Raw genomic sequence first — 72,089 nt, forward strand, 5'->3', positions numbered from 1 at the left:
TTTGAGAATCGGTGTGCCTTTTCCCTTTGGCTTGACTCTCTTTTTGTAGTTGCTGGAGTGGACTTGGGTTTACATACTTACGCTTAGCGCGCTCTGCTCGCTTAGCCCAGGTGTCTGTTTTCGCGCTAAGCATGGATAACTACTAAATAATTATTTTAAAAGATATTTTAACTCTATTTTCATTATAAAAAAAAAACAACTCTTATTTAGTAGTTATCAATGTCCGACGTCCTGGCCGCTACAAACCCCCTCTGCTCCCAACGGGTTCACTAGGCCCACGACCACCTCCACCCATTTCTTCTGCACCCTTGCTCTCCACCCCCACCAAACAACCTTCTCCTTCCATTCCCTTCAAACGCCTTTCCCCTGATGAGCTTGCTATGCGGTGGGAAAAAGGATTATGTTTCAATTGTGATGAAAAATTCACTCCTGGCCATAAGTGTTCTTCCAAATTGTTCTTGTTAGTCTCAAATGAGGATGAAGCTTCTCTAGAACCTTCCCTCGCGACCCTGAACCCAGATCCACCCGAACCAATTGAAGATCTGTCCCCGACCCAAATCAGCCTGCACGCTTTATCAGGCCATATTGCACTTGAGACCCTGCAAGTAGTAGGCCTAATTTCCAATCAGGGAGTGCGCATTTTAATAGACGGGGGTAACACTCACAATTTCCTTCAACATCGTTTGGTCTTAGCCTTAGGCCTCCACACAAAATATACAAACCCGTTGTGTGTAACAGTCGAAAATGGTGATGCACTCGAATGCCACCAACTTTGTAATGACCTGATAGTGCAAATACTTGGTCATTCCTTCCCTGTCGATTTTCATGTTCTTTCCTTGTGCAGTGCTGATGTGGTACTTGGAGTACAATGGCTAAAATCCTTAGGCCTTATTGTCACTAATTATAATACTTTAACCATGAAATTTATCCATGGCGACAAAATGGTTGAGTTGAAAAGTGAAAGAGCAAGTGGTCTTGAGTTGATATCTCCACCACAGCTTCGCCACATGGTTTAATCGGAGACAACCAACATCTTCTTTCACATTTGCCTAGAGACCCCTTCTACCCAAACTTCACCTTCACCACACCACATGACCTCCATAAACACATTAACTCATAAATACTCCTCCCTGTTTCAGCCTCTCACCACTCTACCCCCGTCTCACCCAACCAACCACACCATCACCCTTCTACCCAACTCATCTCCGGTTAATGTGAGACCATATTGCTACCCTTATTACCAGAAAAAAGAAATTGAATCTCAAGTTGCTTCTATGTTGCAACATGGCCTCATTCAACTTGGCACCAACCCCTTTTCTTCTACAGTGCTACTCGTGAAGAAGCGCGATGTCTCTTGGCGATTCTGCGTCGACTATCGCACATTAAATGCCATCACGATCAAAGATGACTTTCCGATTCCTACGGTAGATAAGTTACTTGATGAATTCGGGGGCGCAAAATGGTTCTTGAAGTTGGACCTTATGTAGGGATACCACTAGATTTTAATGAACGAAGGCGACATTGGAAAAATATTTTTTCATACCCACCATGGCCACTACAAGTTTCAAGTGATGCCATTTGGTTGTGCAATGCGCCGTCCTCATTTCAAGCTACCATGAATAAACTTTTTCAGCCTTATTTGCGTAAATACATCATCGTATTTTTCGATGATATCTTAATTTACAGTAGAACTTTCTCTGATCATCTATTGCATTTGGAAAGTGCTTTTTAGGTTCTCTTACGTGGCCAATTCTCTCTCAAACTTCCTTAGTCATTTGGTGTCGGAGAATGGAGTTGAACCGATGCTAGAGAAATTAAAGTGCAAGCTATTCGACAATGGCCACAACCACGAATAATTTGAGCACTACGAGGATTTCTCGGCCTGGCAAGATTTTATCGAAGGTTTATCAAGGGGTACGCCACCTTAATAGCTCCACTGACGAAGCTCTTAACTCACGACCAATTCATGTGGTCATCTGAAATTGACCTTGCCTTCCAATCACTTAAAGATGACATAAGCAATACCCCTATTTTGGTCTTACCAAACTTCACCATTCTATTTGTTGTTGAGACAGACGCTTCAGGTTCGGGAATGGGGCGGTGATATCTTGGGGTGGTCACTCTATCACTTTCTTTAGCAAGCAGTTTTGTCCTAAGTTACTGCATTCCTCCACCTATGTCCGGGAACTAGTCGCCATCACGACAACAGTCAAAAAGTGGTGCCAGTACTTGTTGGGTCACCACTTTATAATCATAATGGACCATCATAGTCTCAAGGAACTTATGGCACAGGTGATTCAAACCCCAGAACAACATTTGTATTTGTTGCGACTCTTAGGCTATGATTACATGATTCAGTACAAGACATGCAAATCTAATATGGTAGCAAACGCTCTATCTCGATCGTCTGACAATCTGACTGGCTCTCTATTTCTTCTCTTTATGTCAAATTTGCTTTTCTTAACAGAACTCAAACAGGAGTTGTCTTCCAATGGGGATTTCGTCAACCTTCATAATGCAATTCAAGCTGACCCAACAACTTATTATGATTATTCTTTGACTTAGGAATTCATTGTTGGACAAGTGGCTTCAATAACTTAAGAGGGGGGGTGAATTAAGTTTCTAAATTCCCACTAACAAACTTTTAATCCCCTTCTAAATGATAGGCTCAAAATGCAGAAGAAGAAGCAATAATCAATTTAATTATGTTCTTTAAACATGCAAAACAAAATTGATTGCAATAACATAAATGAGATAAGGGAAGAGAGAAATGCAAACTCGATTTATACTGGTTCAGCCATTTCCCGTTCCTACATCCAGTCCTCAAGCAACCCACTTGAGATTTTCGACTATCTTTGTAAAAAATCCTTTTTACAACTTCTGAACACCCAAGGAATCTCTTTCTCTTGTGTTCAGGAAACTCACAATTCAAGAGACAACCAGTCTCTTTATTACAATTGACTTTCTGAGAAGAACATAAAGATTTCTCTCCTTTAGAGTGGATAATACAATTTGAAGTTCATAAACTCTCAATAGATTTGCAAGTGTTTGCTCAAGAGTTGTTGAGAGAGCATTTGACAATGAATTTCTCTTGGAATATCTCTCTCTTTCCTTTTGAAGTCAGACACACATATATATAGGCCCTTCATGCCTTTCCAAAATGATTTGAAGAGATGTGTCTTTTCAAAAAGCTTTTTATGAAATTCTTCACTAATAATCGACTACAGGTTTCTGGTAATTGATTACACAGTTATATTTTGAAGGGTCATGACTTTTCAATTTGAATTTCAAGAGTTTCGTTGCTGGTATTCGATTACATACATCTGGTATTCGATTACAGGTTCAAAATTCAAATTCAAAACCCTTTTCAAAAGTTATTTTTCAAAATTGTCTTCTGGTAATCGATTACATTGCCTGGTAATCGATTACCAAATCCTTGGATGTCTTGGAAACACTTTGTTTTGAGGAAAGGCTTGATCTTGAGTTAATCTTGAAGCAAGACTTTATTTTGTTGAAGCAACCATGTATTAATCTTGAAGAAATGCTTAACCTTTGAAGCAACCTTGTTTGATTCTTCTTTGGCATCATCAAAATCATCTATTCATACATTCACATTCTCCCCCTTTTTTATGATGACAATCATTATCAAGTGAATTCTTTTCGACATCATCAAAACCTGCATGATTTACACTACCCACCACACTGTGCACTCAGTTGCCCTCCTTTTTATGGAGATAGTTGGCAAGCTTCATGGCATGCCTAGAAGTATTATTTCTTATCGAGACCCACTGTTTATCAACAAGTTCTAGTAGGAATTATTTTCCTTGAGTGGCACCAAACTCAGGATGAGTTTTGCATATCATCCGCAATCGGATGGCCAAACTAAAGTTGCTAATCATATTGTTGATCAGTACTTAGGTGCTTTTGTCCATATAAGACCATCGTCTTGGGGGTGTTTCCTATTATGGGAAGAATGGTCCTACAATACATCCTTCTATTCAGCTACAAGAATATCTCCATTCGAAATCACCTTCAGCAGGAAGCCACCTAATTTTCCTCAGTATATAGTATGTACCTCTAAATTTGAGGTTGTGGATGAAATGTTGGGTCAAAGGGAAGTTGTGTTTGCCTTGTTATGAAGCAGGTTGTTAAAGTCCCCAGCTCGTATGAAACGCATTGTAGACACTCATTAAAGGGAATGTGAATTTCACATTGGTGATTGGGGGATGGTGAAGTTGCGTCCTCATCGTCAGGTATTAGACATAGGGTCCTCGTATTCAAAATTAGCTAAGCACTATTATGGACCATTCCAAGTTGAGGATAGAATGGGAAATGTTGCTTATAAATTGAAGCTGCCAACACAGTCTTGCATACATCTTGTGTTCCATTGTTCAATCCTTAAACTGTATTTTCAAGCTACTTCAGGTTCTCCAGGACCCTTAGAATTTCCTTCTTTAGCAATAGAAAATCAACCTGTCATTACACCTTTTACATTCCTCGCAAAAAAATGGATCCCTTCACCCTCTGGCCCAAAGCAAATGGTATTGGTCCAATGGCTTGGTTGCACCCTGATGAAACTTCTTAGGAGGAGTGAAGGCAACTTACCACCTTAAGGACAAGGTGTTGCTTGGTGGGCTCCGGAATGATACAACAGATACTGGGGGTCTGGAAGAAGCAAGAGCTACAAGGTCCAAAAGGAAAAGTGTACCACCAGCTTACTTGAAGGATTATGCGTAGAATGACTAACAAAATCAAAAGTGCTAGGATAACAAGATTGTAGGTTGTTATAAAGAATAATATTGTTATCATTTTGTTAGGATATTTATTGTTTGTCTTTATCCTTTCTGTTATTGTTGTCGGGAACTTGTGCCAGAGCATTTAGCACTATATATAGGAATGACCTTTCCATTGAGAAGGTAGAGAAATAAAATAAAAAAATTTCCTTTCCTTCTTGTCTTCTAGAGGTTTGTCTTGGTCCTCGAATTCCAAGGCTTAACAACTTCACTGGTCATAAACTAGTAGAAGAGTTTCCAAATTGGTTATTGCTAAACAACACAAAAATGACAAGCCTTGTTCTCAAAATTTATTCCCTTACTGGGTTAATCTAGCTACATCCCGTCCCCTTCTCAAGCTGCAAAGAATTGATGTATCTGATAATGCAATAACAGGTCAAATCCCAAGTAACAATATCAGCTCAATTTTTCCAATTTTGGAAATCTTAGATATGTCTAAAATGCAATTCATGGTCTAATTCCTTGCGAGTTTGGCCAAATGAACTTACTGCAAACATTGGATCTCTCAAAATATCATTTGTTAGGAGAAATTCCACATGAGCTAAGCAACATGAGCTCATTAAAGACATTGGATCTTTCTGACAATCAATTGTTTGGAGAAATACCTGAGGGCATATTTGGAGTTCTGTACCAATCCAAGGGATATACTTACATAGGTATGGTTTCATCCTTTGTTATTGAACAATTATAGATTTATTGGTAAACTCCCAAGCAGCATTTTTAACCCATATGCATCACTTCATTAGATATAAGCAATAATCATTTGGTGGGAAAGATTCCAATCCTTATAAAAAAATATGTCCAATAATCATTTTGAAGGATCTATTCCATTAGAATTGGCAGAACTTGAAAATCTACTTTATCTAGATCTCTCCCACAATATTTTGATTGTTGTTGTTCCATCATTTATAAATTCTTCGGGGAGCATTATCCATTTGAACAACAATCATTTAAGTGGATTATCGAAAAGAATGATCAATGGAAGCTATTTTGCACTTAGCTTCGATGAAATAATCAATGGCATTGAATATTTGATACAGGAACATACAAGGCTGAACATTCTCCTTTTGAAAGTCAATCGCTTTACTGGCGCTATACCAAAGGAGTTGTGCCAATTGATAGATTTAAGCATACTACACCTTTCTCATCACAATTTTTCTGGTGCATATTCAATTGCTTAGGTAAAGTGCCTTTTGAGATTAAGTACCCTGATTTATTCTTGGAAATATTGTCTGGCCGGATTTTGGTAGATCACAAATATTGCATGCCTTTTGACACACCAATATTACCAAATGTGGAAGAGAAAGCAAATTTCACTTCAAAGAATAGAACCAACACTTACACGGGGAGAATCCTTGCTTACATGTCTGGAGTTGACTTGTCAAGCAATAAACTATTGAGGAATATCCCATCTGAGCTTGGAAACATGAGAAGAATTCGATCATTAAACTTGTCACATGATGATTTGACAGGGCAAATTCCGACTACATTCTCCAATTTGGTACACGGAAAGAGTTTGAATCTTTCATTTAACAAGTTGAGTGGCCAAATTCCTCCACAATTGAGTGTGTTATCCTCCCTTGATGTATTCATTGTAGCGCACAATAACTTATCTGGTGCAACACCTGAAAGAAAAGGACAATTTTCAACATTTGAAGAAAGCAGCTACAAGGGTAATCAATTCCTTTGTGGACCTCCACTACCAAAAAGTTGCAATCCTCTACCTCTTATTTTACCAAATGATGAAGGTAGTGATAGTTTGGTGGACATGTTTGTTTTCTATGTGAGCTTTGTTGTGTCATACATATCAGCTTTGTTGGTAACCGCAGCAGCTTTATATATTAATCCTTACTGGAGGCAAGCATGGGTTTACTACATAGAATTGATGAACCTGAATTGCTACTACTTTATCATGGATAATTTGTGTAAGTTATTTAAAAATGAAAATATGTAACATTATGTTGTATGCCTTAAACATCAGTTTCTTGTTTGTTTGCTCTAAGTGTCATACAATAGTAAATAAATAAGTTATCTATACGTTGTATGAAAATCATAAGTACTGTGGGGCAATAGTTTGTGCTATAAAAGAAGTCCTCTAGAGCAACTTGATGTCATGTTCCTCCCTTATCTCCTGAGAAATCAGGCTATGCTATAACACCTCTAATAAATATCAGTCAAATTAAGGGGGTGATGATATGTTTTGTGATCCGATATTGATATTAAGTGTTGATACAGACTCAAGCGTTGAATAATTTCACCATAATCCATCATTGTCCAGATATCAAATTCTTTAAGGCTGTTATCATTTTTTTTTAATTAACAGCAAGGCTGTCATCATTTTATTAAGGTTAAATTAAATTAATGTGCACTTCACTGAATTATTTGGGAATTTTTATGCTCTAACTAACTATAAATTCTTCTTATATATTATATTAATTGAACACTTGGAAGACCCAAACATGCATGTACCTTTAGATATTCATAACTATTTCCAAATCTTCTCCAATATAATGGATTTAATTACTCGAAAACTACGTTTCTTATGCTCTTAAGATTAATTTCTACCAAGAAATGTTCGTATCTATAGCAAAACACTAAAATCCCTTCACATGCAATCTTACAAACATGTGATATTAAAAAATAATAAAACTCCCTTTCTCAGTTTCTCCATAAGATTATTAGTAAACTCATTCATAATTAAACCTTGACCTTGAACAACAGGTATATCCATGGATACTCCATTCCTTTTAATATGAACATAAAACTCATATCTACTGACTCTTCTATATATTTGGAATTAGTAGAGCTGGGAAGTGGGAATGGTGGGTTGAAAATTTTTGAAAGCAATATACAGAAAGTGCTTGGAAAATTGATCTATAAGATATAGGTTGTATAGTGAACGCTCTTCACGAATTAAGTATAAGAAATAACGTGTATTACTATTACATCTGCACATAGTGAAATTACGAAGATAATAAGATAGAATTTTCGCTCATTTAGAATTTTTTTTTATTTCTAATAAACACCATCACAAAATTATGAATTTTATGAAATTCAAATGCGGACAAAAACAGGTTCTCCACTCCTGCCTCCACTATTTCATATTGAAAATTAATGTAAGAGACAAAGGAGGCACCGATTATCAAATCACCGACCAATTGGTTATCAGTGAAACCTTTGATAACATGTCAAGAAATTCTATTTTGTCCCACAGTTACACTGTCATATGAATAATAAATATTAGATTTATCTTTTTAGACTAATAAATCCAAAATAATCGTCAAAGTTTTGATGGAAACATACCAATACAGTAATGAATTTAATAACAGAGCATTGGCCAGAAATAAATTTTTTCAAACTTACAATAACATGTGAGGAACATTAATAAAATATACAACGCAAAATAAAAATCAATATTATACAAGAAACACAATTTGTTTAACGTGAAAAATAGCTCAATGCAAAGATAAAAATCATGGGTCATCCATACCAAAGAATAATTTCACTATAATCAATAAAGGTACAAAAGAGTTTTCAATAAGTGTGTAACACTCAATTTTTCGTAAAATAAATTAAAAATGATTTTATTTAAAAATAAATAGAATTTTAGGAAAATAATGAGGTTTTGTAATTAAATAAATAAGAAGAAATAATTTTATCGATTAAAATAATAGTTTCAAGGTAAATAAAATAGATATATCTCCTTAAAAAAAATGTGTTATCTATTTATTCGATAAGGAGTAAAATATAATTTCTTTTTATATAATGATAAAATAAAGAAAAATCGAGTAAATAATAGGTTCGGAATACTCTAACTATAAATAAAGACATATTATATCAGTTTTCACAATTTCTTCTCTTCCTCTCAATTTCGTTTTTCCTTCTTCCTCTCCCAAAACCTTTTTTTTCCCCGCATAAAACAACAATCTTAGAATTGTTAACCATTGGATCGCTATTAAATTTGAACACCAGGTTCGAAACTTATTTTCACATATAATGTTTGTGGTAAGGGGAATGTCCCCCGCACGTAGCTCTTTGTTTTCCCGCATACACTCAAACTTATCCCAATAAAACTACAATCCTGAACTTGTTAACCGTTGGATCGTCTTAAAATTCGGACACCAAATTTTACATGCATATACTCATATATTTATCGTTGTGATTTGCAAAATAATGTTTATGGTGAGATAAATTAGCATCACATGCAGACAGTGAACTAGGCTCCAACCCCTTCTCTTTCTCTCTAACGGTTGGAAACCCTAACAGAGCAAACAAAGAAAAAATGAGGAATCTTAGAGAACCTCTAGAGACACCACTAGCACTGCCGGACTACATACGTGAGCCCGCTTAGAGGTAATGAATGAGTTTATCACAATTGGGATTAGAATGAACATGTGCAGGAGTTCTTACAGGATTAAATTGGAGTTTATTTTGGGATATTTATTGTATTGTAATTATTCATGTATGATTATGTGAAATTGTTTGAGTGGTTTTACTCCCCATATTGCGAGAAACATTTTGTATAATTTGTTTGTGTTTTGAATAAGATTTACTATATTAGTGTGATAAATTGTTATATTAGGATCATGAAATTGTATATAAGTGATAAATTGAATATGTGATGAATTGTGAGATAACATGTTGCTTTGAGATTATAACATTGTTATTGAGATTGAGTATAAGTGCAAAGTTGAACATGTGTTAATTTTTGAGATATACGTAAACATGTGATAGTGGATTGTGACATTGTAAGATGTTAAATTATGGACATGAAATTTAGTTGTGAATCAGTATGTGGTTAACACTTGATGTGGTGATACTTGTGTTGTGAGTTGTGAATTACAATAACCAACTGGTGTTTACCTTGAGAAAAGTATTTATGTGCAAAATGTTAAAGGGAAAGAGTAGGATTCCTAGTTAGGAACCTAAAGTCCTGAATTGTAGCGCAATGTGTTAAACGTGTTTGAAACACGAGTATGAGGTCCTAGGTATTGTATAATTCATTAACAGTGTCTGCCTGCAAAAGTTGTTTTAGGGGTTGGATCTAAATCATGAAGGTGAGACCCTAATGGATTCTTCAGAGTCTAGGCTTTGGGGGTAAAGACACTCGGTTTGAGTGCTCCTTTAAGCCTATGTTGATCCCGTATGATTGGAGTATTCTCGCAAAACAAAGTGATCCTGACTGATCATCTTATGATCTTACTTAGTGAGAGTGACCTAACATACTCATTGTATGATGTGTCTTGTTATGTACTCTTAAGCGACTTAGTGTGATTTTTTATTGATACGGTATCACATTGTATATAGGCTTGAGTCTTAGTATAATGTCGCATAACGCCTGTAAATTATTTATTATGATATTAATGAGTGTTGTTATGTCTTGACTCGAGTGTGTGATTCATGTGTAATGTGATTGGTGATTAAAAAATGAATTTTAAATTTTAAAGTGGTGAAGTAACGTGTATTGTATTAAGTTGAGCTATGTTATACATACTTCTATAGTTTATTTTGATTATGCCTTTGTTTATCTATATTTTATTTAGAAATATGATAACGCACTCCCTGTCTGGTGTATGTGTTTGGATTCTGTAATGATCTTGAACCATGTGTTCGTGGGAGCAAATGACTAGGTGGATAACTTTAAAGAATTTCGTGCTAAAGGACGCTGAGACACAATGTTCTGATATGATGTAACATTGGGGCATGAGCTTTTATTTTCAATTGCATAATGTTATTTTACTTTATTTTATTTCATTGTTTAACAAGATTTCATTGGTAAACTTTAACGATTTTGTTCTAAGTCGAATATTTTTTAATAAGTTTTATTTGGTAATAGTGAAGCGAATGCGACCCTTTACCCACATGAATTTCTGTATGCGATTTTTATAAAATTGTTTTAATTAAATTCCATATGTTTATATATTTTTCTTATTTATATGTATGTTGGGGTAGAGAGTGTTACAAAATGCACTGAAACGTGCTACAAATGGTCAAACCAAAACCAAACATCAATGCTTACAATAAAGAAACAAGAAGATGGAAAATACCAAATGCATGACAGGAAATGTGAAACACTTATCTCCCTCTCTAGATATCTTTTTAACAATCCAACCAAATAATTTTAAGTATCACGTGTGTAGAACCTACTATTCAAAATTAGTCTGATCCAATGGTGAACGAATTCGCAATTGCAATATGAAAAATGCTCTCTGGTGGATGTGCGAAAATCAGAATGATTTTTTCCCTCTTTTCTTTCTCAATGTTTTGTAACTCTTTTCCCTCGCCAATAAGTCTCTTCCTAATGTGATCTCTCTCTACTTAAACAAATGGGACAAAATAGACATTCTCATTTACAGTGTGTTTGGATGGAGAAATTTAAAATTCTCAGAAATTTTAAATTCTAAGAATTTCAAATACTTCAATTGAAATTCTTTTATTTTCAAAATTTTGTATTTGGATAAAAAAATTAAAATTATGAAGATGAAAAAAATGAATGAAAAAAAAGAGAAGATATGATTGGTGTGCTAGTTATACGTGTTGTTCTTCTATGCTCACACCCGAACGATATTTTAGGAGTTCAAACGGTGTTTCTTGAAGAAGACAATAAGAAGAGAATTTCAATTTCTCACACTTGAGAAGGAAATTGAAATTCTAGATTTTTAGTTGTTTAAAATTCAGTTTTAAAATTCCAAAATTTTAAATTCTTCGTAAAAAACATTCAAATAATGAATTCTAAATTACAAAAATTCAAATTCTCTGAAAAAATTATTTTCATCAGTTAAAATTTTCTATTCAAACGCACTCTTAGGCATTTACTCCCCATAGAAAAAAAATCCAAAAATCCAACAAGTTTTTTGAAATTTGTTCACCTTTTACTTTTACTAAAGCAAAATTCATTTTTATTAGACTAGATTCGTGTATTGTATTTGCACGATGAGGGAAACCCAGCCTCAGGATGATGAAGCCCAATATATAAAAGTTGGTTTTTATAATTGTTGCCATCATCTTTTTGTGTTACTTTTTATCATGTTGGGTTTATGGTCAAAGCTGATCGGCCGGAGTGGTGACCCAACAGAAAGGAGGAGAAATGTGTTGTTGAAGATTTTTATCACGGAATAATAATTTAATCTTTAAGAAATGCTTTTGAAGGAGGCAAGCAGGAATTCGACCAGTGCTTAATGACCTGCACTAGAACACAACTACTTTATAGTGGTCCAAATTTCAATATCATCTCTTAGCATTATTGACAAGCTTTGACCTTTGGGGAAACTTTGTTGCTTGGTTGCAAACATTGTCTTATGGAAGATGAAACACAATGCTACCATAGCACTACGAAAGCGAAATAACATAAGCAAAAGGGACAACTGAGAGTCTGAGACCAACCTTCTTGAAAATCCAGTTGTGTGGCTGTGACCTATCAGTGTTCTTTCTCTAATTTATTACTTGAGTAAAAATCTTTTCACAATTTTAATTACCTACACTGCCCATAGAACCTAGTATGCGTGGATAAGAACAAACAAAAATTAAAGCAAAGAAGGGGCTTCATTCTCCAATATTTTTAATTAAAATACGTTGCACCAAAAGACAAAGAAATTAAGAGAGGGAGATCATGTATGTATGGAATTGAGTTTTTTAACTTTATTTGTTGGTACATTGGTAATTTCAAGTTACAATCGAATGAATCGATTCTATCATAGTTAATCAAAAACGATTTTACTAGTAAATTAATAAGAGTTTTGCTGTCTAGTGTCTTATTTAATGTGTTTTGTTACCTTGAACCTTTATCATTCTCTTTGTCAAATAACATGGGATGATGGGACTGCTATCATTTAAATCAAGACCCCTAATTAATATGGTTTATTATTGTTATATTGTCGTTATTGACTGTGATTTGTGAACCTATCAATAGACGTGAATGTCAATTCTTGAGATTGTGTATAATACTTTTTTTAATGATTTTCCAAAGTTCAAAACACAGGTCCTGAATCCCTTTAAAAAAAAAGTCATGAATCACGATCTTATGATTTTAACATTAATTTTATTTATTATTAAGGGTAACAATAATATTTGTTAGTTATACGTGTGGTAGTTAGAGAAGTTACTATAAATTAATATGGAGGCAAGAAATTATAGTTTCACGTGACACTTACTTAGGATGGGCGGACATGACATAAGACATTAGCAAATATCATTGTCTTTTCACCCTAGAAAATGCAATGAATAATCCATGCAAAAACAAGTAGGAACAAAGATATTCTATCAGATGCATTAATTAAGTTTAATAGAATAGAAGCTTAGTGTTATTATATTAAAACCTTAAATAAGATATTTTTAGTCTTAAATTTAATTTTTTTTATCAAGTAAAGCAAAATTCGTCAAAACTAACAATATTATTCTATAAATTTCTTTAAAAAATATTTTTTCTTAAACGATTCAATATGCAAAGTTGAGTATTATTTTAAATTATATATATATATATATATATATATATATATATATATATATATATATATATATATTAAAAAATATAAAAATAAATATAATTCATCAATCAGAACTGAGCCTTTTTTGAAGGTTGGTCACAACTTTTTTTAGGGGGGGAGATAATTACCAATATTTTTAGGAGCCTAAGACCTTAATTAATTAGTTGTAACTTTGATTTTATTTTCTTATTTAATTAAGATTAAGAGTCTATTACATTATTTAAAAGATAATGTATTACATTTTGTAACACTTCATTATAAATTGTGTGAAATAAATATTTTATTATACATCAAAGTTTCTTTTCCCTTTTTCTTCCTTTTCTATAAACACTCCTATGTTATAAATATGAATTCTCGTATTGAATGAGAGCCTTTCAGGAATCCTTCTTCTATGGAAGAGTTTTCAAGAATTTTTCTTGAATAATAGCATTTTTAAGAATTATTGTCACTCCTCATTGAGCCACATTCATCCTAATTAATATGATATATTGAATATATAATTTTATTTTTAACTTTTCATTTCTTTCAAATATACTTCTTAATTTCAACTTTAAATTTAATTTGATTTAACAATATCAAACCAAAAAATATATTTTTCAACTATCTCAAACCACTGTCAACAACAATGGCAAAGTTATATAAATCGATGTAGAGTTTGTATCCTTTGCTGCGCTTTGTATAATTATGAATTTATGATGATCGATGAGAGAAATATAACTAGATAATTTCATAACTTAATTAAAAACCTTAATACGTAAGGATTAAAAATCTTAAAGTCTGGCAGGCAAAATAATAATTCTACATTTTGTGGCTATATTTTCTCATCTGCCAACTGCAGCAAATTTTCTATTATAGAATCCAAATTTTCTATAGCTGTAGCAAATTAAGGAGAAAGCAATAAAGGATTGTTGTATTGCATTTGCATGTGTTGGGTGTTAAGAACAAGACAAAGAAAGCACGCCTATAGTATAAGTTATTTATTTTTTAATTTGATGAGCTGGATGTGCGCCAATGCCTAAGTGGGCACCACCACTCACCGTCGCTTTCTCCACCGTTGGATGCTTACCAACAAAGGTCGCCCTCATGCCTCGTGGATCAATTACAGTGATGTGTTTATATATATATATATAATCTTTTTTGTGAATATACAATTATTAGTATTAAATAATATTATTACGTTATATATATATATAGATAGATATATATTTACTCTAATTTTATCACTTATGTGAGGTTAGAAGAGAGTGTGTTATATATATGAAACAACAAAATTAAGACTTATCAACAACAAAATTCTCTATTTATAAGACTAATTAAATTTCGAAGTTGAGACTAAAATTCACATGTTGATGCATGCAGCATGCCTGATAATATATAAATATATTTATTTTTAATTTAACTTAAAATGTGTAATATTTAAATAAATTTGCTTATATATGGTCCCCTTTTTGCATAATGTGGGAATTCCTAGTCTTCTCTTTTCTCGTGTTTGGCACTCGTCACCCTCGCATAACTTTTTTCTACGTAACCATACAAAAAAGAAAAATTATCCTTTCCTAAAAAAAGTGGTTCATTATTTATGAAACAGGGGGGATCGCTTTGAGGAGAAGACAGGTATTGATACTCGCTGTACATGTTACATTTAGATTCCATTTTTTTTTTTAACATCACTGACATATCTCTTACATTTTCAAAACTCCATGCTTCGATCTCATGTATAAGTAATTAAAATATTAACTTTTTTTACAGAAATATTAAATTTTTAATATATACAATTTTGAGGCCTTTTTAATGTATAAATTGAAAATTATAATAGCTAGTATTTGCTTTTTCTTATTTACTCTTATCTAATGAATTATCAATGAATTATACTATTAAATAAAATTAAAAAAAAGTTTCATTATATATAAGAAATAATTTATTTTAAAAAACATTACATTTAATAACGTTCAATACTATAATATCGATACAAAGTATTCATAAAAAATTAATAAATTATCATATGAATAATCTTTTGATTGAAAATTTAGTTGAGTGACTATATTAATGCACTTTTTTTTCATTCAGAAAACTATAATCTAAGGCATTGTTTAAGAAAAATGAATTCATTTTCATTCCTATCAATGCTTTGTTGATATTATATTAATATTTCTTTCATCAAATCTTGTTTGATTATATATATATATAATAGAACTTTAATTCTTTAACCATCAAATAAATAAATAAAATCGCAAATGTTATTTTCAGGACAACCGAAGAATACTGTTACGTCATTGTGGTATAAATACGAAAGAGAAGTGTCAACAATTCAACATGTATTTTGATGCAGAAAAGACATCATACGTGACACGTACGTATCCCTCTCATATCATGTGAAGCAATTTAAGTAGAAGCCTGAAACACCCATTCCCCCCAATTCCTCGAGTGTATTTATTACTGCGTCAGCATGCTCTAAAATGCAATTGAGTTAACCATAATGGGAAAAAGCATATAATTGAATGAAAGTAAAATGCGATTGTTACTCTTTTAAGACTTCAGAGGTACCATTATGATCTTCGTTTTTCCTTTTCAAAAGAATTTAGTGAATTCTTTGAATTTAGAAAATGAGTTTTTGGTATAAAAGATGTGTTTGTTTTTTTTTTTTTTACCAAAGATTTCGTACCACTAACTAACCAATATAGTTAATGGAAGATAAAAGATAATTTTCAACCTAATTGTAGATTTGCAATGCAATAAAACTGTCCCACTATTTTGTCTTAAGGAATTTTAACTTTCATAGAGTTTACCTTTTATCTTGGAAATTATATTTAGTACCAAAATAAAAAAAATGTTAGTATATTGATTCGTTTAACACAATATTGCACTTCCTACAACTATTTTCCTCTCTAATCAAGAAATGCTTGTCTCCCACGAGAAACACTATTGCAAGAGAAAAAGCCACAAGACGTTAAAAACAAACCTAAATAGTTTTCTAAACACTCAAGATTTGTTCACATGTATTTTTAAATTACATAATATGATATATGATATAGTTGATAGATAATTATTCCTCTTTCACATGTGACTCTGATATCAATTTTTATGTTGTCTATGAAAGAGGTTTTTTTTTATTATTATAATAATAGTGTGAATTATTATTTATTTTTTATTGTCAAAAATCCCACTTGATTGATCATTTTTAAGATCTTTTTTTCTTACTCTCATTTTTTTTATTTTCATAAGTTGATTTAAAAAATTTAAGACTAATTCCATTGAAACCAATGATATGATGGTGTAAGAAATATTATTTATCCATAAATGTTAGTTCTTTAAATAGATTTTAATATTTTAAAATATTAGTCGTTGATTTTTTTATTTTTTTTTGCAGAAGATACTCTAAATTACCTTAAAAATTATTTATAATTTTTTTAAAATAAATAATAGTTGATAGTTGATACATAATAACTAATAATTTACTAAGTACTAGATTGTAGTAGTATTATTTAGTACGTTGTTTTTATCCCCTACCAATTTAAAGAGAGCTTATAATATTCCCCGGTTGAGGTACTCCCTACTCCTGAGAGAAAGTGAAAGTGAAGTGCACACTGCAGATGCAGTTGCAGGGGAATCAGTTAAACCGTATTTAATTTTCACAACCTCCAACTCCACCAACTTACCCAATATTCTTTACTTTCTTCCTCCGCCTTCTTCTTCCCTCTCAAACCCTAGAAACAGCAAAATCCCCCTTTTGATGCAAATGGGATCACTCCACCAACTCTAGAGCCACACCCTTCAAGATTTAGCTCATGCCCACTTCAATTATGGCTCCATTTTCCACTTCCCACCACTTCACAGCCTTCACCTTCCTCATCTTGTTCCTCAAAACCCAAGCTTTTGATCCACTCTCTTCCTTTTCCTTCACAGATTTTCAGAAAGATCCAAATTTTAAGTCAAGTGTGGGGCTTTATGGCAATGCAAAAGTTGTCTATAATGGTTCTGAGGTTCTTCTTTCTGGTAATGGTGGTGGGAGAGTCATGTACAAGAAGCCCTTCAAGCTTGTTCATGGTGAAGCAAGGGAATTGGTCTCATTTTCAACCTACTTTGGGTTTTCAATGTCCTTGGATGGTGAGAAGAATGGCTTGGCTTTTGTTATGGTTCCAAGTGGTATTGAAGGTGAGGTTTTTGGCAATAGTTCATATGGGTTTTCTTTTGGATTGAAGGAAAGGGAATTTAAGGTTATTGGTGTTCAGTTTAGTGCTTATGGTAGGAATGGGGGTTCTGGTAGTTGTATTGTGTCCATTAATGTTGGTAGTTCTGTTCCTGTTAAAACAATCAATGCCTCCTCTGTTATTATGGGTCTAAAAAGTGAGGGGAAATTGCATGCTTGGATTGATTATGAGGCGAGTTCAAAGCGCTTAGAAGTTAGGTTGAATCAATTTGGTCAATCAAGGCCAGTTGATCCATTGCTTTGGCATTCAATGGACTTATCAAATGTTTGGGGGACTGAAGAGATGTTTGCAGGCTTTAGCACAGTGAAAGGGAATAATACTTCTCAATCATGCTTTCTCTATTCATGGAGCTTTATTGTGAGGCATTTTCCACATTGGATGCATTCTGAGCCTCTGGATCCAAAGTTTCTTGCTAAGAAGACCGAAACTCCAACAGTGAAATATTATAGGAGTTTTTGCCTTTTGAGGGTTCTTGCTGCAATGATATTTGGTGCTGGATGTGGAGCTTTGACAGCATTCATTGTGCTCTATTTGTGGACCATCTTTGGTAATAAACGACCCGTGGTGCCAGAGGAGTATGCTATGCAGCCTGTAGATTTTGATTACAAGAAAGTGAACATTGTTGTAGATAAAACCACATAGACGCTAAGGAGTAGATCTACAGTTGGATGCTGGCATTGTAAATCAGTGTTTCTTGTATTCGGGTTTTGCTTTGTTGTAGCTTGATAATGAACTGTTTTATTTACTTATGTCGTTGTCTATTTTTGAGCAAATTGGGATCCAGATCTAACTTGTATTGAGGATTACATGGCTTACCCTTTTTTTTTTGTTTCTGAATCATGACCAAATGTCCAAATCTATGTTACTATTATTTTATTATATGATGTTGTTTCATCAAATTACATGATGTTGTTGACAGAGACTTTATTGTCTAATGATGACAAATAACCATAATCAGTCTGTATATTGAATATTGGATGGCTAATAGTAACAGCGTGATATCTGCTTCATATTTGTGTCACTGTTTAATGTAACGAGCCCAAGTAAGGGAAAAATGCTATAATGAGGTTGATAGTGTATGCCTGTATGGATACCTCCTCATCTACCAAAATATCCTCATTGTTGGTTTTCTTAGTGTAGATGTGGATTTTTTTTTTTATTTAATGATATTTTTTTTGTAAGGTAGCAATTATTTTGTAACTCCTATCTTTCATGAACGAAATTAGTCATTTATCCTTTATAATATTATTTCCCATTTTCTATGGTAAGATTAAACTTGTTAAAACTTAAGAAATAAAACTGCCTGAGGAGTGAGGAGCACAGTTTCCATAAAAGGAGTGGCCATGGAAGGAAATTGCAACCTATTCAGATTTGGATCAATTCTTCATTTTGTTTCAGGTTTCTCATAAGACAGGAACCCCTCTCTCCCCTGTTCTTTATTGATTGTGTCCTTCATTCCTGCTGTGAAACCAATTTTTAGAGGTAACAGAAACTTGTAGCTGTGTGATTGACATTCAAGCACTCAATGCCACATAGGTTGGTTGGTATAATACTTTTTAAGCATCTTTCAATCATATTCCCTGGCTCTCTGCATTCAGCTGAAAATGTTTCTGCAATAAAAGGATCAAGCACGTGATGTGTTACTTCCGAAGATACTTGCATTAATGACAAACTTCAGCTTGTTTACTTAAGAAATATGAATTATTTTGTTCCTTATAAATGGTTTAGTAAATTCTTTTACTTTATTCATGAGCTTGTTAAGAGACATATCCATGAGCTTGTTACATTTTCCACTTGTAGCCCATTGGACATTTTTCATTTTTGACTTGTGGTGGGTAGGTATACGCAACATTACAATTGGATGTGACTGTGATTGAACCTATACCTTACCTTCAGGCTTTAATAGAAAGATTGAATGAATTAAAATGGAATAGAGTAGACTGGAACATAAAATTCCTTCACTCCACACATTATAGATTACTATTCATTATTTCAATATAATCCCTGCACTATAGCCATTACCTTGGATTTAATTCTCTCAACCATTCCAACTCTTTTTCATTTCTTGCTTCGTTCTTTTGTTTTGCGTCCAAAATTGGTATTGAACCCCACCCCATTTGCCATGTTGAGAGAGATTGGACAACAAGTGAAACAAGTGAATTCAAGCTTAGAAGTCTTAGAAAAGGAAAAATGGTCTTGTTCTTTGTGCTAACTTGGGCCAAAAATCCTTCAATCACATGTTGTTTATGCTGGATAAATGGAAGTTGGATGTTACTAAGTCCATCCAGCATTTTTTCATTTTTTCAATTTTGCCCTATCTTGCAGAAAAAAATTCTTCCATAAGAATCTTAAGAAGAATGAAAAACTTATTGAAAAAGTTCTTTCATAAGAATTTTTTTAAAAATGTTTTTAAAAAATATTTGTGACTATTTGTTTTTTTGGTTTTTTATAATTCTTTGAAATTTAATTTTTTTAATTATTAATATATTAAATTAATCATTTGTACATTAAATTTTTTTTTACTATTACAAAATTTAATATATAGTAAATATTTTTTATTTTTAAAAAAATATTCAGATTAAATAATTCATATGCTTTATATCAACATTAATTATCATAAAATTTATTATTTAAATTTATATGTACATTAAATATACATTAAAAATTTTAATTATGTATAACAATATTATTTATTTTATAACATAATTAGTTCAATTGATTAGAATATTATGCTAATAACCTGTCACAAGTTCAAGTCTTGCTTGAATCATTAATTTTAAATTAATTCATCACAAATATTTTTCAAAAAAAATTTAAAAAAAGAAATTCCTCCATAAGACTCTCACGGAAGAACCCTAAAGAACAAAGTTCTGGATGCATGTAGCAACATCCATAAAAGTTTATCCCTCAACCAATTTGCCCCAAGTAAAATTACAGAGGGTTAGAATAGCATAGTAATTTAATAATTTATAAAAAGAAAACATCAGATTATTTAGTTATTTGCATTACAAAATTTACAATTGTATTCAAAATATCATTTCCCAAGATAACTCAAGAGACTCAATTCAAGACTGCAATACCATTATATGAAGCACCTTGAAGAAATAGTAGATTGTTAAACAAATGTTTTGCCAACAAGTGTGACCCAAAAACGCATAGTTTCTCCCCCAAAAATCAAAATGGAATCGACGAAAACTACAAGCCAAGCAAGATCTCAGTCAATTACGATTATCTTCAACTCCTTTGAAGAAACTACAGATAGATAATGCAATCTCTGAAAACCATCATAGATCCCATATATATTTCTCTGATATACACGCTTTAACCACTACAAGATATTACGGAAAAGCAAAACATAGAAAAACAAATCTAAATAGAATAAATACAAAACACATAACATAACACTGCAAGCTGCAGCTGTTAAAAATCATATTCAATACCCATTTAAAGCTTGAAACAAGGTTTTAAAAAATGGTGTGAAACCTTGGTTTTTTTCCCAATGTCAAGATCTTTGAACCAGAAACACAACATAATCACAACCACAACCACAACTTAAAACCTTGAACTGAAGCTCTACCAGTCAAAGAAACCAAACGATTTCAAACAAACAAATGCAATCATTAGGGGCAAAAGGATTGTTATGTAAGCTCCATTATAGATTCAAATCACATTGAAATAATGAGGTTTAAAAAAAACAAAATTCCGATAAGAACATCAATGGATCTCAGCAGATTATGGTTATCTTCAAATTCTTTAGGAAGTTTCAGATAGATAACGCAGTTTAAAATTAACATCACCGATCCATTAACCCTATCAACTAAGAAAATGCACAAAAAAATAATTAAAAAAATCAATTTTTTTTCGTGTGAATTGATAAAAAACTGAAAATTTTAGAAGAAAAAAATAGTGAGAGATTAAAGAAAGAGCATCTCAGAGTAATCATTCCCCATTAGCTTCTTCACTGGCAATCAAAGTGCAAGGATAACATTGGAATTGCTCATCACTGATGCTCGTAAAACAAAGACAAAAAGAATAACCTTTGAGGAATATTGAATTTTGAAAGACGGAAACACAGGTTTTAACCTCAGAATTGATCCTTCGAAATTCCAAATGAATCTAAAACGCGAACGAAGGGGATGCGGTTTCTACTTTCTAGTGTCTGCGGCGTGAGAGTTTTGAGAATTTAAAGAGTCGCGTAGAACCCCTAGGGTTTTGTTTGGAGCCTTGGATCAGTTGGATGATGCGTTTATTTTCCCTTTCTCTTCACAACGTGTAGTTGGGCTTTTTTTATATCATTGTCAAAACAGTAGTACTTTTTTTGTTTTCTTAACAAACAATTGTAAATAATTTAATTTGTAGTAAAATTATTTTAAATTATTGACAAAAAAATTAAGAAAAAAGAACCGTTGAAAATTAATTTAGAGATAAAGAATCTTTTTTTACGGACTTTAGTGAAATAAATAAATAAATAAATTAAAATAAGAGTTTAACGGATATGCATTTTCTTCATAGAATATTTTGCACTACCAATTTTATTTTTACAGCCGCTATCAAATTAAAAATCAGATTTAGTGTCATTTTTAGGATGATTATTTTCTATTTAACAAACCTGTCAAGGATGTAGTGTAAAAATGTTATACTTACAGTGCATTTTTTTTTTCTCTTAAAACAAATAAATAATAGAGATTAAAAATGATACATTACAATCCTAATCCAATGAATCCTCCTAACACAATTAGATAGTTTTAAAAAATATGCAGATAAGAGATATAGAGAGAAAAAAAATGTTAAAAATATCTAACTGAGAGATCACGAAAGAAAGTAAAAACCTCACTCTCCAAATCATATAATTTAATTAATACTAATATAACACCATATATTTTATCTCACTTCAAATATTATTTACTAAAATATTTTTTAAATTAAAAAATAATAATTTGACTCAACCCGACTTTTTAAGATAATTAAATATTTTTTAAAAAATGCTATCGTCAATTATTTTTCCCTTTTAGGTTGAAAAAACAGTTTCTTCGTTTGTAAGTAAATTATTAATTTAGTTTTAAAATTTATTGTCAATTTGGTATCTAATATTATATATAAAAAAAATTAGCTCGTGATTAAGACAAACATAAGTTCTTGAAATTAGCATTACCGGTTGATCTGACTCATAAAAAATCGAAAATTCAAACATGTTTGAGTATTTGCTAACTTGATTCTCCATTTCTCCTTTTACTGCATCTTTCCTTGCTGAAATTATCTTTTGGAGAACTTGTACTTTGGACTTTAACTTAATACAAGTTTGGAAGACTGTATTTTAGACTTGAACCTGCTATTCATTATTTCCATTCCATGGAGACGAGAAATCAAAGAATGAAGCAGGCATTGAAGCTTTAATAAAACGAGCTAGAATTCCTACTAGATGTCCATTTTTTATGAAAAAGATAAAATACTGGTCATAAGCTGAAAATTATGATCAAACCAAGTACTTGATAAGATTAATCACATTCAATGGCAAAAGAAGAATAGAAGATACATCGTTCTCTATTTTGTAATGAATTTTCTGTTTGAGTTACTACTACTCTTAGGCGTAAGGAAAATGATACAAACAAGCTAATGGGTGATTAAGACAAAACTGATGGGGATTGTCTTTTATTTAAATAATTCACAGTAACATCAAGAATTCACAATTAACACTCAACTTGAATCTGACCTTATTTCATAAATATAACCTCACAGCAGTGATCCATAAAGCCAATGGATTAAATGATAACAGTTTAATAGTTATGCGCTGTTGGTATAAAATCTTTACACTACAACCAACCAATTAGAAATCACCATTGATAAGACTTTTAAAATAGTTATCGTAAAAGTTAACAAACTTACAATACATGGTGATTAGTAATTGGATGACAGTGTAAAATTATTTTATATTATCAATGCATAACCTATTTCCTCATATCATAAAGTTCATCTGCTCAGCCCTCAAACCCTGAAATCTGCTTGTGTTATTATCAAACTGAACAAACACAGAACTCACAAATGTGTAGATGAAACCTTTACAACTGCCCAATGCTGCCAGGAAGAACAGTTTCAACATTACAACTTCAACCACTCCAAACAAGGACACAGGCCCCAACAATATCTAGCAGGGTAATAATCCTTCAAATAGACCTCTCTGCCATATTCTATAATGTAGAAACTGAAGGATTGTCGACGATGAGCCATGGTGACACGAGTTACTGGCACAACTGAGATTGCATGCCTTTCACATATGACCCTTGCAGTGGCAGGCACTTGAGCTCTTTCTGCAATGACATCAGAAGAGAATTTGTTGAGAAAATAAGAATCAGCAAAAAAGGCTGGAGTGCATTGGTATGCTTGAGTGTTGCACAATTGAACCCCTTTGGATCTATGGAAAACTTCATCCGGTACTGATGCTGCTCCACTTGTTGCATTTACTTTCCGAGTTGAAAGTGTCTTCCTGTAAAAGCGCAAACACAGACACGCATTCCTTTAGCATTGTCACTAAAAGGAATCAATATTAAGCATAACAACATGAAACTGGACGCCTTATGAATCTATTAAACGAAGATTATATATTAAAAGTTGCATTGCATATGGTGTTTTGTAAGTTCATAATATTTATAACCTAGCCTACAATAATTCTAGTGTCAGATTGCAATTCTGCACACGGAATTGAGCAGTAGTGCCCAAACATCAAAGTGACACAGGACTTGGCCCCGACTAATTTTTGGAGTCACAACTTAAACAGTACAAAATCTTTATCATGGATCCACAAAGACCATTGTATTCCTCATGAAGGTACAAAATTAGGCAAGGTATGATTAGAGTCATTAGACACAGCCAAATTGACATACCATCGAATAATGGCCAGATTGCGTGCTAGAAGAGAACCACTTCCATTACATGTTGCACACTTAATTAGTCCACGAGATCCACATGTTACACAAGGAATCTTTCCCTTGCCATTACATTTCACACATCTGCAAGAAAATGAAACTTAAGTGAATTACAAGTATAAAGTATAAACTTCCACCTTGACAGAAAGCAATGAGGCCAAGACATTTGTGACTTAAGCTTGAATTCAACATCTACTATTATATAAACAAACAAACTACTTACACAGTGTCAGAACCATCTTTATGAGCGATTAAACCCCTTCCATAACAAGTTGCACACTGAGTCATCTGATTTTCCTTATAAAATCCAGGTTCTTGGTCTGCATTGCATGTAGCACAGACTGTACTTCCCCGTCCTGCACAAACTGAAAATAATTTCGAGGGTTTTGTTAGGAGAGATAAAAGGAAATAGTAAGAAAATAGCAGTATATATGTGTACATATTGGATTTGTGAATCTTTGAGACGAAAATCCAGAATTTACCTGTGCACTTTTCAATAACTTCAGAATGGGGAATCTTTTCCCGCACTTCTTTGTAGGGTTCAAATAGAACAGGGAACTGAGATCTTAGATCCAATTCCCAAATACCAAGTTCAGGTCCATTATCCTTTCCGTCAATACTGCCACCAAGGTATGGTTCTGTCTCTCTTATGATTTCTCTTTCCTCTATAAATGTATCCAGAGTTCCTACATATACATTACAGTCTTCCACTGCATGAATCCTCCATGTTCGAGCAGGACGACTACCCCAACAGCAACGATGACCAACATGATCAATGAGCAACTCTCGTATCTCCACTTCATCCAAGATTTTCCTAAACATGGATCACCCAGTTAACAAGATTATTTGCCAATATAAAACTGGAATATTGAACTTGAGAAATTCATATCATAATGGCCTTTATCAAAAGGCATACATTTAGAGACAGCTGACATGTGGAAGATAGTGTTTAATTAAATATGTAATATGTATAATATGTTCAACTAAAAAATGCACTGCCAATTCCATGACCTATTAGAGGAAACGAGACAATCTAGTAAATATTTCAATGAAGTCAATTGTGATAAGATTATCTTGATCAACCCAGCTAATGTCTCTCCCCTTCAAACTCTTTTGAGCTATTGCTATTTTCTTAAACGCATAGAAGGAGTAGTAACATATCTTTATGAATTAGAACATTTCCACAACAAATAGACTCTAGTATATAAATGAGTTGCTTTGTGCTGTATATTTGAGCATGATTCCAAATGAGTGCTGCACAACACCACCACCCAGATCAGATATATTTACCTACACATTTTCAGGTAGAAAAAGATACCTTGGTTCCATGGAGGCCATATTTAATCAAAGAGACCTAAATCAATCCTTTAATACCAAACTCCATACACCTTTGTTTCTGTTTTCTTCCCTGAAGTCATTGCTATACCCTCTGATCACTCAGAAAGCTACCACCTAAAAAGCCCCTTGCAAGTCTAAATTTTATGCTTTAACAATCTATAGCAAAGTAAATAGCCTCTTCATAATAATTGAATCAATCATTCCAGGCTTATTCATAAAGCCTTTAGCCAAGAGAGCCAAGATCTCTCCGCATAATGTCAACAATTTGTAGAATTAGCAGCTTCATGGTGCGTGTTCTATAATGTAGCTTCTTTAGTCTAATGCATAACAACGTCGGTTTTACTATCTAAAGTGATTGGCCATCTTTCTTCAAAAAACATTTTCTGCCCATCCGCACTTCTATACTTAATATATTTTCATCATCTAATTTCTGTCACAATAAGGTTTAAATCGTTGTAGCATAAAACCAACTATTAATTCTTTCAGACAACACAACCAAAACATTAAATAGCTTCATGCACAACCTAGTTTCAATATGACAAGTTAAATGAAAAGTATCTTTCATAGACTCATTTTAGGTGATTATACCTCTGGAATTGGGGTGTGGGTCCACCATAATCTCCTCCATATCCACCCTGATAAACAAGAGCTTGCTCTGCAACAAGTAACAATGTATTCAACATCTAGATTTACATATGGGCAAAATATTTTCTGTAATAAACGTAAACAAGAAAACGTAGCAACTCTCAATTTGTCCCTACATTAAAAGACATTGTTAAAGAAAAACAAGCAAATTCTCCCAACTCAAGCTCAAATGCCAGTTGTACAATGACCGTTTAATCTTTCAAAATATTTTCTGATATCAGTGATGCAAATGAAAATCAGAAACAAGATCAAAACCAATCATCAAGGTTTTAAAAACGGTCCATGGCTACAATTTCGGCCGAAGCATCAAGGTTTTGTTTTGGAGTCTTTGCGACCACAATTGTGGCTGCTTCAGCCGCATTTGTCTGCAATTTTCCGTATCATCAAGGATTGCAATGAAACTTCAGCCACGGCCACAATTTAAAACATTGCCAATCGTCACAATTGAAATGAGAATCAGGAACAACAAGAGCACACACCTGTAGGATCAGGCTCAGGTGAACCAACCAAGGCTCCATGAAGGGAAGGGGGATAGTAACCAGAAGCAGCAGCAGCAGATCGAATTTCATCCACACTCACCTCAGTTCCAGCCAATGAAGAAGTTGGCCTCACAGAACCGGTTCCACCCACATACTGATACGAGCTCCATTTTCCACTCTCTTCTTCAATCGATCCAGTTCTCTTCTCTAATTCAAACGCAACAGAAAATAAAAGATACCCAGAATCAAAATCGTTGTAAATATTCAAAATCAACAATGAAAATTGAAACTTTGTCATCAAGGAAGAGAAATTGTACCCGATAATAACAGAGGCGCCTCCATGGTGGGGGTGGTTAGTTGAGAGTTGAGAAACCGGGGTATGGACTAGGGTGCCTTATAATCGAGTGTTACCTTTGTCATTAAGAAACTAGAATTGTGGATTATAGAATTACACAAGTCAAACGGTGCTATGATTTGATTGTTGTGAATGGTCCCCGCGGTTAACACAAACCGCGTGCCGACTTGCTGTTCTGCTCCTGTGATTTACGCATCAAACGGCAATTACAAGAACGGAACTATTGGTGTGAAATTGGGAGATATAATTAAAATGAGAAATTGAAACTTCTCATTTTATAATTTTCTATAACATTAACGAATTTGAAAGAGTGTTTATTTTTTTGTTCTTATCGCTTGAGACTAATACAACAATTTGATACAAAGTTAAGTAAAATCAGAAATAAAAAATTCGTTAAAAGTCGAATTCAAATAATATCGGATAGATAATTTTTTTTCCTTAAAATATAAAAATACTAGTACATGAAAATATAAAAAGTGTAATAAATATATCGAAACATTAACAGTAGATCATAACTAATTATTATAATTTAACAAAATTTAGATTGATTGTCACATTTTTTTAACAAACTCATAAATTAAATTAAGTTTAAAACAAAAAAGAATAATAATTTTATAAATTTATAAATAACTTTTTATACTCTTATGCTTGATGAAAGGTTTAAGTAAAAAAAATATTTATTATAAAACATTATAATTCAATTAAATTCATGAATAATTTTTAGAAAAAATTACAATTGCAACAATATTTTTAATTTGTAAAAAACACTCACTTCCTTGGAATGATTTTTCTTAAGATTATGATTTTTTAAATGATTCGTTAATAAAAAATAATTGTGTATGATATAAAAAAATTAATTTAAAAATCAACAAACTTTTATTATAATTTGTAGTTTGATGTCATTGCATATATTAATAGACATTCATATTTTATTATGAAAAATTATAAAAAAAATAATTAAATAAATAGTATTTGATTAAACATAAATAATTATTTTATTATCGTTTTATAGTAAAAAAAAATTTTTGTGTTGATAGTATTTATTCAAGAGTTAACAACTAAATGATTAATTTTTTTTGTTATAGTTGAAGAAAAGTAAGAAGAATTCACCAAAGCAATAAAAATTCACTTTCATTGATAATTTTTTATCACAATCATTATAAAATTTTCAAAATTATAATAATGAATCATAATCTATTATTAACGTCTATATATATTTGTCGCATTCTTAGAGATGATCACGTTGCCAATTATTTTGATCACAAATTTGACTTTCTAAGTTACTTTATTAATGATAACGAATGAAAATTAATTGTCGAATATATTTATCGCACTTTTTACATTTTTAGAGACTAAATTGTATATATTTTCATGTTTCAAGAATGTAATTTTCAATGAATTACAATGACTATTTACCTACTAACATCTAAACAAAAACATTCATTAACCAATTGTACAATCACTTGTTATTGAAAGTGTGTTTATTAGTTGAAGTTACATATGATACACTTCATTTAAAATTTAATATTACATAATTTTTTAAAATTTATTACTTCCTAATAACTTTTAGTTGAGTAATATTTAGTACATGGTATTCATTGTAATTACATGAAATATGGAACTTAACCAAATGCGCTTGATCTTGATACTAGTAACATAGCACTTAAATGAATAATTTCCTATTAACTTTTAGTTGGATAATCTTTATATCATTTTTATGTAAAGATTATGGAATTGAATGTTAGGAATAATTCAAAGTTTTAAAAAGTTGTAAACTGGTAGTTATAAGGTTGGTTAAGTTTGATTTCTTATAACCAACAAGTAGTTACTATTAACCTGCTATATAAGCAAGGTTCCTCCTGTAATCAATTGAGAAGTGAATAAGCAATTCAATTCATTTTTTCTGTAAAAGTGTAATAGTTAACATGGTATCTAGAGCTTATACGAACCTGACCTGTGAAGATTAGAAAGAGGGAGAGCAAGCTTCTGTTGACACAAAAAAAAAACTGAGGGAAACCCTTCTTTTTGTGAGAACTGTGATTTGTGAGTGATTCTTCATTGTTTTCACCATCATATATGTGATTGTGGTGGCTGAGTGGGGTTCTTGATAGTCAAGAACGCGGGTAGAGGAACCTCTGAGATAGCAGTTGTGTATAGGAAAGTGAAGGAGGATCAAGGTGCAACATGGCTGGCTCAAACAGTATCATTCAAGGATCTTTACCGGTTTTCGATGGAAAACTGTTTGATGATTGGAAGGTCAAGATGCTAGCAATCTTTGGCTTCCAAGATGTATTTGAAGTGGTGACATTTGGGTTTGAAGATCCTGGAAGGAAAGCCACTGAAGAACAGCAATTGGATTTCAAACAGAAGCAAAAACTTGACTGCAAAGCTCGATTTCTCATCTACCAATGTGTGAACTCAAAGATTTTCAACAAGATCTCGAAGGCCTCTACCTCTAAGGAAGCATGGGAGATTCTGATGAAAACATATGGTGATGGAGAAAAGAACAAGAAAGTGAAGCTACAGACTTTGAGAAGGCAATATGAATTACTATGCATGGAAGAGAAAGAATCAATTTCAGATTACTTTGATAGGATTCAAGAACTGGTTAATGCCATGAGGTCGTGTAACGACAAGATCCCCGATGAACTAGTGGTAGACAAGATCTTGAGAACATTGCCACCACAATTTGATCATGTGGCTGTTGCAATTGAAGAGTCAAGGAACTTAGATGACATGGAGATTGAAGAATTGCAGCACTCCCTAGAGGCACATGAAATGAGGATCAATGAGAGAAGATCCAATCAAGAACAGGCACTTCAAGCAAGATCCAACTACAAATGAAAAGGGAAAGGACCATGGAAGGGAAATAAGCCATGCAGTAATCAGAAACACCAAGATCAAGGATATAATGCAGGCAGTGAATTCTTTAAAGGAAAGAAAAGTGATCAATCACAGAAGAAAAATGATAACTCCAATGGCAGCAAGGAATGGAAGTTTGATAAGAGGAAAGTGAGATGCCACAACTGTCAAAAACTTGGTCACTATGCACGAGACTGTTGGCAAGGAGAAGGTGCTAAAAATAAGCCAAAGAATCAGGCAAATCTGGCACAGGATGAAGGATCAGATTCTGAAGCTGTAATGCTCATGGCAACCACAAGTAAGGAATCCTCCATTGACACCTCTTGGTACTTGGATTCTGGATGTTCCACTCACATGACAGGGAAGAAGGAATGTTTCATCAGTTTGGATGACTCATCAAAGAGCAAAGTCCGGTTTGCAAATGATAGTAGTCTCACTACAGAAGGCATTGGCAGAGTGGCTTTCAGAGACACAAATGGAAAAGAAACAGTCATTGAGGAGGTTCTATATGTGCCTGGCCTAAAAACAAATCTGTTGAGTCTTGGGCAACTACTGCAAAAGGGATTTGTTATGACAATGGAAGACAATTGCCTCAAGGTATTTGATAGAAATCAAAAGCTGGTTATCCAAGCAAATCTGTCCCAGAACAGGACATTTAGGATTGGGATGAATATTCTTAAGCATCAATGCTTTGCAACCTCTGAAAATAAGGAGGAATGGTTGTGGCACCTCAGGTTTGGTCATCTCAACTTCAAGAATCTACACCTACTTACTAGCCACAAGATGGTTGAAGGATTACCCCATATTGTAGTCCCTAATGAGGTGTGTCTAGAGTGCATTGAATGCAAGCAAACCAGAGGAAACTTCAGCAAGTTTGTTCCTACCAAAGCAACTGAGAAGCTAGGGGTCATCCATTCTGATGTGTGTGGTCCTATACAAACAGAAACTCCTGGAGGCAGCAGGTATTTCATCTCTTTCATTGATGACTTAACTAGGAAAGTTTGGATTTATTTGATTAAAAGGAAGCATGAAGTCCTAGATGTCTTTAAGAAATTCAAATGCTTAGTTGAAAAGCAAAGTGGAAAAATGATTAAGGTACTAAGAATTGATGGTGGGGGTGAGTATGTGTCAAAAGAGTTCAAGGAATTTTGTGAAAGTGAGGGGCTAATTCATGAGGTCACACCACCTTACACACCTCAACACAATGGAACACTGCTAAACATGGTGAGATGCATGCTTAAGAGCAAAAACCTACCATGTTTCTTGTGGGGAGAAGCTGTATCAACTGCTGCATACATATTAAATAGATCTCCCACTAAGAGATTGATAGATACTTCACCAGAGGAAGCACGGACGGGAGCCAAACCGAGTGTTACACACCTGAGGATCTTTGGGTCAATATGCTACAAGCATGTTCCTGATCAACTTAGAAGAAAGCTTGATGATAAAGGCATGCCACATATCCTAATTGGTTATCACTCAACTGGAGGCTACAAGCTGTATAATCCAGAAAGTGGTCAAGTATCCATCAGCAGGGATGTTATTTGTGATGAAACTAGAAGCTGGAATTGGAATTCAATTTCTAGTGAAAGTCAGTCCAGGATATTGTTAGAAGAAGAAACACCTCCAGCTGCACCAACTACTAACCAAGTTCCTAGTGTAAGGAAATCATCAAGGACAAGTCAGCTACCAATAACTTTGAGGGACTATGAGCTGTTTCAGGATTCAGAAGTCAACTTAGAAGGAGAATTGGTCCATTTTGCACTCATAGTAGAAGCTGAACCTATCGAATTTGACAAAGCAGTGACTAATAAAATGTGGGTGAGGGCTATGAAGGAGGAGATTGACTCTATAGAAAAAAATCAGACCTGGGAATTGGTGGATCCTCCTTCAAACAAGAAGCCTATAGCACTAAAATGGGTTTATAAAGTGAAGGTTAACCCAAAGGGGGAAGTGGTGAAACACAAGGCCAGACTTGTAGCAAAAGGTTTTCTGCAAAAGGCTGGAATTGATTATGGTGAAGTCTATGCACCAGTGGCTAGGATTGAAACTGTCAGATTTGTTGTAGCCATTGCAACTAATGCTAACTGGTCCCTGCACCAACTAGATGTTAAATCTGCTTTCCTAAATGGTCCATTAGATGAAGAAGTTTATGTGCTTCAGCCACAAGGGTTTGTAGTGAAGGGTTCAGAAAACAAAGTGTACAAGCTGAAGAAAGCATTGTATGGCCTAAAACAGGCTCCAAGAGCTTGGAATAGGAGAATCAATAGCTTCCTGTCACAGATTGGCTTCAAGAAATGCACCTCAGAACATGGATTGTATGTGAGATGTCTGCAGGACAACAAATTAGAGACATTGATTGTATGTCTATATGTTGATGACCTCTTGATTACTGGAAGCAGTGAGGAAGAGATTACTGCATTCAAAAATCAAATGATGAATGAATTTGAGATGATTGATCTTGGACTTCTCTTATATTTCCTTGGAATGGAGTTTAGAATGACTCAATATGGTACAGTGATGCATCAGTCCAAATATGCACAAGACCTACTGAAGAAATTTAATATGCAGCAGAGCAATCCAGCAAGAACACCAGCAGAGGTTGGCCTTGTGTTAGAGAAGGAAACTGATGAAGAACCAGTTGATCCCACTCACTACAGGAAAATAGTTGGGTGCTTGATGTACCTATGCAATACAAGGCCTGATTTAAACTTCAGTGTTGGGCTAATCAGCAGATTTATGCAAGAACCAAGGCAGTCTCACTTGCTAGCTGCTAAGAGGATTATGAGGTATATTCAAGGGACAACCAATTTTGGAATTCTATTTCCTAAAGGTGGAGCTGACATAGGACCAGAATTGACTGGATACTCTGATTCTGATTGGTGTGGGGATAAAAATGATAGGAAAAGCACTGCAGGATACATTTTCTTTTATGGAGGAGCACCAATCTCTTGGTCCTCCACCAAGGAACCAGTGGTAGCACTATCATCCTGTGAAGCAGAGTATATTGCAGCCTCAGAAGCTGCATGCCAAGCTGTGTGGTTGGATGCCCTGATTAAGGAGTTGCAGCTGGAAAAATCAGGAAAGGTGAAGTTGTTGGTAGACAATAAATCTGCCATTGATTTAGCAAAGCATCCAGCTTCCCATGGAAGAAGTAAACACATAGAAACAAAGTTTCACTTCCTAAGAGAGCAAGTCAATAATGAAAAGCTGAAGATTGAGCACTGCAGAACTGAAGTTTAACTTGCAGACATACTCACTAAGGCTTTGAAGCTAGAAAGATTTAGATGTTTAAGAGATTCCATTGGAGTTGTTTGTGTAAATGCAACTTTGAATTAAGGAGGAATGTTAGGAATAATTCAAAGTTTTAAAAAGTTGTAAACTGGTAGTTATAAGGTTGGTTAAATTTGCTTTCTTACAACCAACAAGTAGTTACTATTAACCTGCTATATAAGCAAGGTTCCTCCTGTAATCAATTGAGAAGTGAATAAGCAATTCAATTCATTTTTTCTGTAATAGTTAACATTGAAAGATCTTCGTATCAGTAAACAAAAGATCTTTATATCTTTAGAATTATTTATTCATATTTTTAGAAATTACTTATTCATTTGTTCATTACATAATCAAGCAAAGACTATATTTGGCTAGTCACACTTGGAAAGATAATAGAAAAAAACATTGGCCAACCCAATATACATAGTTGCAATGATATTATAAAAGATTTATATTTTTAGGTTCACATTGCAAATTAAATAGGATTTATATTGGTCAATCCAGTATACATACTTTCACGGTAGAAAGATTATCTGTGTCTCCATTTTTATTGTGCTAAATTTTATATAATTTATCTTATTATTGGATTATAGTATAAAAAAAATATATGTGATTATTATATATAGATAAAAAAAAAGTTATAAATACAATGGGAACACAGGTGTTGTTGTTGTGTTTATATGTCCACATTTCTATTTTACATTTTTTCACTCATTGAAATATTTATCTTATTATTGAGTTATAATATAAAAAAATGTGATTACTATATACATAGATATAAAAAAAAAGTTATAAAAAATTTATAAATATTAGGTAAATTATTCTTCTTATTTCTTAATTTATTTATTATATTCAATTTGATTTTTTTATTTTTAATAGGTTTAATTAAATTTCTTATTTTTTAAGAAAAATTAAATTTAGTTTCTTTATTTGTAAAAGTTTCAATTTGATCTCCTATATATATTATGTAAAATGAATTCGATTTGGTCTTTTTTTTTTATTATGTTAACTTCAAACATCTTTTTAAAATATTGTCAAATTTAGTTTAAAATATGACTAAATTGATTTTTTTTAACAAGAACTTAATCCAAACTTTTAAAATAAAAGATAAAGTTAAATATATTTTAAAAGATAAGGACCTAATTAAAACTTTTAAGAATAAAGGGATCAAATTGAAGCAGTAAATGAATTTCTATATTTCTTTCTTGAAAATTTATTCAAACTATTTTTAATATCTATTTTATGTTAAATTACTTAATTTTTTTTTAATTGCTCGATTGCATATATATAAAGAAGTAGTTTTTTTTTTTAATTGCTCGATTGCATATATATAAAGAAGTAGTTTTTTTTTTTAAATTTTAATGATAAACCATACAACCAATTGTTATTTGAAAAAATGTCTTATTCTTTATGTTAAAATTCCAAATTAACTCATTACTCTACTTGTTTTTTAAGAAATAAACCACTACTATTTGAAAATTGATTGCTTAATTTTATTTTTTAAATTTTAAGATGCTATTATTTTAAAACTTCCAATTTTTGTAATTTAAAATTTCAACTCACTACTTTTTTTGGCTGTAAAAAGAGTGAAAGAAAAGAGATCACTCAGGTTTCTTAAAAAAAAACTGAATTAAAAAGATATAACAGATAACAGAATTAAAAACAAAGAGATAACATTTTTTTATTTTTATAAAATTACTAAATTAAAAGATTATAACAGTAATAATTTCAAGTTGACTAGAAGTAAAATAATATCAAAATTCAAATTCCTTTCGCAATCAAATTTGTTATAGAATGGAATAGGAATTAATACCAATAATTTGAGATGTTGTTAATTGTAGGTAAGATAAATAATAAAATTTAAATTAACAATTTGAAATTTTTGTTACATAAGGTGGAAGAAATATAAAAAAAATTAAAGTGACACCGTCTGAAAGCCCCAACGTTACAAATACTTAGGTAATATATATGCGAAAGAGGAGTTACAAGAATAACAGAATGGATTGATAGTGTTCATTTTTTTAAAATCGAATATCCTAGTATACTTCCTAACAACATAGTACACCCATAAAAAGACAGAAAAAAAAAAAAAGAAACTCCACATTTTAACTTTTAATTCTTTTAACTTTACAAAATAAAATTTGGCAGAAAAAAAAAAACTAACATGAGGAATTTGAGGAGGAGAGAGAGGATGAGTGGGGGAAACTAAATTAGAATGAGAGTGATGAAATAGTTTCAGTTAGAAATTGAGAGACAAAAGAATCCTAAGGTCATCATCACCAACAGAAGTTATAATATAATTTCACATGATAACTACCAACAAAGATAATTAAAATAGGAGAACCATATAGCAGCAACAAATATCAAAAATCGATGCTGTAGATTTCTATCGCAACAAATCTTCAGAACCATATTCTCTTTTCAACCTTAACAATGCTTCCATAACTTATAGGTTTCTACAAAATGAAATAAAAAGGGTAAAACACTTATACAGTGTATTGCGATTCAACAATTCAAAATGCATGTCAAAATTATTCTTATATGACAATAAGTAACACAATGAAATTACAATTTATTTTGGACAATGACACAAAAAAGATGACAAGTCTTTTTTGGAACTGCATGTGTCTTCCACCAATTTTTATTCCTCTTTGTCAATTCAACTGCTGCATAATATTTAACGTGAAAGATCAAAAAGAGGTTAAAATTAAGAAAACGAAATAAAAAAAAATTAGAGAGATGGGTAGAAATTTAGAGAGGTCAATTAACCCTTAAACATGCTCTAAAAACTCAATATCTATGCCACCATATAACCACACAGATGAATTCCACACGCTCCATATATATGTTAGTTAGACCTTGTAAAATCAAAATTGACTCAAGGATATTGTAGGATTCATAAACCAATCCTGAAAAGATACAGAAAATCCCTTGTATTGTTATGATTTTATTTCTTAAAATTTCTCTTTCTATTGTTATGATTTTATTTCTTAAAATTTCTCTTTCTATTGTTATGATTTATTTGGATTCTTGTTCTTTTTCTATTGTTACTACTGCCTTCATTTGGATGTGTGAATAGAGAGGTCCTGGCAGAAAAAATGGGTCTATTTCCATCCTTTACAAAGCTGTTTTCCTATTTATAAAAGAGGTAAAATTCAGAGAGTTTAAATACACTGATATTGTTTTTATATACAAATGTTTATTTTTAAATATATCTCTTTTTTTATTTAGGATATCTATATAATTATATATATCATTTTTTATTTCTACATAATCAAATAAGATAAAAGCAAAATCAATAATTTTTTCTTTTATTTACGCTTCTACTGAGCAAACTAAAAGAATAATTTTATTTTCTATTATTTTCATTTCCCCTTTTTCTAAACAAAATACACCTATCCTTTTAATTCATAACATTATTTATATAATAAAGTATATAATTTTACTATCAACATTAATCAAAATTTTAGTTGTACAAGTAAAATATTTAGAATTTGTTATTAGTTTTTTTTATAAAAAAAATTGGTCTATCATTGAGTTAATAAATAAATGAAGAAAAGATGAAATTGAAATAAACAAAAAAAGAAGCAAAACAAGATAGAAAAGTAGAAGATTCGGCTCTAAGTCTGCTGACCTTTCGTAGCAATAAGAGAAGAGAATGCCTCCCAAAATTAACAAAAAGGTTCCTTCTTTATTTAAAATAAAATCGTAAATATACAAAAAAATGTGTTAACATCTTATATGCCTTCTTTAAAAAAAATAAAAAAATCTTATATGCCATTATTGGTCAAACAAAAATCTTATATGCTAGTATTTACAAAGAAACAATAGAGAAAAAAAATGATAATGCTCTCCAAAAGAAAAATAATAAAAAATAAATGTTGATAGAGTACTTTATAATTAAAAAAACATTTAAATACAATTGTTTGTAAAGGATTAACACAAAACTGTTGGATTTAGGTTCAAATCCGCCTCCACACTCAATCGAAATCCGAAAATTCCATTGTTTCCATTGAAACACGGTTTCTCCAAAATCAAAACCCCCTTTCTTCTCTCACCTTCTCCAATTCCCCGTCATGATATCATCGCGGCAAGACCAAACCGGCGCGCCGCTCAGCTCCTCCACCACCACCACCACCCCCGTGGTGGCGCCGATCAGCGTGGTGGACCACGGCCTCCCCTACGACACCCACAACCTCTACGACGTCTCCTTCAACAACACCCACACCATCTACACCCTCCTCACCTCCGACCCCTCCCTCGTCGACTCCTGGATCTCCACCGTCCTCCGCGACCACCAGCAGCGCGTCCTCACCGTGGGCCTCGACATCGAGTGGCGCCCCAACACCCAGCGCAACATGCAGAACCCCGTGGCCACACTCCAGCTCTGCGTCGCCGAACGCTGCCTCGTCTTCCAGATTCTCCACTCCCCTTCAATCCCTCCCTCTCTTGTTTCCTTCCTCGCTGACCCTAACATCACTTTCGTTGGTGTTGGGATCCAAGAAGACGTGGAGAAGCTTCTAGAAGATTATAATCTTAACGTGGCGAATGTTCGTGACCTTCGCTCCTTCGCTGCGGAGAGGCTTGGCGACCTTGAGCTGAAACGGGCCGGGCTCAAGTCTTTGGGCCTCCGCGTGCTGGGCCTGGAAGTTGCCAAGCCCAAGCGGGTCACCAGGAGTAGGTGGGACAATCCCTGGCTCACTGCCCAGCAGGTTCAGTATGCCGCCGTTGATGCCTTTCTCTCTTACGAGATTGATCGCCGTTTGAGTTCTTATAATTAATTCATGCCTTTTGTTTTTTTTTCCTTTTCTCACTTGTCTTGTGTAGGAGTATTTGGTAATTTTGTGAATTGTAACACTTGGTGTTGCTTGCTATGTTACCATTCGAATGCTTAATTTGATTTTTCTGAAATTTGGACCTTGGTTCTAATACATACGATGATTCCACTGATTTTATGCCTTCTTCGCCCTTTTTTTGTTGTTTGATGTTGCTTATTTGCTCCGTGACCTATGAATTAATTGATAGAAATCGATTTTTTGGTTTTTTTTTATGTGGGGAAATGAATTAAAAAGATTTTTAGTCTAATAGGAATAATACTTTTTTTGTTGTTTGATGTTGCTTATTTGCTCCGTGACCTATGAATTAATTGATAGAAATCGATTTTTTGGTTTTTTTTTATGTGGGGAAATGAATTAAAAAGATTTTTAGTCTAATAGGAATAATACTTTTTTAAAAAAGTTTAAATGACGGACGGGGTGAATACAAAAGCTGGACAGGTTATGGAATGATCAAATAGTCATCCTTTGAGCCGAAAAATGCTTCCATTGTTAATGTAAAAATAGAATAGACATGCTTTTATTAGCAACACATACACTGACAAAGCCGTGGGTTTCACTAATGAAAACATCACGTGTTGTGTTGCACTTGCATGAAACAATGCTAACGATCGATATCGATCCATTGAAGGAAATCAACGACCATACTAGTAGTTTCAAGGGAATCTACTAGAAACTGCTTTAACAATTGACACAACAATCCTTTCTTACCCACGATGATTTACGCGAAACATAACGAAATATACTTGATAAAACAGAGTTCACCAAATACAAAGCATAATAACAAAAGAAAGGCTCTGATATATGTTAGAGTGTATTTTGTAGCACCCAAATTCCTTAACCAAAGTTTTAAATTTTGGTTCCGGTCTTGTTGTTGCAATCTTTGATGTCCTAAGAAATTGCATACACATGCCACTATGCAACCGCAATTGCAGTGGTGATACACTGCAAGGAATCTAAAAACTTTGAAGTTGTGGCTAGAATTAAAAACCTTATTTATAAATTTAGACCAGACGGAAGTGATTGATTCATTCTCCCCCTTAGTGGTTTTAATCAAGTGTTTCAGGTCGTTTATCAAAGCAAATGCTGAGGTCAATGAAGCTTTCAATATTCCAAGACCCTGCACCATTCAATCAGAGAATGTGATTTAATCTCATGCATACAAATAACAACATGTAATGAAAGAAGCCTCGCACAGTTTCTTACCTCCTTTACACCAATTGTGATGACCCTTTCCTCTAAGTCAGAGAATGGTACTTTCAGACTATTTAGATATGAAACAGCAATAATGTATGACATTGGAGTCACAACCAAGTTATCAGTCATCATGTACATTGCTGGTCCTTTCAAGAATCTTAGAAGACTTGATGATTCTCCAATAGAGGACTTAGGATCAACAATATTAAATGATTTCCATAAAATGAATAAGTAAAAGGCAAACTTTCTGCCCCAATTGGTAATATCTGGTTGCTGAGATTAAATTGTGGAGCACATAGAGGGTTAGCTCTGAGTCCCTCTGAGCTTAAATATCTGTCTGTCTGAACTCAATTCATTCATGCTACCATATAATTTATCTATGCAGCTTACAGAAGAAAATCCTTCAAGCATGTGAAGCACTCTTCCCAGGGGAAAAGTGAGAAAACTAAAAAGAAAGTCTACAAACTCTTCCTCCGCTTCAGCAAACAGAATCTTCTTATTTGTATTTTCACAACCATTTGCCTACCCTCCGATAATATTTTTCCAAACTGAAACTGGTTTTGATTTTTTGGGTTAAAATTAGAAAGATATTGTTCCTTTCGTAAGATTAAGTCTGACATAGGGGTCATTGAAATCAATGAAAACTTGAGCAAGTCCACTACCTACAATAAGAAATGAACAAACCAATGAAAAGAAAGAATGTAAAACTAAAAAAGAAAAAAAAAAAGTAAAAATAACAACCAATCTGAGAAAACATACCTCCTTCTTGCTGATATCCACAGTTCGTTCCTCAACAGCTTCCATGTCTTCAATTCCAAGCTTCTGAAACAGATTTATACTTGATCCAAAACCATTAGGCGTTATGTAAAGATCATCAGAAACTATAAAAGAAGCAGTCTCCTTCACAAAGCCATTTTCTAAATTCAGTTTATCTGAGGATCCCACCACCCTGTTCATTAGTTTTCCACAACAACATCTTCGATTCCTGAAAGTGCTCAAAAGGGACGGCTTTATAGTACATTTCGACCAGTTCTCACAAAAGTAGTAGTTCTTAGGCTCAGTGTCATCAATATTCAGCTTCAGTTGTTGACAATAATCTTCCATAAGTTCTTTGGCTGCAGTAGAATTGTTAATAACTCAAATATGATGATTTTGGAATAGACAAGTGTTGGTAAATATTTGTGTTTTAATTTAAAATTTATAAGTATATATTAATTATATTAATTCTATTTTATAAAATAAAATATTTATTTTAGATTTTCTTAAGATTTTGTTTTAATGAGTGAACTAGTTTGTTACTGTTTGTTGTGACAACTGTAGGTTGGTTTTCAACGGTCATATTTTGTTGTTGCAAAATGTCTATATATATGTATATATCATAGTTTGTTGTTGCAAAATGCATTTTTCTTTCTTCCAAAAAAATTGTCTCCTTCTTTACCTATAAAGAGCATTAATGTTCATAAGGTTCATGCATCCTGCACACAATCGGAACACAAATCAAATTGTCGTATCTTGGAAGAGGAGCACAAATCAAATTTTCCTACCAGTGCAGTGGGACATTTTCTCTCTAAGGATAACGTTTACGCGCTTCAAACGAGGCTATTTAATTCTTTCCCTTGATTTAATTTTTCCTTGTGCTTATTGTATGTTATAATACATTATTGATTCATGTGCTGTCAATTAAAATTATTTTGTTACTATTATTTTATTATTTAATTCAAGACTGTGCATCTTCTTTCGTATTTATTTTCTTTTATTTTTATTTTATTTTCTAACAACAAGAAGGACTGCTTTATCAGCTGCAGATAAGCTGATAAAGTCCACTAGGAAAATATTATTAATCAGTAATCACTACGTTTATAATTAACGTAACAATCACAGGTTATTGATATTATGCTGCTTCTTGAAAATCTTGAACCAGTAACAAACTCTTGTAGCATAGGAAAATAATAAGATATTTTAAAAAATTAATGTATGAAATGTAATGTTATAATTTTCACTGTTTATTTTTTAAAAAAATTATAAGCTCAGTCATTCAAATATAGTGTAGGACTTTCCACTGGGCTTCGGCCCCATCCTTTTATTAAACAAAACAAATATACGTATCAGAGTTTATAAAATGATATATTCATGATGTCAAAAAAATACTTAACCGTTGAATTTATATTTCTCATAAAAGGTATTGACTAAAAAAAACCTTTCTCATGAAAAAATGACAAGTTTTCAAAAATTCATATAACATAAAAATCAATGGACACATTGTTGTACCATTTTATTTTAACATACATTATACTAATTAAAATATAAATAAATAATTTCATTACATATATATAAATTTGTAAATCATGCAAAATTCTATGTGCATAATCATTAAGATAATTTCATATAATTCTTCAATTATATCAAAAACTATTTTTAATAAAAAATTTATTAGAGGTATCACTTTACAAAGTTTAACATATTATATATATATATATATATATATATATATATATATATATATATATATATATATATAACCAAAATGACTATAACGTATAAATATAGTATAATTTGCCATATTTGCAAGTGTCATTTTCCTTCTCTTTTTTTTCCTGACGAGGGAGGAAGTGGTTTAAGGAGATTTTTTTTATCAGTAGGTTTAAGTAGAATATGACTAGTGTTATAGGTGATATCTTGTTTTATTATATAGAAAATAGATGAAAAGAATTAGTACTAACTTTTAAATTTTATAAAAATAATTTAATTTTTTAAGTAATTACTATGTGGTTTTATATAATTTTTAATTTCAACTACTCATATTACCTAAATTTGTTTCCTCATTCTTATCAACAAATAATTTATATAAGCTGAAGTCGAGGTCTAAAATTTATAATAACTTCTGTTACTTGGGCAAATCCCTACCTTTGCTATCCGGAGGAATGATGTTACCTGTTGTGCTTTTTCCTGAATTTCGAGGGTTAGCACCTCCAGAAGGAAGAAGGAGAAGATAAGCTGGTTTCGAGGTTATCAGTGCCTTCAGAGGAAGAAGAGAGAAAGGAAGTTTTGTTATTTTCATTCATATTCCCAGCAAATGTCATTATATATATATATAGCTACGAAGGGGACAAGGGCTCGACATACACTAATAGAAAGGATAAACGCAAATCACAGTATCTCAGCTAACAGCAAATATTCTGTTATTACACTACACATCTTCTAGAAGGTACAGTGCTGGTCTAAGGTTTGCTGGTTTGCGCTTTCCACCTACTGATGCATGAATGCATGGGTCATAGCTAACCATATTGGGTTGAGGTTATTGCTTTCCCTTTGGGCCTTATACTTCTTGCTTCTTGCAGACCCTTTGCTTCCCACAGTACTATCCCTATCAAATGATGAAAACAAAAAAGTGGTTTTAACAATCCCATTAGAAAATGTATATCACGAGTTGTTTCTAGGAAAATGATGCTACACAACGTGGGTGTGGTAGATTATTGTGGTAAGATGCATTGATACAACGAGGAGAACTTTTGGGTTCACTAGACAGTCAAACTAACCTTTTAGGATTTGCTGCTAAAGATGACTAATTAGGAAATGAAATTATCATCCAAGTACTACTAATTATCCGCAAGAAAAAAAAGAAGATAATGCTCTATATATAGGAGGATTTTTGGCAATGGTTGCAATTTGCAAATGCAACTCGATCAGACAAACATTCCTTATTAGTTTTTATTTGCTTTTCTGTCATGGTCTCATGGAACACAAGCCACTTAAGAAGCTTCCCCTTGTTACTTGAAAAAAGAAGAAATATTACTATTAGGAGGGATTGCTACTCAGCAAAGAACCACAGAAACTTATTGGCAATAAAGAAACGAAACCAGAGCAGCAATTACATGAAACACAAGAAAATATTTGATAAAATAGTGTCCATCAACTAATTCAAGTATCACATTAATTAACATAGACTCAAATTGTTAGACAAAAACTTAAGAACACTGGATTCGAGGCCAGCATCTCCAGAAAGCTAGAAGAAAAGGAAAGGAAGTTTTTGAATTTTCATATATCTTTCAATGATTTACATTTGCTTTATTTATACTAGTTTCCTAATATCAGAATTTGTCTTTTTGTGCCTAGGGAATATTTGGAAATCATTGGCTAATCCATTTACGGTTATGTTGTCCCCTCTTATACCAACAAGCCAACAACTAGCAATTTGTATTCCATTTACGCAATCCTGGTTAGCTTCCTTTCACACAAATATTCTTCATATGTAATCTATTCTTCATATGTAATCTCTGAGGTAAGAGGGCCTTGTGATGGCCCTCTTGGATTTTCCTGCTATCTGTACCCCTGTGTCCTGTGACTGCACCTCTGTTTCATGCTTTTTGCTTTCTACTCCTGCCTTCATATACTTTGTGCCTGCTTCTATCTTTGTATCACAAATATACATAACTACATATTTTGTAGCACCTATGATTCTATAACCCACGCTTCAAAGGCGGAACAGTAGCTTGAACAAGTGGAGCCTGGACGGGTTTGCGGTCGCAATGGGTGACGACTATCTAGGAGTTTCTCCTCATGGAGACGCGCTAGACCTGCGGCCTGGACCAAAGTCATCGGTTGGTGCGCCTGAACCTCCCGACGTATCTCCGGTGTGAGTCCAGAGACAAAACAACTAAGCAGAAAGGGCGACGGAAGACCAATGGTGCGATTGGCAAGCTCTTCAAACTCCGACAGATAGTATGTCATTGAACGCCATTGAACTACGCTGAGTTAATTTGAATAAAGCTCCAGTAGGATCATAAAATTAGAAATTAAAAAAAATCATAGTTAAGACTAAATGACCGATATCTATAGTATTAGTTACTAAAGTTAATGAGTTACTCATTATAAATATAGCTCCAAGATAGGTTTTTTTTTCGTGAATACACTTTCTCTCCTATTTTTTTTCAATGTACACCACTTTGTAATTTAATTTTCAATGTACACTACTTTAGACTTTGTGTTTTGATTCACACCACTTTGTAAATGAACGTGACTCTTTTTTTTTTTTTTTTAATTTAAAATATTATAAAATATAAATATTATATTATATAATTTTTTAATTGGTTTTAAAATTACTCAAATTTTATAATTTTTTTATTTTTTTAAAAGAAAAATATACAGATAAAGCAAAATAAAAAAATTGGATAAAATTATAGTACAATTTTTTAGTTACGTTGTATGTAATTTTATAGTTAAATTTATGTACTGTTGATATTTTTTTGTTGTGTTCGTTAATTAAAAAATAAGAAAATTAGTTAGTAGTATTAAAATAAATTAAAAACACAATGAAAAAATATTTGATACATTTATCTTATATAATAAACTAATTATATTTAGTAATATAATTATATTAGAAAATTCAGATATTAAATAAAAATATTCACCTAAAAATATGTTAAGTAAATTAAATAATAAAACAAAAATAATTATATTTAATAATATTATTTTCTTTAAAAAAATAAAAACAAAATTATAAAATTTAATTTAATAAATAATTAATTTTAAAACCAATTAAAAAATTATATTATATAATATAATATTTATATTTTATAATATTTTAAATTTAAAAAAAAAAGGTACACGTTCATTTTTAAAGTAGTATTAATCAAAATACAAAGTTCAAAATAATGTACATTGAGAATTAAATTAAAAAGTGGTGTTAATCAAAATACAAAGTTCAAAGTAATGTACATTGAGAATTAAATTAAAAAGTGGTGTACATTAGAGAAAAAAATAAAAAAGAGTGTGTATTCACTAAAAAAAAACCTTCAAGATACCATGTTTTTCATTTACTTATAATAAAACAAGGTTTGGCTACAAGTATCACCATCTTATAAAAAAAACCTCTAAAACTTTTCTTTCTTTCTAACTTTTCTCTCTCTTTCTTTTAACTTTATTATATATTTTTATTGATAATTTATCATATTGTTATAACATTCTATATTTTTATGAACTATATCAAAACAATATTATATTGGACAACAATAAAATTTGGTTTTTTTATAGAACACACCACAATTTAAGGGGGAAAATTACTGCTCAAATTTCTCTATTTATTTTCATTTACTTATCTTTTTTTTATTTTCTCTTCCTTCTATTTTCTAAAAAACACAACTACTACCTGGCCCAACTCCTTCTCACTTTTTCCCTCTCATTTATTTTCCTTTTATTATTTTATTCTAACACAGTTTTTTTTAATAACTACTCATTTATTTGTATTATATTATATTTTATCCTTTATTTATAAAAAAAATATATTCAATAATTTAAATTATCATGTAGAATCATAAAAAAATTATGGTTTTGTTCAAATTATATTTAAATAATAATAATAAATATAAAATTATGTTATTATTATATTAATTAAACCATAAATATTATAAATTTAATAATTTTTAGAGTATAATTATAAAATGGTTAAATACTATGATTATTATTATTATTTAAAATTTGAAAATTTCAAGAATACTTAAATTTAACAGGAGTTAAATCCTTTTAAATTTTAAACATCAATTTCTCGTATCATTTTATACATTTTTAAATAAAATAAGAAATAATTGTGTTATTATAGTTAAATATATTTTCTATGTTTCATTTCTCCTACTATTTCTGTATTTTTGAAAAGTTTAAGTAGTTAACTATGCTTTCTAAAGTTATATTTAATCTTTTTACGAGGGTATTATTTTATTGTAATGAATTGACTTTATCTTGTAAATCATTATATATTTTTTTATGGTTTATTCAATTTAATGACATCAAAAATTAATTTAAAATTTAAAATTGGATAAAAAATATCTAAAAATTTATTATTTTAAAGTAATAGTATTTTTTATCCCTTAAGGGACATCCAATAAAATTATAAGTAATAGTTATTCTTAGTGGAAAAGGATGGAAAGGGAACTGATATACTTGACCCTAAGGGACCGGATTCGTAAGAATTTTTTATTTATTTAATTTGTTTATTTTTTTTCCGCTCATTCTTCCTCTTGTTCAAACAAGTGAAAAAAAAAACATTTTCCATTTCTCTCATTTTTATCCATCCAAATAATACATCTTATTTCTTTTATTTCTACTATTTTATTTCTATCTTTCTTATTTAATTTCATTATATTTATTTTTCTGTATTTCACTTTTAATCCAAATAAGCATTAATGGTAGCCAGCCAGAATGCAAACAAATAAAAACACCCAAGAAATTAATAATATATTGGAAAGCTGATATATGAAGTGTACAATTTGGGTCTCTGATGGAAAAAAAATTATGAAGCAAGTCATGGCCGTAATGCAAACGCTGCACGCAATTTCCTTGATGTGGAAATCAAGGTGCTGCATTTTAATTTGTAGGATATTGAGAAAAGCAATAATAACAAGAGACGAAAATTAATAACCCGCGTCAACCACGTCTCCATCTAAGTTTAGGGATGCAGAACCTTTGCATTATAGACCTTTTCTCCTTATTTTCTTTCTGACTTTAGTTCTACAAGATTACTTCTAGGTATCATATAAAAAACTTAAGAAACAAGAAAAGTTCAACAATATTACTTCTTGAAATTGATTTAAAATATATAATGAACTAAATAACATGCATGAATTAGACTCAAAATTCAAATGATAGATTAAGAATTGCAAAAATACATGAACAAGTATATTTAAAATTCAATCAACAAAATCAAAATTCAACATAATTTTAGAACATAATGTGATAATTATTATGACTAAACATAACTTTAAGACAACATGAATAAAGTAATTTATATTTAGATTTTCGTGTTTTCTTTTTTAATCAATATTTTACAAGAAAATTGAGATTTAAAGATTCAACACAAAAAGATTTGAATATATTCTAAAGAGAATCAAACCACAGAACAGGAAATACATGAAAAATATGATAAAGAACAAAAAATTAAAGTGAATTGACAAAACAAAAAATAGAAAAAGCAAAAGGTCGCAAAACCCTTTGAAATGTGTGTTAAATGATGTTAAGCAGCTCAATTCGTCTGAAAAAAATTTAAATATTTGTAAATAATTGTCCTCGAACAAAATTAGGATATGACAGGTACTTTCTTAAAATGAAGTCATTACATTAAGAAAACTTATAATTTTATATATATTTTATTTCTTTTAATTTAATCTAATTAAATTCTAGAATTAACATATTTAAAGTATTATCAAGAGATAATTTACTTAATTAATAATTAAAATATAAAAAAAAAGTATACAAATTGAGAATTAAATCAAAATTACATATTTTTTTAAATAATAAAACTAAAATGTATGTTTAAAAATTATATGGAGATTAAAATTGTAATTTAGTTTATTGATTTATCACATTAATAATTCAATGTAATTTTTTTCTTTTACTTTTACTATGGTAAAACTAATTATAAAAAGAGTTGTAAGAATGCAGTGTTTTTAAAAAAACAAAAAAAGACATGTGTAAATAAATTTCGGATTTAATTTTTGTTCAGGTTGTCTATGTCAAAAATGGCAATATTTGATTGACATGAAGTCAGTAGTTTATGGGTTGACTGTAAGTCAACTCATGTTATTTTCTTTTATTTTTATTTTGTTGGACTTACAAAGTTCAATTCATTTAAGTTGATTTTTTTTATTTTTGGTTATTTATTTTATTTAATTAGTTCACACTTTTATTAAATGTTTCAATTTGATCTTGTATTTTTTTTTCTTTCAAAATTATTGTAAAATGTTATCCTTTTCGTCCAACAATGTTAATGTGTAGGCCGAGCTTCAAAATCGCTACTATTTAAAATTCAATTTAATAATTTTTAAAATTTATATGATGATAAAATAATTTAAAAAATAGTGGTGATTAGAAATTTGACACTATTATAAAAATAAAAAAATATACAAAATTAGAGTAAAAAAAAATCAATTTGATATTATACTAAAATATTTTATTATTAAATATAGAAAATAGTTTATATATTAATATTTATATGATAATATTATTTAATATATTATAGTTATCATTTAAAAAATAAAAAATATTCACTTTTAATTTCATAATTTTTACATATAATGAATATAAAATTTTAAATATTAATATTAATAATATGATAAATATTAAAGTAATTATTTATTTCAAAAAATTATTTTATTATATGTAAAAATTAAAACTAATATATTTTCTTAGAAGAATGTAACGATATATCTACTTCAGCGAAAAAATCTAATGATGTTTACATGTAATTTATAATAAAAGGATCTAAATGATCAGCCGAAGCTAAAAGAGATATGACCAACCTCCCGCCATTTTTATTGTCATTATGAATGTTCATGGGGTGGCGGTTTTGCTCCACGACAACCTGCGATTTTGCTCCATGACAACTTGCGATTTTGTTCCACGGCAACTTCGTAACTAATTGTGGTTCTAAAGTCTTGCTCACTTGTACTTGATGGTGTTAGTATATGAAAGAAGGAGCGGTGACCTTATCAGAGGGTAACACACACTTTATATAGAGTTCTGGCCATCAACAAACTCAAGCATGTGCAAATATGAGAGATAATTGTGGGATAATAATTACAACCGTTTTTCAAATATTAGAGTTGAACCTAAACAAGAATATAGACCACATCAGTTTTTTCCACATGATAACAAAGTATATTTAGATAACAAACAAATCACATATGCTTGTTCACGAAAACATGGGGTATTTACGTGAAAAAATTGACATTACCTGCATAATTTCCCTCTGAATTTTAGTAAAGATGTTGGAGACATGAAATAGTTTATCTTCCATTGATGTTAATGGTTAAGAAAAACTTTTTTATAAAATTTTTAAGAACAACTTAACAAAATAGAAGGTGTTATTGTCCAACACTGTTCCAGTGCTCTACTATTTGACATCATGTTGCAAGTGATGGGTTCATACAAGAAAACAAAGAAATAATAATAGGGAACAATATTGGATAATCGTCCAATTTGGTATTAAGAAATAATATTGTTTAAATTAAAACACATAATTTATTTTTGAAAGATATTATTTAAATTAAAATTGTTGCACATTTTTTGGTATTTCAATATAATCTGATGTGTAAGGTTTTAAAATAAAATTTAACATTTAATTTAGAATTAATTAAACATAAAAAGTAATATTTGAGAACAATAAGAAGATATAGATAAAAAATAAATAGATATTTAATGCATATAAGGGCATGTGAATGAAAGTTGCTTAACAACTTTTTAAACTTAACAACTAATTCTTATACACTTTTACTATTAAAGTTAATTAGATAAATAGAGACTGATATGCATATACTTCTATTATATTAACCTATTTTTAATATTAAAATAGTTTCTTACTAGACCAATTAAAAAATATAAATATTTGTAATAATTTATGATATCTATTTTCAGTTAAATTTGAAAACTTACAATTTATTAAAGATGTTATATAATAGAGTTCATAAAAATAAAGTTAAGCAACTCTAATGGTCTAATAATGTTTAACATTAAAGATGCTCACAAGAGAGGAATCATGTCTCTTAATTATTTGGATTATCCCGCCAACTTGATCTTTCAAAGAATTGATTCGCTACTCAAGTATTTACATCATAGATTATATTAATGTTTGGTGGGTGCTAATGGATTGCATGACTGACTTGACCCTTCAGAGAACCATCATTGCACATAATTAACTTAAGCATTTAAGTCCCTTGGAGGTTTGTGAAAGTCTGATTGACTCAACCCCTCACATAATTGAGTCTTACCCTTAATTTCCTTTATTATAAGAGTCAATCATCAACATGCATCAATAACTAATAGTCATTTTTAATAGTCTAATGACTCATTCTAAATAGGCTTTATACTATCGTGTATATAACCTCCAAAATCATTGGAGTGTGGCAACAATGTCAAATAACATATCACATCTTTGACACAACATATTCGTCCTGGTACAAAGCCAATAAGATTATGTTTAAACAAACAAGTGATCTACAAAAACTAATACTAAGAAGATATTTATAAAGGATTCTTGAGGACATCAGGTAGAGGTGTTCTAACATATTAAAAATTCTTTTTTTTTTAGCAAAGAGAAGAAAAAAATAGAGAACTGACGTAGGATAAAATAATTAAAGTATCAAAGCTTATTTTGAGAAGGGAAATATGAATGATGAAAATATTTTTGTAGGTTCCACACACAAAAACAATTTGTTTTCCCATAATTTGTCACTAAGGAAGACATGTAGGTTGTGTATTATTATTCTTTTTTTTCTATTTTAAAAATTAAATAATTCTGTAAAAATAGAAATATTAAATATTTTTTTTTTGTGAAGAACAACTCATGTAGTAAAACGTTTAAAATTTCTAAGTTAAATTTAATTTTTAATTAGCATAATTTTTTTATTTTTTCCACTCATTCTTCCACTTGTTCAAACAAGTGTAATTTTTTTTTTTCATTTCTCTTATTTTTATCCATCCAAATAATGCATCCTATTTATTGTTTTTTTTATTTTATTTCTTTTTTCTGCATTCCACTTTTAATCCAAATAGAGCATTAATGGTAGCTAGCTAGAATGCAAACAAATAAAAATACCAAAGAAATTAACAATATATTGGATAGCTGATATATGAAGCGTACAATTTGGGTGGGGGCTTTGATCGAAATGAAATTATGACGCAAGTCATGACTGTAATGCGAACGCTGCACGCAATATTTAATTTGTATGGTATTGAGAAAAGTAGGGGTCGGTAAATGGGTCAGGTCCATGGACTGGCCCGTACGGTTTGCGGTCCGCGCGAATAATGAACTAATTTTTTTAAACGGTTTATGACTATGTCATATCTTTGGGTTCGTCCTACTTAACCCGCGGACTATGCGGGTTTGGTCGGCGGAGTCCGCGAGTTGCCCACATTAAGTTTGATTTGTATGACCAAGTTACAAGCAAAAGATTAGAATTAAAAAAAAAACAGATAAAGAAATATATTAGATAAGATAAAGATTTAAAGATAAAAATAAAAGATGATAAAGATAAAAAAGATAAGATAAGAAAAGTAAAAGATAACAGAAATCAAAGATTAAGATAAAAAAAGATAAGCGATATTGTTGGGACCTGACCTGCTAAAAATCTTCATGTTTAATATTTTTTTAATCTCTTTTCTCTTTTAATTTTTCCTTTTCATATTTGCAAACCATAAATAATAAAAATATCAATTCTTATCATTTAAGCAAAAAATAACTGTTAAATAAATTTTTTAAAGATATTTTAATAAATTTTTATTATAAAAAATAACTCATATTTAACACTTATCATTGCAGCAAGCTAAAAACACTTTTTCTCCTCATAGTTCTTCTCCACCACGCAGTCATGCACGTGCGCAGTCATACGATTCTTTCCCTTACAAGGAAAACAGAACGCGACTCACGCTCACGCAGCCACGCGACACACCACAACAGCACAGTCTCGGTCCACCACCGCACCACCACGCAAAGTACATCTCTTCTTAAAAAGACAATCAATTGCGTGCGTGTGCGTGTAAGAAAGAAGCCACTGAATTAACCTAGGTTCCTTCCGTCCTTGGGTGTTGCCCAGTGGCTTGGCCACCGACACAGTGGATCTTTGCTCTCTACAAACGCTAGGGTTCATTCTTCGATCCTTGGGAGTTTTGACTATCTCGGTCTCCAAAGCTTTTCCTTGTTTTTTCCAATCGCGTGCCCTATCACTTTTTCTCATCTTGGGCTATGAAGTAGTTCGTTACTACCTGTAATAGCCAGCTTGAACTGCTCCTGATGGGGAAGAACAAGGATCGTCAATCACACTCAGTTGCAAAGCAAATTATGGTGAAGGGTTCAGGTTCAGGCAAGGTGCTTGTAAAAAAGGCAAGGACAAGTTCTGCAAAAACTGATGATGTCGCACACCAAGTGTTTGATAATTTGTCGGAATGCAGTGTTGAATCTGAATCTTCCCCAGAGGTTTCTTGCACCTTAGGGGATAATGATTCAACTATTGTTGATGATTCATCTCACTCCTGTGGCTCTAAGTCATCACCGCAGCTAGACGACAATAAGGCTCCCACTCCTTGGGTTAATCTGTTCAAAGATAACAGAAACCCTTCCAAAGGTTTTGGAATAAAGTTCTCCCCTCCACCCTCTGATGATGAAGTGTTGTTGGAAGAAACTAATTTGCAACCCCTGGAAGAGGCTTGGGGACATAGCCTTATTGGCTATGTGACTGGCCGCTTCCTAGGAAAGAAAGCTCTGTTGGATTGTTGCAAAAAATGGGGAGTCAAGTTTTCATTCTCAGCTCATGAAAGTGGTTGGCTGATGTTTGAATTTGAGTTTGAGGACGATCTGAACCAAGTCCTCTTTGCAGGCCCTTACTTCATATTTCAAAGACCCCTACTGCTGAAGGTTATGCTAGCATTCTTTGACTTTGGCAATGAGGAGCTCAGCAAGATCCCTGTTTGGGTTAAACTCAAAAATCTTCCTCTGGACCTTTGGAATCCTCAAGCCTTAGGGAAAATCCTGTCCAAGATTGGTTCGCCCATTCGATCTGACCATCTTACTACTTCTAAGGGGTCTATTTCTTTTGCTAGAGCTTTAGTTGAGGTTGATGCTTCTTTGGAGCTCATCGATGAAGTGCGATTTAGACTTCCTACAGGGAAGACTTTTGTGCAAAAGATTGAGTATGAAAATAGACCTTCTTTTTGCACTCACTGCAAGATGATTGGGCACCGCCTCACTAATTGTAAAACTGTCACTGCGAATAAGTCTGCTCTCATCGCAGCCTCCCCCACCTTGGATCAGCCACAAGTGGGTGATTCAGCAATGCCCCCACATACCAATACAGCAGGCTTCTCTAATAATCCAAAGACTCTTCAGAGTAATTTGTCTGTCCTTCCTCACAGAAAACATGTTCTGGTTGCAAATCATGTTCTTGTCCTTCATAATTCTTCTAACCTCAAAGAAATAGGGAACACTGAGTTTGGTGATCCTATAGAAGAATGGTTTGTTCAGGTGAAAACAAAACACCAAAAAAAAGGTAAAAAAGTGCAACTCATTAAGACAACCCGTACTAAGGATATGCACGTTGATATCCAAAGAAGAAATCATAAAGTTGTAGCTAGGGTCGAGGAGGCTTCCTCCCATCCGAATCCATGATCATTGCCTATTGGAACATCAAAGGCTTTAATTTGTCTCTGAAGCATCATGCGATGCAGAGCTTCCTTCGCTGCAAGGAAGTTAACATCATGGTTGTGTTGGAAACTAAGTTGAATAAGGTTTCAGTTGAGGAAATCATGAGAAGAAAGTTTGGTGACTGGCACTTCACCCATAACTTCGCTTCTCATAATGCTGGCAGAATTCTTATCCTCTGGAAGTAGGATAAGATCCATCTTTCTATTTTGGAGTCAAATGCCCAATTGATTCATTGTGCTATTGATTGTAAAACAACTGCCAAGCGCTTTCAGGTTTTATTCATCTACGGTCTTCACTTCATTGTGGCAAGAAGATCTCTTTGGATAAATCTGACTAGTATCAATGCTAATATGAACTGCCCCTGGCTCCTCATTGGTGACTTCAACTCCATTTTGTCTCCCACCGACTGTTTCAATGGAGCTGAGCCCAATGCTTATGAGTTGTAAGATTTTGTTGATTGTTGTTCTGACCTGGGGCTGGGGAGCATCAACACTCATGGCCCCTTGTACACGTGGAATAATGGCAGGGTGTGGAGCAAACTGGACAGAGCTTTATGTAATCAGGCCTGGTTCAATTCCTTTGGAAATTATGCTTGTGAAGTTATGGAGTTTATTTCTATTTCAGACCATACTCCTCTAGTTGTCACCACTGAGTTGGTAGTGCCTAGAGGTAATTCTCCATTTAAATTCAACAATGCTATTGTGGATCATCCAAATTTCTCAAGAATTGTTACAGATGGCTAGAAGCAAAATATTCATGGCTGTAGCATGTTCAAGGTCTGTAAGAAATTGAAAGCTCTTAAAGCTCCCTTGAAGAATCTTTTTAAGCAGGAGTTCAGCAACATCTCCAACTGAGTAGAGCTAGCTGAGGCTGAATATAATAGTGTGCTTAATTCTCTAAAGCAAAATCCTCAGGACCATTCCCTTCTTGCTCTGGCAAACCGCACTAGAGGGCAGACCATTATACTTAGAAAAGTGGAGTCTATGAAGTTCGCTTAGCTCATCAAAAATAGATATCTCCTGCAGCCTGATAAATGCTCCAAATTTTTTCATGCTTTAATCAAGCACAACAGACACAACCGGTTTATTGCTACCATAAGGCTAGAGGATGGGCATAACACTTCCTCCCAAGATGAAATTGCCCTTGCTTTTGTGAATCACTTTAGGAATTTGTTTAGTGCTCATGAGCTGACCCAAACTCCTTCCATTTCGATATGCAACAGGGGTCCTAAGGTTTCCACCGATTGCTTTGCGACCTTACTTTGTCCTACTTCTAAGCAAGAGGTTTGGAACGTTATTTCTGTGATGGATGACAATAAAGCTCCTGGGCCAGATGGTTTCAATGCTTTATTCTTCAAGAAGGCTTGGAATATCATTGGTGATGATATCTTTGAGGCGGCTAATGAATTCTTTACAACTGGAAAAATTTTAAAGCAGATCAACCATGCTATTATTGCGCTTATTCCTAAGCATGATCGGACCTCCCAGGTTAACCATTTTAGACCCATATCTTGCTGTAATTTGTTATACAAGATTGTGTCTAAAATTCTGGCCAACCGCATAGCCCCAGTGCTTGAGACTATTATTGGGGAAACTCAAACTACCTTCATTAAGAATAGAAAAATGATAGACAACATTTTCCTAGTTCAAGAGATTTTGCGCAAATATGTCCAGAAAAGATCCTCTCCGAGATGCCTCATGAAAATTGACTTGCATAAAGCTTATGATTCTATTTCCTGTGAATTCTTGGATTGGATGCTTAAGTCCATTGGCTTCCCAACCCAGTTCTATACTTAGATCATGGAATGTGTTTCTTCCACTTCCTTTAGTGTGGCAGTCAATGGATCCATTTATGGCCACTTCAAAGGGCAGCAGGGTCTTAGACAAGGGGATCCTCTCTCCCCTTATCTGTTTGTGCTTTGTTTGGAGTACTTTTCCAGAGATATGAGCAGCCTCAAGGATGATGCCACTTTTAAATTTCATCCCAACTGTGCAGGTATTCAGTTATCTCATTTGGCTTTTGCATATGATATTATGCTTCTATCTAGAGGAGATATCCCTTCTGTGTCAACTATGTTTGCCAAGCTTCAGCACTTCTGTAGGGTTTCAGGGCTTTCCATCAGCTCTGATAAATTTGCCATATACTCAGCCGGTATTAGGCCTCATGAGCTTTCTCATATTCAGCAGCTTACTGGATTTAGCTTGGGTGGCTTCCCTTTTAGATACTTGTTTGTTCCCCTTTTATCATTTAGATTAAATGTATGCCACTATGCTCCCTTGCTTTCCAAGATTACTGGCCTGATTCAGGGATGGAGCAGAAAGTCTTTATCTTATGCAGGTAAGCTAGAGTTGATCAAAGCAGTTATTCAAGGAATTATGAATTTCTAGATGAGAATTTTTCCTTTGCCTCAATCTGTTCTGGACCGGATCAACGCTTCGTGCCATAATTTTCTGTGGGATAAAGCGAATATTGGCAAAAACAAGCCCTTGGTTGCTTGGTCAGTAGTTTGTTCTCCGAAAAAAGAAGGGGGTTTAGGCCTTTTTAATCTCAAGGACTGGAACCTTGCGCTTCTTTCCTGTATCCTGTGGGACTTTCATTGTAAGAAAGATTCTCTATGGGTTCGGTGGGTTCACCATTACTATTTCAGACGGAGCGATGTGTGGAATTACAATACTTCTTCATCAGATTCAGTTTTGATAAAGAAAATCATTCAAATAAGGGACTTTATTATCTCCAAAGAGCTAAGTACGGAAGAGGCCAAAAAGAGGATTCAATCTTGGAGCACCAATGAACAATTGCTTGTTGGCAAAGTCTATGAATACATTAGAGGTGCCAAGCCTACTGTTAGTTGGTGTTCTGTTATATGGAACCCAATAATACCTCCTAAGATGTCTTTCATTCTATGGCTTGCTAAAAGGAACCAGCTGCTTACTCTTGACAAAGCTGCTTTTTGAACAAGAGTTCCCTCTGCCCTTTATGTTCAAATGAGATTGAGTCAAATGCTCATTTGTTCTTTTCTTGCAGGAAATCTCTCCAAGTTTGGGCTCACATTTGTGATTTGGCTCCTTTTCGTAGGCGTTTCACTTCTTTGCAGCGCATTACTGACTCTTTAATTAGGGGCAAATCCACATCAGATGTTCAAGGAAAATTTCCTTGTCTGGCTATAGCAATTATAGTTTACTGCATCTGGCTGTCTAGGAACAAGCTGATTTTTGAAGATTATCAATTTTCTGTAATAGAGGTTATTAATAAAATTAAGTTTCTTATGTATAGACAAACACACCTGTTGCATTTGTTTTAGCATCTTGATATAGGCATTCTTGTATTAGGGAGACTTTTGATTTTCTCTAGCTGCGGGGTATGCCCCGTTTATTGTTGCATCATTTTGGATTTAATATAATTTACATTTTTCCCAAAAAAAAGTACATCTCTTTTCTCTCTAGAATTTGTTTTTATCTTATTTTTGTTGGGGCTGATTCATTGTTGTTGTACTCTTAAAATAAAAGAAAAATGTGAAAAACCTATAATTGTTGCAGAGATACTTTTGTTTTCACAAACTTACTACACCCATCTCATTCTATATAATGAGTGTGCTCAAATGTATTCCAAAGAAACAAGAAGCAGTGTTGGTTTAAGTCAAGGTTCATCACAAGAGACTATGGCTACTACTAATATTATTAGTATTACTCAAGTTGATGTTATGGATGTAAGTCAAGGTTTCTTTTAATTTTTTTTAACTACCAATCATTTATTCTTATTTACTTTGACTGACTATTTTTTATTTTTGTGGAATTAATATAGGAGTTTATACAATTTGAAGATGAAGATATGTCATAAGTGAGTAAATCTCAACTAGATACATATTTGGAAGAGGCAAATCTTTTAAATAAATATCATCCCAATCTTGATGTTTTACAATATTGGAAGGACAATAAAGTTCGGTTTCTAGATCTTTCATTATTGGCTTGTGATATTTTAAGCATCCAAATTACAACGATGACTTCCAAATTGGCATTTAGTATTGGTTTATAGGTGCTTAACAAATATCGAACTAGGCTTCTTGTTGACAACGTACAAGCCTTGATATGTATTAAAAATTGGTTACTAGGATTTGATATACATGGTAAATAATATATAATAATTGTTGTCTTTTAATCACTTAACTTGACTTTATTCTAATATTTATTATTATTTTGAGTTTTAAGAAAAGAAGATGAAGATGTGGAGATGGAGAAGGCTCAAGCTACTTCAAATATGGAATTATTTGTTGTTGGAGATGTTTAAGTTTCATATTTTAGATTGATTGTTTGGATTTTCTTTTGTTAAGACATTATTTATTTTATTGATGTAATTGACTAATTGTTGAGATTTTATATACATTTGTATTGAACTTAATTTGATTGTGTTGTATTTTATTAAAATTGAAATTCTTTTAAAATTTGGCCCGTGGACTGACCCATTTAATCCGCGGGGTCTGCGAAACAGGGATAGATCAATTTATTTTGTCCATGTAAGAATGCGAGACAGACTGACTCGGTTTATTGCCAATGCAAACTTATGCGGATGAGCCTTATACGGGACGAGCCGGCCCGCTTACCCACCCCTAGAGAAAAACAATAACAAGAGACAAAAATTAATTATGCACGTCAACCACGTCTCCATCTAAGTTGAGTGATGAGAACCATTGTCCTTTTTTTGTGTGGCTTTAGTCTCTATATTAAAAAAATTTACAATTTTGTTTAATTTTTAATTTTACATATATTTTATTTCTATTATCCTAGTCTAATTAAACTCAAGACTTAACATATTTATTTAAAATATTATCAAGAGATAATTTAATTAATTAATAATTAAAATATAAAAAACAAAGTATGAAAATAAAAAATTAAATCAGAATTGCATATTTTTTAAAATATGAAAACTAAAATGACTATTTAAAAATTATAAAGAGATAAAATTGTAATTTAACCTATTGTTTTATCACATCAATAATTCAATGTAATTTTTTTCTTTTACTTTTACTATTGATGGTAAAAATAATTATAAAAAGAGTTGTAAGAATATAATTTCTTTGAAATAAAAGACAAGTCTAAATGGATTTCAGCTTTAATTTTCCTTCAGGACCGGGAATGACGATCTTTGGATTGACATGAAGTGGATCTTTGGAATGACATGAAGTGGGTCTATGGGTTGACGTTGGTCAACTCGTGTTATTTCCTTTTATGTCTATCTCATCCGAATTAAAAAGTTTAATTAACTTAAGTTAAATTACTTTTTTTTTCTTTTTGGTTATTTATTTTATTCAATTAATTCACACTTTTATGAAATGTTTCAATTTAATCTTGCATTTCTTCAAAATTACTGTAAAATGTTGTCTCCTTCGTCCAACAATGTTAATGCATATACATGGAGCTTCAAAATTGTTACTATTTAAAATTCAATTTAATAATTTTTAAAAAGTTATACAGTGATAAAATAATTAAAAAAATATAGTGGTGATTGGAAATCAGCCACTGCTATAAAAAATTAAAAATACATAAAATTATAATAAAAAATCAATTTTATATTATACTAAAATATTTTATTATTAAATATAGAAAATAATTTAAATATTAATATATAATTTTTTAATATATTATAGTTATCATTTTTTTTATCATGATTATAGTTATCATTTAAAAATAAAAATATTCGCTTTTAATTTCATAATTTTTACATATAATGAATATATAACTTTAAATATTAATATTAATAAAGTATTTAATTTATTTTAAAATATTATTTTTTATTATATATGAAAATTAAAAAAATTAAAACTAATATATTTTCATAGAAGAATCTAACGATTGTGAATCCATATTATCTACACTTAATTTTTTTACAAAATAACAACACTAAAAAAATTACAAAAATATCTATTTTTTTCGAAAGATAACAATAATAAAAAAGTTTAAAAAAAATATTTCAACTTAAAAAATATAAAAAAAAAAGTCCGTATTAACCATACGGTATGACTTTTTTTTCAAAAAAAAACAAAATCAGCTTTCCATCGCCATTACGTCATTGATTCAAATCAAACGAACATTCATTCAGTTCAAACAATGAGCCAAGCAGAACACAAAGGTCATGAACAAGAAAACAACACCCATGAACCAAGAAAGCAGCAGTAGTGGGAGAAGCGGTGCGAGAGCGAGAGAAGAAAACTTACTTGGAAGAAGATGAACCCAAGAAGAAGAACCTGAAGTAGGAGAGGAAGCAGCCACCAACACGAAACAGAAGCGACGCGCGAGAGAACTCAAAGGTCACGAAGCTGCAACAGGAAATGAAGCAGCCACCAACATGAACACAAAGTCACTCTTGTTGTGCGTTTGCGTGAGGGAGAAAAGGAAACAAAAGGAGAACAAGAAGAAAATGGAGAAGGAGAAGACGAAGCAGTGACACACAAGGGAGAAAACAAGTGACTCGTACGGGCTGTTCACTTATATATTAAAGCTTCAAAGGTAGTTACAACATTTAGCTTAGGATGCTGGGTATTCCAACAAAAATGATCTGGGTATCCCAACAAAAATGCTGGGTGTCCAAAGTAACCCCTTTACTCTTGGGACGTCCAGATTGTTGTCAATAGGAAGGAGTCAAGTGCAACTCCTCCACTAGGAGAGTGGCCCAACTCAGTTTGTCGTTCTGGTGGACTCATTGACCAAACAAACTATATGTAATTAATTACTCAAATTTTGTTGTCTTCAAAGGTTTGAAGAACCTCTACTTGTCAAGGAATGGCATATCCGGTTGTACAAGGACTGAAGGTTAATTAATCTCTAGTACAAATTCTCTGTCTCTATATATATAAATATGATTCTCGTACAAATTATATGGCATACTCATTATTTCAACTTTGTTTTACATACTTTCCATGCAGCGCGGCTGGAAAATCTGGAAATCCTTGACATGAGCAACAACTATTTGGATAATGTTGCCATTCTATCTTGTTTGGATGGCCTTTCATCTCTTAAGTCTCTGTGTTTACGCTATAATAGATTCAATCTATGAAGCACCGACACCGACACCGACACCGGACACGACACGGACACGGACACGTGGACACCTGAAATGTTGAAAATGTAGGACACGGACACGGCTATATATATATATATATAATTCAATAAAATAAAATTACATAAAATTAAATATGAGCGATATGCATAAAAGATCTAAATTGAAAATCAAGATTTATATATTCATCATCATCTCAAAAGAACTTTTCCTACGATAATGAGTCACAAAAAATACTAAAAATTATAAAGCAAGATGATGAATTAGCAACTTCAAGTCTTCAAGAATTCTACAAACTAGCCATCATCATTGAAAAAGACACCCTCTAACTCTGGTTCATCTAAAGACAAACTAGCAATTTCAAGAATACCACAATCATCAAGTGACCCAAAATCATCTCCAGCTACATCCCACATTTTAGTTTCCTCTTGATGATATTGTGGAGTATTCCTTGAGAGAAGTCGTAGGTTGCTATGAACAAATACTAAATCTTCAGCTCTATGTGGTGTCATCTTGTTTCTCTTTAAAGAATGGATAAATGAATATGTACTCCAATTCCTTTCACAACAAGAAGATGAACAAGGTTGCGCAAGTAGCTTAAGGGCAATCTTTTGAAGTATTGGAGCATTAATGCCATGAACTAGCCACCAAGCTTTTGGATCCATTTGACCTCTATCATTTAAAGAATCAAGATCATCAAAACCTTCTCTTCCATCCGAGAAGTTGGCAAACTCAATATTCACTTTCCTTCTTACATCCACATCAAGAAAGAACCTCTTGAAGCATTTTAATCTTTCACGAGTGAGTTCCATGTCTTGATGTGGAGGAACTCGATTAGAATCTTCACTTAACCATTCATGACTATAATATCTACAATTAAAAATAAATATATACATGATTAAAATTTATGTAATTCTAAAAAAAATGTAAGTAAAAAAGTATAGAGTCAATTACCTAGGATTTAAAGAATGAGCTAAACAATGGAGAGGAGTGCTACTCTTAGTCCAACGGTCAATTAATATGGAGTGCACTACCTCATAAAAGGTTGATCCTTCACTCTCCTCCTTTCTCTCATATTGATATATGGCATTCTTCACCTTTTCAATCATTGAATCCCACATCTCATATACTAGATGGAGAGATGAAGCTTCTGTATCCGTTCTTCTAAGAACATCATAAATAGGGCTAGTGAAAGAAAGAATATAATCAACCTTATCCCACCATTTATCATCTAACAAAGTATCTTTCACAAATTTAGCCTTTGCAACATCATCTTCCTTATAAGAAGACCATTGGTCACTAATGACCATCTCTTGGAGTCCTTTCTTCAATTGCTTGAATCTCTTGAGCATTACAATAGTGGAGGCAAATCTTGTTGGAGCAATGGATAACAATTTCAATGAATTGAATGAATTGAAAATTGATAGTCTCATAGAGTGACTCATGACAAAGTTTTTCACAAACATTGCATCATCCGCAATTTGGGTGATCCAAGAACATTCTTCATAAGCAACATTATTTTTTTCTGTATTCTTGGCTGCACATATGTTCTTCAAAGCAAGATTTAATGTATGGACAACACATGGAGTCCAATAAATGGAAGGAAACTCAGCCTCAATTATTAAACCTGCTGCTTTACAAACGGCTGCATTATCCGTCACAATTTGCACAACATTTGAGTGTCCAACCTCCATAATTACCTCCCTCATATGTTTGGCAATGAAATCCTTGTCTTTGATCTCATTTGAACAATCAATGGCCTTTAAAAACATAGGTCCACTCTCTGTGACAACCATGAAATTAATAAGAGATCTTCTTTGCGGGTCACTCCATCCATCACTAACAATGCTCACACCCTTCTGGCTCCATGCATTTTTAATTGGTTGTAACAAATTCTCCACATGTCTTCTCTCGTTTTGAAGTAATGTTGTCCTTAATTTATTATAACCTGGAGGTTGGTAACCACTGATCTGATTGTTGGCAGCATAGGCAAATGCCTTCCTATAATGAGGATTTCTTGCTAAATGAAAAGGCAATCCCGAAGAGTAAAACATCCTCGCAATTTCATGATCAAGTGTCTCTCTAGCTTGCAAATTAAAGGCATTTTCTACAGATGATGTCTTTCTCTTTTTTGGATCAACACCAAGAGTGTTTGTATCCATTTGGTGTTGAGTAGAAACCGGAGGCAATGACACAGATTTTGTTTTTGACCTCTCCACCCTCAATGTAGCCTCATTGTCTATCTTCTTCAAATCTATAAGTTTGGCAACTGTTACCTTTTGACAAACTCTAACTCCTTTTCCTGTCATCTTCAACAAGTGTGCCCTCACTCTAGTGTAAGACCCATTAAAGGTAAAATCACAAATATTGCATTTTATCTCATAATTTCCACCACCAGCTACACTTTTTATCTTTGTAACATAGGTCCATAAAGGTTTGGTATCATCATCTTGTTCTTTAGCTTGACTAGGACTAGAAGCACTCATCTCTACAACAATTTAAAAAAATAAAAAATTAATGTAAATAATTTCTAAATAAAAAACAAACAACAAAAAGCAATTTGTAATCAATGTTGACCGGGAATGTGAAAATAAATACATTCCAAAAACATGTACATGACAAATACATAACAAATTTATCTCCAGCTTAACTAAAAAGAATAATAAAGATTTAGAAGTTCCTCGTGCTGCATAGTTCATGTATGGTTTGTTTGAAATTTGAAATAAGATGAATAAATAATTAAATAGTGAAGTTGACTATTTCACAGCAAAAAAAGTAAATGCATTTAGAAGCTCCTAGACGTTGGCATGTCATATTCTAATGAATAAGCCTTTGTAAAGTGGTATGTGTGTGTGAGAGAGAGAGAGAAAACAGCCTTTACAATAAAAAACATAAATTACTATCAATTATTTTAACTTTTTATAAAATCATGATTCAGTATTAGATCTTTATACAATAACATATATCTATGACAACTTTAATGATCTGTGTTTGATTATAAAAAATCAGGTTGAAATATAAACTAACACGAATTTAAGTAAATATTTGACTATTTACTTTCACATTGAAAAATTAATTTTAAAATTTAACTTTAGAAAGAAATTCTAAGTTGAGCATCTTTACATAACTTTTGGATTTAACAAAAAAATTCATTTTCAATTTTACTATTAACTTATTTTTTAAATAAAAATATCCAAAACACATGTGCAAATTGCTTCAATACAACTTGTCTCACAGCATTAAAGCACAGGAACTTAATAAAATAAAAGTTGCTTTTTATAATGAAAAGAGAAAAGAGACTACCAAAAAGCATCAGGCCTACGTGTTTTTTCAATGAAAAGTTGCTTTTTATAATAAAATAAAAGTAAATGCATTTAAAAGGGAAAAGTTGCTTTTACGTGCTATGTGTGTGTGAGAGAGAAAATAGCCTTTGCCTGCTATGTGTGTGAGTGAGAGAGAGAAAACAGCACGTGATGAAAAGTTGCTTTTTACTATAAAATTAAAAAAATGGAGAAACGTGTAATATCCAGCGGGTAATAGCCAAAGAGAAAGAGTGTGTAAATTTTTAAAGAGTAAAGTGGAAAACCAGAGGCATAAGAGGCATGGCAGCAAGAAAAGAAAAGAAGAGTTTGCGGGGAAGGAAAACCAGGCAGCAAGAAAAGAAAAGAAAAGCTTGCGGGGAAGGAAAGGAAAACCATGCAGCAAGAAAAGAAAAGAAAAGCTTGCGGGGAAGGAAAACCAGAGGATAAATAAGAAGCAAAGCTTACCTGCGCGGGGAAGGAAACCAATGCGGCAATGGCGGCGCTTGCGGGAAGAAGAAGGAGAAGACACAGAACAGCAGGTATTTTTTTTGTAAGCATTTTAAAATAAATAATAAAAAAACCTAAGGCTCTTAATGGGCCGTGACGCGCGTGTCTACGTGGTGGGCCGCGTCCAACTAGAGGTGTCCTCCTATTCAACCGCGTCCGGTGACGGCGCCGGCGACGGACACCGCGTCGCACCGGAGTCGTACGCGCATGGGTGTCCGGTGCGAGTCCGACACGGGACACGCCGGTGATGAGCCGCGTCCGTGCTTCATAGGATTCAATGCATCTTCATTTCATGATAAGGCTACCTATATTTGTCTTTTTCATCTTAAAGAAATGACAATATAAAACAATATTTCTGATTATTATGATGATGATGTAAGCCTCTTCTAATTTTTGGTACTATTTTTCCTCAATTTTTTGGCTTCTTTCACGTACAACACATGTACTATGTAAGTTTTTGAAACTCTGTCATCAAAGTTGCGTAATCTAGAGGTCCTTGACATAAGTGGCAACCCATTGACAAATGACATCCTGCCATCCCTCGGGGGATTCACATCTTTGAAGGAACTAAATCTGGCTTATATTGATTTGGACTCAGATCTTCATATTCAAGGTAGGACCATTTGTCCATTTCATTATTAATTAATAAAGCTAAGGCGTGTTGTTTTAATGGGGGAATTAGTTCATGATTGTTTCTGGGTAAGTGCATATACTTGAAATGTAACACACTATGTATTCAATTCCTTGTAGATTTATGCTCATCATTAAGGAATCTTGAGGTCCTTGATTTGTCTGAGAACAATTTCAACCACAGTGATATTATATCTGCTCTCAGTGAACCTTCATTCCTCATGTCTTTATATTTAGAAAATTGTTAATTGACTTATAGATCAATTTTTAGTAGAGTAAATATGTATTTTAGTCCCTGATTTTTGACCCCTTTTGCAAATTAGTCCTTATCTTTTTGAAATGTTAAAATAGTTCCTATCTTTGTATAAGTTTTGCAAAATAGTCCTTGCCGTTAAATTTGAAAGTAGCACCGTTAGTGAGATGCATTGTTGGTAATTTTAATGTCACATAGACTATCCAACATGACAAATTGTCCTAAATTGTAACACGTAGACTAAACTTTGATACAAAATTTAAAAAGTTGTCAAATATTTTCTTCTTCACTTGCTTCTTTTTCCTCAAATTAGGGTTTCTAAAGCTTCTCTCCTCTCAATTCCATTCTCTGGTTTAGGAAGTGTCAAATGAAATTTGCTTCTAGCAGTTTTCTGCTCAAGTGTTGGAGCTTTTATGCAGGCTTTGGTTTCTTCTCTTTCTCTTATAATTTACACATTGTTTTGGAGCTAGAGCTTCATGTATTTGAACATCCAATTAGAGAGAGAACCAGGAATGACCATTACTAAAAGCAAAAAAATATGTCAGCAAAAAGATCATTGAAAGTAGTGTCGAGAGAATTGGAACAATGTGAAGCATGAAAAAGGCATTGGAAAAAAAGGAGACTACTTGCAAGGAATCACTTACCAGAGCATAGGATGAGTCTACCAAGATATCTGAAGAAATATGTGAATGAAGTTCCTCAAGTTTTTGTATTCACAATATTTCTTCATATATCTTGGTAGACTCATCCTGTGTTATGGTCAGTGATTCCTTACAAGCAGTCTCCTTCGAAATACATGAAGAAATATTGTTTTTAGTAATGGTCATTCCTTGTTCTCTATCTAATTCGAAGTTCAAATACATGAAGCTCAAGCTCCAAAACAATGTGTAAATTATAAGAGAAAGAGAAGAAACAAGATATTAAATCATGTTTATTTTTCAAACTCTACAAGCTGTTGTAAGGTTTAATAGTGGTCCTAGTCCATATCAATAGTTTCTTATTGTCATGGAAATTGTATAGATCCAAAGGAATTTACTACCATAAATTGCTTCAAAGCCTGCATAAAAGCTCCAACACCTAAGCAGAAAACTGCTAGGAGCAAATTTCATTTGACACTTCCTAAACCAGAGAATGGAATTGAGAGGAGAGAAGCTTTAGAAACATTAATTTGAGAAAGAAGAAGCAAGTGAAGAAGAAAATATTTGATAATTTTTTTAAATTTTGCATCAAAGTCCAGTCTACGACTCACAATCTAAGACAATCTGCCACGTTAGATAGTCTATGTGGCATTAAAATTGCCAACAATGCACCTCACTAACGGTGATACTTTCAAATTTAACGATAAAAACTATTTTGAAAAACTTATGCAAAGATAAAGACTATTTTTAACATTTCAAAAAGATAGAGACTAATTTACAAAAAGCGTTCAAAGTCAGGGATCAAAATACCTATTTACTCATTTTTAGTACTTCAACTACTTTTTGTATTAGAATTTTTTTATCATTTCTTTTGGTTGAAAAATATATTTAAGTGTGATAGTTATATATAGTTTTAGATATATCAAGACTCACTTCGTTGGAGACCCTCGACTTATCTTTAAACAAGTTGAATAAGAATATTCGGTGGCATCAAAGTTTGTTATCATGGTCCCAAAATTATATTAAGATTAGACATTTATTTCTTTTAGTTAATAATTTCATAAGATTTTTACTTTATTTCTTGATTTTGCAAAACATTATTTACTTTAATCCTTTTTTATGCATAATGATAATGAAAATAAGATGAAAACTATAAAAATAAACTAGTTGAATGCCTGTGCGATGCACGAGGCGGTATTTTACTGTAAGTGACATAAACACTATGTAGATTGTTTGTAAAAAGGATTGATTGTGTTGGAACCTTTTAAATAAAAATTATAAACAAAGATGACCATTAAAAGAGATAGATTCAAACAATAAATATAGACAGTTATAAAAAATGTTTCTGGATGTATAAACCAAGTTTGAGTGTGTATTAAAAGTTCCAATCATCAATTGTATTGTTTAACAATAATCAATAGAATGAATGCATAAAGATAAACATTATTGTTATTATCATATTTTCGTGCATCATTAACGAATGGATAACGGGGAAAAAAGGAAAACAAAATTATCAGGTTCACAGCGGTCACACAACGAAAAAATAAAAACAAATGCAAGACAATGAAGCGGAAGTTAAGATCCATGGATTTTTGTTTAAAATTGACGAAGCAACAACGATTGGGTAAATAATAGGAACCATGTATGAGGAAAAACATAATAAAGTAAATTGCATACCATTGGAGCTGATATAGTTAATATGTTGTCGGATTTGATAAGAAATGGGATAAAATGATGATTAAAAAAGGGAAAATTGTTCAAGCTGTTAAAAATAACAATAAAATAACTCAGTCGTCGAAGTTGATCTCTTCGTTGTCCCATTAGATATCTTTTCTGATGAGCACTTCCCATGCATGTTCGTCAAAACGGTAGTAGAAGACTACCACATCTCCGGGTATCAATTTATTTTCATGAAGAAAGTGAAACCCACCCCAAGATGAGTGCTCTCTTATTCCGACTTCCCCAGAGCCTCCGGTAGCACAGCCGAGACAACGATGGGTTCTCTGCCCCAGCGGGGATGGAGCGAAAGAAGTTTTGAGAATTCAAGAGAAGGTCACGGCGAGACGAGCCGTTTCTAATTAATGATAGGTGTCAAGTGGAAGTGCAGTGATGTATGCAGCTGAGGCAACCTAACAGACCGGTAGACTTGAACCTTGTTCCTACATGATTCGATCAATTCGATCAGGCACTAGTCATCCATTTTCATTGTTCAACTCTTTGACAACATGAAAAAACCAAAAACTTTGCCCCTCCTCTCTATCTATCCAAGGGATGGAAGGGCAGAGGCCTTTGGTGTCCCCTCCAGTCGAGAATTAGGGCCTCACAATGAATAGCCAATATATTTGCTTTTATCTCATGCCTTTCTTCGTTCATGGTTCGATATTCTGGTGTCCTAGACGTAGAGGAACCACACCAATCCATCCCGAACTTGGTGGTTAAACTCTACTGCGGTTCTGCAATTGCTGGGACATCATTGTGGATGGTGATGTCCTACTGGGTGCGTTTTGGAAGGTCGCGCTGTAGGGTAATAGATTTTTTTGAACCATAGACGAATCTGGAAGATGCTGCGGGAAGTATCTATATGAACAACACAAAGGATGGTCAAACAATTTGATGAGGAATGAATAATCAGGCAATGGAAGGAAAAAAAAACAACGACAAACTATTATAAATGATAAAAAGTGCAGTAAAACCCACCAAAGGGAGGTTGCTTTGTATCATGTCTTTTGTGATATCAGTTGTAAAAATGTATCTTCTAGTTGATATAACGGGCTTTACACGCGACTGGCGGTGTGTAGGTCCGATGACATCAACCGAGAAAGTAGTATTTTTGACACTCTCATTTAGATCGTGTACCCTTCTAAATTCCTTTAAACCATAAGCAAAGGAACATTTGCTACCATTTGTCCTTACTCGAATGAAATGTTTGTTGCCATCAAAGTGGAATTAAACATAGTTTGGGTATTTGCGCATCCATTGCCTATGATAAGAGAATGGAACTTGCAAAAGGTTCTGCATGGAAAAGAAGTCAACCAAAGTAGTTGATAATAAATGGAAATGAAGTTAAGTGTAAGATGGTTAAGTGTGAATCCTGACCTTTTGAACACGGAATGGTGCAGTAAATCTGATGGTGGCCATGCAATCGGATGGAGACTACACGAATGATGTAAAAATAGTAAGTAACCAAACGAACAGAGCAAATAGATATAACAAAGATGAAAATGAGAAAGCGTAGGAAAAAAGTTACAATAGTTGAGTGGGAACCGAAAGTGGTCATGTTTTTTTGTTGACGTAAAATGCGAAGAAGTTGAATAGGTGATGTAGTGTATATATATATATATATATATATATATATATATATATATATATAGTATTTGTTGGGCTTGTAACTGGTGGTACGGTTAGTTCCATATAAACACCAATTAAATTAAATGGTGAGTCCCCGATGATCGGTTCAAAAAAGAGTTGTGAAGAGTCACAACTGATAGATGTGAACAACAGTGACGGTTCCCGATATTAATATTGTTGAGTACAAATGTATGATAATGATTACATCTAATGTATTATAGGGAGATACAATTGTAGTAATTGTGCAGTGCATTTATTAGGAACGGGGCCTGAGTGGTGTAACTTTGATTTGGGAGGGGGAAGTGGTTTTTTTTGTAGAAAAAGTGGAAGTTCAGAAGGCAAACCCATAGGAGTGTAAGGATGGATAGAAAGCGTGCATGAGAGGTGGAGGGAGTGGGAAAAGAAAACGTTCAGCAGCAATTGTGCAGTGCATTCATTAGGAACGCGGCTTGAGTGGTCTAACTTTGATTTGGGAGTGGAAAATTCATTTTTTTTTTTGTAGACAAAGTGGAAGTTCAGAAGGCAAACCCATAGGAGAGTAAGGACGGATAGAAAATGTGCAGGAGAGGTGGAGGGAGTGGGAAAAGAAAATGTTTATTTTTAATTTTGCACATGTCACAATCAGATATAATTGACAGCTCAGGTTTTTAAAATGCAACGTAATTGAATTGTAAGATGAAAGGATACTTGTTTATAAATTGGCAAATACTTCGTTGTAAACAACATTAGTGGTAATATTTTTTGGATTACCATCATTGTCATGTATGAGAATATGAAGTCCATATTTGCTTTTAACTCTTGAAAGTGCAACATATAGTTGGCCATGGCTAAAAATTGGGTGTGGCAAATATAGTCCTACGCGTTGCAATGATTGTCCCTGAGACCTCTTTATAGTCATAGCATAAGAAAATATAAATGGAAATTTCCTCCTAATAAGTTTGAATGGCCATGGAGATTTAGAAGGAGACATATTTATTCTTGGTATGTATGTTCTATTTCCTGTATTAGGCCCAGTAATGACTTCTGACTCAACCACATTAGAGCCAAGTTTGATGATAATGAGCCTAGTTCCATTGCACAGTCCATCAGTCTGGTCGAGATTTCGTATCAGCATGATTGGAGTTTCGACCTTAAGTTTTAATTTATGATTAGGTATGCCTGATGTTTGCAATGAATTCAGAAATTCAGGTGGCAATAATCCGAAAAGCAGGATTGAGTAGTTCGTCTAATTTATCGATACTATCCGTGCTGCAATACTCCCTTTCGTTATTGGATATAAGTGATAAGACATAATCATTTATTTTGTCAACAATTTCTTTTTTAGAGGCAAGAACAATTCTTTTTTGCAAGTAATCAGTGTTGCTATAGTTGCGTATCAAGTTGGGATATGTGGCTTCAACAATAGCATGGATAGGATCGGTATAGTCCTTTATAAGAAACTCATCTGGGATGGTGATTTCAAAAAATTTGTCATTACCTTGTCCAATTTTGTCATCTCCTATGTCAAGTAGCCAATCTGAAAATTGTTTGAGCTCTTGATTGTTGGGCTGCTCGTGAGCACTTGATAGCAACCTCATGTTTTTTTGTTAATCTAAGAATTTGACAATGGTTCCAAATGTATGATGCATTTATAGTTGCATGAACAATGTCTGAGCGATTGCCTTTTGGAACAATAGGTAATATCTGTCGGAAATCACCACCGAAAACTACAATTTTGCCTCCAAAAGGCATATTGTTGTGCATGATGTCTTTAAGGCTTTTATCTAGTGCCTCAAAAGCAAATCTGTGACACATTGGAGCTTCATCCCAGACTATTAGTTTTGTAACCTTCAATAATTCAGCTAACTCGCTGCCTTGATGAATATTGCATGTTGAATTCTGTGTTGCAGACACTGGTATAGCAAATTTGGAATATGTTGTCCGACCACCAGGTAATAGTAATGAAGCAATTCCACTTGATGGAACTGTACAAACAATTCCACCATTGGAGCGTATAGCAGATGATAAGGTTGTCCAAACAAATGTTTTGTCAGTTCCACCATATCCATAGAGGAAGTAAACTCCAGCTGATTGAGTGTTAACTACACGAATAATGGTATCGATAATAGATTTTTGCACATTTGTATTTATATATTGACATATTAAGAAATAGTAACATTCACTATTGTGATTGCGGAGTAGCTTAATAAAATCTGTAATAATTTGTGAATACCTGTGAGCAAATGGTATGTTCTGTTGAATTCTGCTGCCAGCATTTATTTTTCATATGCCATTTCATTGTGGATAAGTTTATTATGGTGTTGGTTGGGTGCATATCCTATTGGGTATGGCATGGATGAAAAATCTCGCAGGCTTCTTCTGTTGGCTTGTAGCATATTCTCAATCTCAATCAAGCATAAATGAATTGTTTCCTTTTCAGTAAGTTGGATACCTGTGATTAGTAAAGTAATAAACATAATGATTATGAGTAAACAAAAATTATTTAGAATATATAGAATTACCTTGTTTTCTATGATTGAATATGATATCATCTGTCATCCATTGCCATGTTTGTTGCCAAACATATTCTGGTCTGTCCATGGTGTTCATAAATAAAAGCTTGACAAATAATTTCCTTAGGTAGCGTGCAGTGCCCCAATTATTAGCTTCTTGTTAAGCACTAATAAATTCTTGATCACTACCTAGAAAGCCTTTTGCAAAACATGCTTTCCTAAATGTATCATATACCACACCATTGACTGTTTTAATGTCACTATAAGATTGTGCACCTTTGGCAGTGAATAGCATCATT

The 72,089-nt window shown here is 32.6% G+C and overlaps 5 protein-coding genes and 3 non-coding genes across 8 annotated transcripts; 2 read left to right on the forward strand and 6 right to left on the reverse strand.

Moving 5' to 3' along the window:
* Positions 1–16,810: 16,810 nt before the first annotated feature.
* On the forward strand, positions 16,811–18,290 carry LOC100815991 (L-type lectin-domain containing receptor kinase VIII.2). Its single transcript, XM_003529086.5, has one exon. The coding sequence runs from the start codon at positions 17,062–17,064 to the stop codon at positions 18,124–18,126; it is 1,065 nt and encodes a 354-aa protein (XP_003529134.1). The 5' UTR covers positions 16,811–17,061; the 3' UTR covers positions 18,127–18,290.
* A 2,400-nt stretch (positions 18,291–20,690) lies between these two features.
* LOC113002217 (small nucleolar RNA snoR27) lies at positions 20,691–20,781 on the reverse strand. Its single transcript, XR_003267761.1, has one exon. It is a non-coding gene; the product is annotated as a small nucleolar RNA snoR27 (small nucleolar RNA).
* Positions 20,782–21,200: 419 nt separating this feature from the next.
* LOC113002216 (small nucleolar RNA snoR27) lies at positions 21,201–21,290 on the reverse strand. The gene has a single exon (XR_003267760.1). It is a non-coding gene; the product is annotated as a small nucleolar RNA snoR27 (small nucleolar RNA).
* A 117-nt stretch (positions 21,291–21,407) lies between these two features.
* On the reverse strand, positions 21,408–21,497 carry LOC113002214 (small nucleolar RNA snoR26). The gene has a single exon (XR_003267758.1). It is a non-coding gene; the product is annotated as a small nucleolar RNA snoR26 (small nucleolar RNA).
* Positions 21,498–23,105: 1,608 nt separating this feature from the next.
* On the reverse strand, positions 23,106–27,438 carry LOC100816518 (protein SSUH2 homolog). The gene is made up of 7 exons (XM_014777994.3): positions 27,184–27,438; positions 26,867–27,073; positions 26,331–26,397; positions 24,887–25,218; positions 24,628–24,769; positions 24,363–24,488; positions 23,106–23,965 (listed from the first exon to the last, which is right to left on the reverse strand). The coding sequence occupies exons 1-7, from the start codon at positions 27,206–27,208 to the stop codon at positions 23,581–23,583; spliced, it is 1,284 nt and encodes a 427-aa protein (XP_014633480.2). The 5' UTR covers positions 27,209–27,438; the 3' UTR covers positions 23,106–23,580.
* A 9,759-nt stretch (positions 27,439–37,197) lies between these two features.
* Positions 37,198–38,267, forward strand: LOC100792042 (Werner Syndrome-like exonuclease). The gene has a single exon (XM_003530197.5). The coding sequence runs from the start codon at positions 37,433–37,435 to the stop codon at positions 38,135–38,137; it is 705 nt and encodes a 234-aa protein (XP_003530245.3). The 5' UTR covers positions 37,198–37,432; the 3' UTR covers positions 38,138–38,267.
* A 191-nt stretch (positions 38,268–38,458) lies between these two features.
* Positions 38,459–41,668, reverse strand: LOC121175120 (uncharacterized). Its single transcript, XM_041017052.1, has 2 exons — positions 40,148–41,668; positions 38,459–40,050 (listed from the first exon to the last, which is right to left on the reverse strand). The coding sequence occupies exons 1-2, from the start codon at positions 40,490–40,492 to the stop codon at positions 39,847–39,849; spliced, it is 549 nt and encodes a 182-aa protein (XP_040872986.1). The 5' UTR covers positions 40,493–41,668; the 3' UTR covers positions 38,459–39,846.
* Positions 41,669–60,916: 19,248 nt separating this feature from the next.
* LOC100780312 (uncharacterized) lies at positions 60,917–63,106 on the reverse strand. Its single transcript, XM_003543806.5, has 2 exons — positions 61,575–63,106; positions 60,917–61,490 (listed from the first exon to the last, which is right to left on the reverse strand). Exons 1-2 carry the CDS (start codon positions 63,104–63,106, stop codon positions 60,917–60,919), a joined length of 2,106 nt encoding a protein of 701 aa, XP_003543854.3.
* Positions 63,107–72,089: the final 8,983 nt, after the last annotated feature.

The sequence above is a fragment of the Glycine max genome, chromosome 7 (genome assembly GCF_000004515.6).
Source record: "Glycine max cultivar Williams 82 chromosome 7, Glycine_max_v4.0, whole genome shotgun sequence".
Lineage (NCBI taxonomy): Eukaryota > Viridiplantae > Streptophyta > Magnoliopsida > Fabales > Fabaceae > Glycine > Glycine max.

Coding starts and splice junctions, on each gene's coding strand:
- LOC100815991 (XM_003529086.5), top strand. CDS start 17,062: ATGCCCACTTCAATTATGGCTCCATTTTCCACTTCCCACCACTTCACA.
- LOC100816518 (XM_014777994.3), bottom strand. CDS start 27,208: ATGGAGGCGCCTCTGTTATTATCGG. Junction 27,074..27,183: donor GGCGCCTCTGTTATTATCGG/GTACAATTTCTC, acceptor CGTTTGAATTAG/AGAAGAGAACTGGATCGATT. Junction 24,489..24,627: donor AAAGATGGTTCTGACACTGT/GTAAGTAGTTTG, acceptor ATTTTCTTGCAG/ATGTGTGAAATGTAATGGCA.
- LOC100792042 (XM_003530197.5), top strand. CDS start 37,433: ATGATATCATCGCGGCAAGACCAAACCGGCGCGCCGCTCAGCTCCTCC.
- LOC121175120 (XM_041017052.1), bottom strand. CDS start 40,492: ATGGAAGATTATTGTCAACAACTGAAGCTGAATATTGATGACACTGAG. Junction 40,051..40,147: donor TGGATATCAGCAAGAAGGAG/GTATGTTTTCTC, acceptor TTCTTATTGTAG/GTAGTGGACTTGCTCAAGTT.
- LOC100780312 (XM_003543806.5), bottom strand. CDS start 63,106: ATGAGTGCTTCTAGTCCTAGTCAAGCTAAAGAACAAGATGATGATACC. Junction 61,491..61,574: donor GCTCATTCTTTAAATCCTAG/GTAATTGACTCT, acceptor TTTTAATTGTAG/ATATTATAGTCATGAATGGT.